This window comes from Cydia splendana, unplaced genomic scaffold (assembly GCF_910591565.1).
Source record: "Cydia splendana unplaced genomic scaffold, ilCydSple1.2 scaffold_72_ctg1, whole genome shotgun sequence".
Lineage (NCBI taxonomy): Eukaryota > Metazoa > Arthropoda > Insecta > Lepidoptera > Tortricidae > Cydia > Cydia splendana.
The window spans coordinates 65,745-137,833 of NW_026946902.1; the positions used below are offsets into that span (position 1 = coordinate 65,745).

The 72,089-nt window shown below is 37.6% G+C and overlaps 2 long non-coding RNA genes across 3 annotated transcripts; one reads left to right on the plus strand and one right to left on the minus strand.

The window, feature by feature from the left end:
* Window positions 1-3,850: 3,850 nt before the first annotated feature.
* LOC134805877 (uncharacterized) lies at window positions 3,851-14,692 on the plus strand. Of its 2 annotated transcripts, none has more exons than XR_010146417.1 (3): window positions 3,851-4,923; window positions 6,539-6,695; window positions 14,434-14,692. It is a non-coding gene; the product is annotated as an uncharacterized LOC134805877 (long non-coding RNA). The 2 variants fall into 2 exon arrangements; XR_010146418.1 differs by having other exon boundaries at window positions 3,851-4,509.
* A 31,119-nt stretch (window positions 14,693-45,811) lies between these two features.
* On the minus strand, window positions 45,812-47,264 carry LOC134805874 (uncharacterized). Its single transcript, XR_010146416.1, has 2 exons — window positions 46,595-47,264; window positions 45,812-46,411 (listed from the first exon to the last, which is right to left on the minus strand). It is a non-coding gene; the product is annotated as an uncharacterized LOC134805874 (long non-coding RNA).
* Between the last annotated feature and the right edge of the window lie 24,825 nt (window positions 47,265-72,089).

Below are 72,089 nucleotides of genomic sequence, written 5' to 3' on the forward strand. Positions count from 1 at the left end.
CAAAATAACTCAAGTACCAATTAAAAGTCCGTGATTTAAATTTACTAGTATCGATTCTTCGACGCAATAACTTGTCGATGAAATGAAAATACTTGAAACGTTGTCTTCGAAATAACATTCGATGAAATGTCTGTCGGCAATTCAAGGGTAAACCGCGCCAAAGACCTTTGCGACTTTTACCAATTGGATAGCACAGGTTCTAAGGGATATGAATATAAGAATAATAGTATACCTCGACGATTTCCTTATTGCCCACCAAGACAAGAACATGCTCGCCAGGCATGTCGAGGTGGTCGTAAGGAAATTAGAAACGCTAGGGTGGTTAATCAATTATCAAAAATCTCAATTGACCCCCCAAAAAGCCCTGGTATACTTAGGCGTCTGGTGGGATGCCTGGAGAAACCAGAAAAGACTTCCAGACGAAAAGATCCCTATTTTGATTGGCAAAATTCAACAAATGCTTTCCGCTGCGAGAACCAACCGGAAAACTTTAGAGAGGTTAGTGGGACTTTTGAACTTCGCAAGTTTTACGGTTCCAAGGGGAAGGTTAAACTACCGAGCCCTGCTAAACCTTCTGAACTCTGTGCCGCGATTTTCGAGCGAGACTTTTGCCATCCCCGACAGGGTCAAAGCGGACTTGATGTGGTGGTTGCACCATTGTCGCACGCCTTCACCGATCCACCTGCCTCCGCCGTCCCACTTCTTAACAACGGATGCGTCAGACCTGGCCTGGGGTGCACAGTTGGACGATCAAGCTCTGACTGGATTTTGGACAAAATCGGAGCAGACGTTGCACTGCAATCAGAAAGAGATGCTAGCTGTTCAAAGGGTATTAGAAGGTCACTGTCAGTACCTGAGCAACTCTACAGTACTTGTGCAATGCGACAACAAAACTGTGCTATCCTACTTGCGCAACCAGGGCGGAACAAAATCGAATCCACTCCTGGAATTAACATTCCAGATATTTTGCATCCTAGAGCAGTATCGCATCCATCTAAACTTAGTTCACATACCGGGCAAATACAACAGCCATGCAGATCACCTGTCACGGTTGCGTCAGACTCCGGAGTGGCATCTGCTTCCGGGAGCCACAGAAAAAGTATTTTCAAAATGGGGTGTTCCCCAGATCGATCTGTTCGCGTCTCACAGGGCGCATGTAGTAATGAACTATGCCTCACTGGACCAGAACGATCCGACGGCATTATTTCACGACGCGTTTTCACAAGTATGGAATTACAACCTGGCGTGGCTGTTCCCGCCTCCCTACCTGGTCCCGAAAGTGCTAGCCCATCTCAACCAAGCAACGGGCGTGTATCTGCTAGTAGTTCCACGATGGAGTCGCGTTTATTGGAGAGCGGACATCAGGTCACGCGCTCAAGCAGCCCCGTTCACTCTGCGGTCCCTGGAAAAGTTCCTGATCGACGTCACGACGGGATTGCCTCCACCGAAAGTTCAGGACATGGTCCTAGAAGTGTGGAAGTGTGGGGGTGGTCGGAGAACCTAACTGACTGGAATTCGGATCAATTAAAATTGCTCGAACAATCTTGGCGTACGTCTACCAGGAAAACTTATGATATAGCGTGGAAAAAGTGGGTCCTCTGGGCCACTAGTCATAAGGTAGACTGTAAGAAGCCATCAGGTTCAGACTTAGCGAAGTATTTATCTGATCTTCATTTGATACATAAACTTTCGTACAGAACTATATTACTTTACAAATCAGTAGTGTCAACATTATGTAATACTGAGGATTCCGGCCTATTGAGTTCACACATTCTTGTTAAACATGTCCTTAAATCAATAGCTTTGCAGAAACCTATCGGCCAGAAACCACCTATTTGGAATATAGACATTCTTCTTGACCATCTAAGTAAATGTAAAATTAATTTAGAAAGTTCTTTCGAATCATCCAGGCACACTGCAATGCTACTACTTCTTTGCTCCGGCAGACGAATCCATGATTTGACATTGTTAAAAATTGATTGTCAGCACTTTGTTGAATCTGATAACGCTATTGTTTTTTGGCCGTCATTTGGGTCTAAGACGGACTGCGCTGATTATAGGCAGTCTGGATGGAAATTATTGCTGAACCCTGACTGTCAAAACTTAAATCCTGTGTTTTGGGTGAAGCATACTATTTATTTGTTAAAACGTAGGCGTGAGTTAGCCAACATATATGATTTATTTGTTACACTGAGAGGTGCTGTTAAAGGCGCTTCCCGAACGATCATATCGGGTTGGATAAAGAGCTTGTTCAAGGAAGCAGGCATTACAGCATCCCCAGGCAGCATTCGCTCTGCTGTGGCATCAAAACATTGGGTGGATAATTTCCCTGTAGACGACATTCTAGAGCGTGGTAATTGGCGCTCAGAAAATACATTCTGTCGGTTTTATAGGCGTCAAGTAATGCCTGTAACCTCTACTGTTGATTCTGTATCACACTTATTTAAACCAATTAAATAGTAGGTAACCTAATATACTTATTCTTAATAAACTGTGATGATGACAATAATGTTTGCTCATTTGAAATGGCAATAAATGATTTATTACTAAATCCAAGGTTTTATACATTTCTGTCCTGTCGATTTATCATCACATTATAAGGTCACATTGGCGTCCTCTTTTTCACCACCACCAGGCGATAACAAACAGGTCTCAATTAATAAGCTTCGAATAACGGTCAAGTCAAATTAATAGACGCGTTTTACCTACCAATAAAACGCATATTAATTTACTTACCTTATTCGAAGCTTATGAGTAAACTCTGCCTGGTGGCATTAAATAATTTCGAGCCAATGACGAGCCATTCTGGAATTTCGTTTAAGTAGAAACTCATCCCCACTGCCAGGTGGTGGTCCACCAATGGTGGGGGGAAAAAGAGCGAAATATAGCCATAAGTTAGAAAGAGATAGCAATACAATGGCGGGAAACGACGTGCCTATCTCAATTAATAAGCTTCGAATAAGGTAAGTAAATTAATATGCGTTTTATTGGTAGGTAAAACGCGTCTATTATGATGCGATAGTTTTCTCTTGTATTATATTGTTTATTCCAAAATTGTTATTTGTACAACAAGAGATCAAAGTTTGATATTTCTTCGAGTGCTTATTTTGAGTCCCGTGCAAGCGAAAGATCCTACAGGTAATAGATTCACGGGCGTAGCGAGTGAATCAAATTTAGAATCTTGAGCGCATACATTTAATGTAATTGTAAGGGACTCAAAAGCGCACGAGATGTAAATAACGTTGATCTCGTGTAGTACACACAACTTTTTACCGCAGCAGTGAGAACATATTAGACCGCCTGAAAAATGTAATCGTTCTTCGTCACTTACCTATTCACTCATGTTTTCTTAAGATATTTAGTTTAATTACCGCAATCAGACACAAAAACAAAACCTAATAAATTTCAGTAAAGTAATATGGTGGGAAAATGCCGATGACAGGGTCAAGTGGCGAAAACGAGGGGAGGCCTTTGCCCAGCAGTGGGACACCAAAATAGGCTAGAGAAAAAAAAAGTAATATGGAAATAACGAACATCAGCTGACACTTCAATCGACAATTTATTTTTGTAAGATACGGTCCGAATTGCGGATACGTACTATTTTTCAACTATAGTAGGGATTCTTAAAAGTAGAAGAATTTATTTTGCGTAATAATCTGCGTATTATTTTGAGTTCATTATTTTAATTAACTTTTATTAACATTGAACTTTTCAACAAAGTGCACGTCTTAAGTGTTCGTAGATCTTTATTTATTTATTTATTTACAAATTTAAATCAGGCAACAAGGCCCATATTACGAATACCTTACAGACTAACATACATATGTATTGTATAAACTTAAAACTAAACACTAACAGCCGTATTCATAAAAAATCCTTAAATGAGGAATGATCAGCTTATTAGCTAATAATTCGCTGTTTAGGCTTAATAAGCCGTTGATAAGACCCGTGATTCATAAACAGTTTTTAGGGGTTAATTAACTAATAAGCACATTAGACCCGTTATGTTGGCATCTTGGCACATCATAGACAAAAATATGGCTGAACATTAATTTAAAAAAAAGTTTGACAGCAGCACTAGCGGTAAATCATAAAATCCTGAACAATACGATGTACAATTTTGACCCGTTTTCTGGGTTATTAAAATAGCCTCTGCATCACAAAAACAAATAAATAATATTGCACGGCCGGAAATTTTACGAAACTCGGTAAGTAACCACCTATATCATAGTCTGATAATCAGACATGTTTCCTTTAAAGTAACAAGTACCTAATTATGAGTTCATTGCAAGATTTGCAAGCAATATTGATAATACTATGTGTTATTGCTTATAGTATCAATATATTGTGGAATGAGGGAAAGAGGACGGTTGCACATCTCAAGTCAAGAATTCTGCCTGCGCGCCATCGCCACCGTGATACCACGGATTCCAACACATTTTGTTCTGGTAGCGAAACACGAACGTTATTGACACTATTCATATCAAATGATCGGTGAAGATAAATCAGGTGAGCAAGATTTGGTTATTCATTTCTTAACGTAAAATGTTGTAGTATTTTTATACTTTATGAACATACCTCGACACCCGAAAAATTATGGCCTCTTCATTTTTAATTTGACGTACTATCGGTGTTTTGTAGAAGAGCAGAGCTAACTAAGCTAGTTAGGAGCTGTTTATAATTAGAATTAGTGAATAACATACTTAACCAACCACACGATGGAACCAATTTATCAGTGAAGTGGCGATTTATCTTACAAACCTTTTTTGTTCGCCTAGGGCGCAGAGTTAAGCGCTTATACATGCAACTTGACAATGACAATGTTTGCAGTGAAACATCTCAGCCAATAGCCGCATTAAAAGGCAAACTGCACAATTCATAATGAGGCAGAAATGTTCATTCCTCACAGGAGTGTCGCTGTTGGTAGGTTGGTTAATTTAAAATCAACAAAGATATCAATATGATTTTTACATAAGGTACTTATGAATCATAACACACCTGTGTAGGTTAATTATTTGTTTAAAAGTATATTAGCGTTTCAATTCATAACTTTGTTATTATTGTATAATTTCATTTTATCAAACTACAATTACCGGTAAGAAACAGTGTCTGTAGGTACGCTAGGTAGAAGTATGTAACTATGAACAAAACAGACATGTATGTAATTCTTTAGTTTTGCTGTGAGATAGCTATGGTATTGACAAACAACAACAGAATCTCTGCCTGGATGGAGATCCATTATTCCACATAGTTAACACAAATAAAAGATGATATAGGTTGATTCAATGAGTATATTAATTGAAACTGTGTTCTTTTCAGCACGGGCGTAGCCAGGGGGGGGGGGAGGGTTTGGGGGTTCAAACCCCCCCCCCCCCCCCGAAAAGTTCAGAATATTAACATTCATAGAATTAAAATAAGAACAGGCGTGCGGCATATTTCATTGATTACTAACTATTACCTATAGTATACGGTGGTTTGGATTTTGGATTTCTCCGCCATCGTCGATTATCGGATCGCATCAATTACTTTCTAAGATATGATAAAGGTGACATTCGGGTGGCGACTGCAGCAGCATTATTCTCTTGCAATTTGCAATGTTACTGCTGCAGCACTGTCAATTTTCGTGATAAAATGATGTGTCTGATTTCCATACTAAAAGTAAAAATGTAAAACTGTCTATCAAATTACGTTTTTTATATCGATAAATTTTCGCGCTCGCTTCGCTCGCGTTTTCAATTACTTTCTAAGATATGACAAAGGTGACATTCGGGTGGCGACTGCAGCAGCATTACTCTATTGCTGCGTTACTGCTGCAGCACTGTCAATTTTCGTGATAAAATTATGTGACTGATTTCCATACTAAAAGTAAAAATGTACAACTGTGTATCAAATTGCGTTTTTTATATCGAAAAATTTTCGCGCTCGCTTCGCTCGCGTTTTCAATTACTTACTTTCTAAGATATGACAAAGGTGACTTTCGGGTGGCGACTGCAGCAGCATTACTCTGTTGCTACGTTACTGCTGCAGCACTGTCAATTTTCGTGATAAAATTATGTGACTGATTTCCATACTAAAAAGTAAAAAAACCGGGCAAGTGCGAGTCGGACTCGCGCACGAAGGGTTCCGTACCATAATGAAAAACAAAAACGGAAAAAAAATGCTAAAAAAAAACGGTCACCCATCCAAGTACTGAAAATTATAATAAGGGCGAAAAAAACTATTGATTTTGGAGTGTAGTTTTATTTAGTGGTACCTAAAATATTTTATCTGGTCTACTGTCCTCTAGCATATCCATCTGTCAACTTTACTTCAAGTTCCGCCTCCAGGGGAGAGGGAGAGAAATTAGGATTAGAAATTAGCCGCTTACTGACACAGACAGAATTCCACGCGGGCGGAACCGCGGGCACAGCTAGTCTCTAATATTTTTCTTGTGTAAGGGTTATTTTATGTACTTTTAGTCGTTTTATTTTCTTGAACCCCCCCCCCCCCCCCCCCCCCCCCCCCGATACTAAAACCTGGCTACGCCCGTGCTTTTCAGGTTGTGAGTATTCCATCATCAACTATTGTCCGGAGCTGGCTACACAATCCGGAGGCCACACTGTTCTGGCATCTAACCGGCCTGCACACCGCCATCAAATGAAGTTGGTTGTACTGAAATAAAGAAAAAATATTAACTAGTTTAATGATTGTCAAATGTAATAACTGTAATAAGATTGTTTAAGGTGGTTCGATTTTCATACAAAATTCAATCGCATTGCATTAAGTCACTACACACTATTAGTACATAAATATTTCCGCATTTATCTACTTTCGAATATTCGTTTGCGCGAAATTAATAGGAAAACAATGTTTCATACAGAAATCATGCAATAATCATAGTTAAATTTTCATCAATTTTACGTATGTGTGTGTCACAAATGTCGTGTACAGATACATTTGCGACGTTGCCATACTATTTCCGACGTTGCCGGGCTGACCACGGCGCGAATTTGGAGTGCCGTCATGTTTAGTGCAATTTTGTTGACAGGTACTTAATTGACTGAAGCGAGAATAAGTACCCGAAATTCGTCAGCTTAGCTAAGAACTATCATGGCGTGTTTTGCAAACAGTCGCTTTTTTGCTTTCAATCGGAAAGTTCCCGGTTCGATCCCCAGCATTGTATGCTGGGATATAACTTTTTGTAATTTTTTTACACCTAAATTTCGTATTGTTTTTTTTTATATGTTTATTTAATTTTTCTTATTTTCAAAAAGCGAATGACTACGCGTATTCGTTTATTTTTTACAAAGATAATTAGAAATTGTACTCTACCTAATCTCTTTGATTTTTACAATCAGGACATCCTCACTGCAATAAAAAAGAAATGTATAATATTTCCTGTGGTTGAAAATAATGGAATTTTTGTCCATGAATGAAGAACACAATTACAGTTACTACCAGGTAAGTAAATTATAACTCGATTATAACATTATTAGAATCCATATTGTTGCATCATCTTTCTTCCTATTACATCAGAGATTTTTTCCTATCATGATTCATGATATTATATTTCTTTCAGGTACAGGGACTACTACGGATAACAAATATGAAAAAAATGTACTTGTACTTGAATTCAAAATAAAAAAAATACTTAAATAAATGTTTTCATTTTATTTTAGGTAAAACCGGCCAAGTGCGAGTCGGACTCGCAAACGAAGGTGTTGAGATTTAAAATTGCCGCATAAATGTACATACTCTAAATTAATTACTGAATTGATCGCTAGATGTCTCTTTTTAAAATGCAAACTAGCTAACGGTATGTTTTCTAAAAACAATGGAGTCAAACAGTTTCCATGGTCAAGTCAGTAACCAAAAGTAAAGTGACAGTGATACAGTGAAGTATAGTAGTAAAAGTAACAGTGCTTAGTGATAGGAAAGTGAACTTTAAAGTGCAGTGTTTAAGTGCGGATTTACAACAGCCAGGTGCGAACATTTGGTCCTATTCGAGTCGGATCAGGCTGTGACGCGAGTGATAGTGCAGTGCAAAGTGGACTCTATCGGATTGCACTAAGGACTATAATTGAGTAAGATCGTTCCGTTTATTTGGACTTGTAGAATTTCGCGAAGTGTACTTTGAACTTGTAAAATTTTCCGCGATATTTGGGACTTAGAATATTTCGTAGTGTTCTGAACATAGTCTAATTTTCGAGTATCCGAGACTTTTTCATAGAATTTAGAACATAGAAAAATTCTGTGACTTTGAATATTTTTCACTAACTTGTGTCTTAGAAGTTTGGAACTTAGAAAATTCTTGGAATTTGGACTCAGTCAAAATGGAAGCCTTATTCGTAGTACAAGCGGATAACTTACATCTTCTTCAGAAAACGGCTACAAACTTCAAGAAGTGTCCCAAGGCGAGACTTACCAAGTCATACTTGCAAGTCAGAGTGGAGAATTTAGACAAACTTTGGGAAGTTTTTCAAAACACTCACCGAGAGATAGTGAAGATAGCGACAACAGAACAACGAAATAGTCACGAATATTTTACGCAAGAGATATACGACAATGGAGAAGAGTTGTATATAGACACCAAAGCGGAGATACTTGCGAAATTAGAAGGAGAGCAAACGAGTCATACATCAGGAACGGAGAAGCAATCCATCAGACCACAGAGCCAGGAAGTTAAGCTACCTAAGATTAATATACCACAGTTCAATGGAAATTACAATGATTGGGGGACTTTCAAGGATCTCTACACATCTCTCATTCATAATCAGAGTTCATTGAGCCCAGTGCAGAAATTGCACTATTTGAAGAGTAGTCTTAGTGGCGAAGCTGAACAACTGCTAAAGCACATTCAAATTACTGAGAAAAATTATGAAGTAGCATGGAATACCTTACACAACAGATACAATAACAAGAGGATTATGGTTAACTCAATTTTGAATAGATTTTTGGGTCAAAAGAAACTGAGCGTTGAATCTGCCAAAGGTGTCAAAGAATTGCTGGATATTTCTACAGAATGTCTGAACAGCTTGAAGAACAATGACATTAGTATCGATAACTGGGATCCAATCATAATACATCTATTGGTGCACAAGTTAGATACGGAGTCACACAAGCACTGGGAAGAGGATCTGAAGACATTATCTGTGGAAGACTTGCCGACATTGGAACAATTCAACAAATTTTTGGAGGGAAGATTTAGAGTTTTGGAGATGGTTCAAACTGCGCACCCAAAAGAGAAGCCTCAAGTTAGAGCCAAGACGTTCCATGCAACTGCTACGCCTAGCAGTACCACAGACTCCAACCATCAATGCGGTTTCTGTAATGAAGATCATTTCATCTACAACTGCAAGGAGTTTGCTAAATTGGATCCCGAGCAACGATCCAAGGAGGTTCAAACAAGGAGTCTTTGCTTCAACTGTCTACGGCCTGGACATAGCGTGAGATTTTGCAAGCGTAATACTTCATGCCTGCGTTGTAAGAGAAAGCATCACACACTATTGCACGTTACGAAACCTAACACTGTATCACTCGTAGAAAAACCAGAGAAAGAAAACAAAGAGCAAGCTACACCAACAATCAACATAGTATCTCACTGTGCCTGTCAGAGACGGGTTACTCTTTTAGCTACAGCACTAGTGAATATTATGACAAACAGAGGAGCACAAGTAGTTCGAGCACTCATAGATCCATGTTCGGAAGAGTCATTTATATCAGAGGAGACAGTCAACAAACTACAACTCAAACGAACAAGGGTGGAGGGTCAAGTGACAGGTGTTGCGAAGATGTCGACTCCAATCAAGCACGCGGCGGAAATACAAATAGTATCGAGAATCAACGAGAGCTACAAGCTAAACTGCACCGCCTACGTGACAACAGAAGCTACTGACATAATGCCTGTTACGAAGATCAATAAAGAACAATGGACTCAACTACATGGCTTGGAGTTAGCTGATCCTACATACTACAATCCTGGAGAGATAGATTTGTTACTTGGTGTGCATGTCTATACAGACATTTTAATGAGTGGAGTCATCAAGGGCAAACCAGGATCACCGATAGCGCAACAGACGTTATTCGGATGGATAATTTCGGGCGGAGCACCCGGTGAAGAGCACGGGAAGAATGGAAGAATTGTTAGCATGCATTTGAGTGTGAGCCTAGACAACATGCTGCAAAGATTTTGGGAATCGGAGACGCTAGATAATGAGAGCAAAGACACTCTGACACCTCTAGAGAAAAGAGCTGAAGAGATTTATGAGAAAACACTAGCGAGAGATGAGGATGGAAGATTCATTGTTGGACTACCATTCGTACGAGATACACCGATTGTTCCCGAAAATTCCCGTTCAATTGCTGTCAAAAGACTTGAATGTCTAGAGAGAGAGAGTTCAAACACTGTAGACATGAGTAGAAAGAGCCAAATAAAGACACTAGGAATAATTTGGAATATTGATGAAGACAAACTCAAAGTTACACAAAAAGAGATAAATACTGAGAGTGCTAAACCTGTTACAAAGAGAAATGTACTCGGACAGATCGCTTCACTTTTCGATCCGTTGGGTTGGTTAGCACCAGCAATCATGAAGGCAAAGATGTTCATGCAGAAGCTATGGTTGGAAAAGCTAGATTGGGATGAGGAACTACCCACAGATCTAAAAGAAGAATGGATCCAGTACCAAGAAGACTTACCCGCGTTATCAGCGATACAGATTGATCGTTGGACTGGTTCTAGTAAAAATTCAGCGATCGAGTTACATGGATTTTCTGACGCATGCCAGACAGGATATGCAGCAGTCGTGTACCTTCGAGTTGTACCCAAAGATGGGTCACTATGTCAAGTGTCTTTAATTACTGCAAAATCCAAAGTTGCACCAGTTGTTAAACCATTGTCTTTGCCACGACTTGAACTATGCGGAGCATCGCTACTTAGCAAACTCATGAAACACGTGATGAGAGTTCTAAATATCGAGTTGCAACAAACCTATGCGTGGGTAGACTCCAAAGTGGTTTTAGCCTGGATAAAAGGAGATCCTAACAGATGGACACCCTATGTCAAGAATAGAGTGATTGACATAAGGAGCAATTTAGACACACACTGGTTGTATGTCAATACCAAGGATAACCCAGCAGATCCAGCTTCCAGAGGTCTGTCACCCAGCAAGCTGAAACAAAAACAGTTATGGTTCAATGGTCCGGAATTCTTACGTGAACCTGAATTCACCATACCCGTCGACTCCATACCTGAAACAGAATTAGAGAAACGCTTGTTAGTAAAATGTAAGACAACAACCATAGAAACAGACTCTGAAAAGCTTACCTTACTGAAGAAATACTCGTCACTGCAAAAACTTCTGGACGTGATTTCATATTGTAGAAGATGGCTGAAGATCCTGAAAAAAGAAAAGAATATTAGTAAACATATAACCTGTGAAGAAAAAGATGAAGCACTTACCTTGTGTTTAAAGATGTCCCAACGGATAGAATTTCCTGAAGAGATTGATCACCTGAAAAGTGGAAAAACTATTAAGAAAAGCAGTCGTCTACTGCAATTCACACCTTATCTGGATGATAAAGGTCTTTTGAGATTAGGAGGAAGAATGAAACACGCAGAGTTGAGTATGGATCAAAAGCATCCTATTATTATAACTAAAAACAACGTATTGTTACCTGTTTTGTTGGAAGATTCTCACAAAAACACTCTTCATGGAGGGCCGCATCTCATGACACCATATTTGAGAAGCAAATACTGGATTATTAAAGGAGGTTCTTCAATAAGGCAGTTTTACAAGAAGTGTACAACGTGTGCAAGATACAATGCGAAAACAAATACTCGGTTGATGGGAAACTTACCGGAAGTTCGAGTGAAACCTTCCCGCCCTTTCCTTATCAGCGGTGTTGACTTTGCCGGTCCCATCACATGCAGAATGAGTAAAGGTCGAGGAGCTAAGACATACAAGGCATATATTGCTTTATTTGTGTGTATGTCTACCAAAGCCATACATTTGGAACTAGTCAGCGATATGACCACAGAAGCGTTTATCGCTGCCTTCAAAAGATTTGTGTCTAGGCGTGGTCATTGCAAGGAACTCTGGAGTGATCATGGTACAACATTCGTTGCAGCTGAAAAAGAACTATTGAAGATGTGGCAACAAGGTCGCAACGAAATCCCAGAAGACTTACTCAAAAGTTTAGACGACAGAGGAACTCGTTGGAGATATATTCCCCCTGGAGCACCAAACTTTGGAGGACTATGGGAGGCCGGTGTAAAATCGACGAAGTATCATCTCAAAAGAATAATGCAAGACGCAACCCTGACGTTCGAAGAATTTTATACGGTCCTTTCGCAAGTTGAAGCGTGCCTTAACTCACGTCCATTGGCTCCATTAGGCGATGATTTAGATTATTTGACACCTGGACATTTTCTGGTCGGCGAACCCTTGATTTGCTTACCAGATCGCAGTAATGAGCAGAGTAACATATCCAGCTTATCGAGATGGCAGTTGACCCAACGCATGCTACGAGATTTTTGGATTAAATGGCAAAGCGAATACCTTTCTCGTTTGCAATTGCGTCCAAAATGGAATACACCTAAGAAGGATTTAGAAGTTGGAGAACTGGTATTGATCAAAGATGGAAGATTTCCACCAGCGAACTGGAGAGTAGGTAGAGTACTTAAGAAGTACCCTGGCACTGATGGATTGACTCGTATGTATGACATTCGTACAGCTTTCGTGATTACACAACGGCCGATTACCAAGCTGTGTCGACTTCCTAACTAGTAATCAAGGAATACTTCCTTGGCGGCGGAGGATGTTGAGATTTAAAATTGCCGCATAAATGTACATACTCTAAATTAATTACTGAATTGATCGCTAGATGTCTCTTTTTAAAATGAAAACTAGCTAACGGTATGTTTTCTAAAAACAATGGAGTCAAACAGTTTCCATGGTCAAGTCAGTAACCAAAAGTAAAGTGACAGTGATACAGTGAAGTATAGTAGTAAAAGTAACAGTGCTTAGTGATAGGAAAGTGAACTTTAAAGTGCAGTGTTTAAGTGCGGATTTACAACAGCCAGGTGCGAACAGAAGGGTTCCGTACCATTATCTGTAAAAAAGGGTCACCCATCCAAGTACTGACCCCGCCCGACGTTGCTTAACTTCGGTCAAAAATCACGTTTGTTGTATGGGAGCCCCACTTAAATCTTTATTTTATTCTGTTTTTAGTATTTGTTGTTATAGCGGCAACAGAAATACATCATCTGTGAAAATTTCAACTGTCTAGCTATCACGGTTCGTGAGATACAGCCTGGTGACATACGGACGGACGGACGGACGGACAGCGGAGTCTTAGTAATAGGGTCCCGTTTTACCCTTTGGGTACGGAACCCTAAAAGCTGTGAAAATCAGGTATTGAATATTTTTTTTGAAAACGTTGATAAAGTAATTTATTGATAGAGTCTGTGCGGAAAGAGAAGAGTCTTGAAATGTAGGGGAGCCCATACATTCTACGACTCTTCTCTTTCCGCACATACCCTAATACCAACTAATACTGAATATCTGGGGGAGCGGTGGTGGCCTAGCGGAAAGCGCGTGCGACTTGCAATCCGGAGGTCGCGGGTTCTAACCCCAGCTCGTACCAATGATATTTGGTACGAAATATCATTTGATACCTATTTACCGAAACCTATTTATATACCGATACCTATTTTTCGGTGAAAGAAAACAATGTGAGGAAACTGGACTAATCCCAATAAGTTAACTCTCTGGGTTGGAAGGTCAGGGCAGTCGCTTTCGTAAAAACTAGTGCCCATGCCAATTCTGGGATTAGATGCCAAGCGGACCCCACGCGAGGAAGAAGAGATTGAATATCTGGGAGACCGACCAAAGCTTAGAAAACATATAAAAACTAAAAAATGCGCGTTTTCTCACAGATCAGACCTAGCTAAGAGATCCAACCCCTTATAGCAAATTTCATTGAAATCGTTAGAGCCGTTTCTGATATCATCCAAATATATAAATAAATATATATATATAATAATTGCTCGTTTAAAGGTAAGATGACACAAAAAGACTAAAATAAACAAAAAGAAATTACCTACTCGCACCAGTCTTGAACCCCAATCCTCTTGCACGTATTTCCACGAACATACCGTTACGCTATTGCAACATACTTACGTTGTGTGAAAATGTCTACTACAAGGATCACAGAAACACTGTTTGCATGTGTGAGTAATAGTAGGAAAAAGCGTGACAGCAACACTCCGTCGAATTAAAAAGGTGGTTTTTGCACAATGAAGTATTCAATGTTTATTTTAATAGTTCAATATTTATTTAAAGAGTGCGCGAAACATACTTTTAAGTATACAAATACCATGACCATTTCACAAAAAAATAAAACCTGAAATTTTGCAAAAGTGGTGCCATCTAGCGAGAGTTACGTTTTGAGTAACCTAGGCGAACCACCTTAAGTGGGTTGTTTGATTTCCCTAAATTAACACATGAAATATGTTGATATGTTATAATAAAAATCTCAGTTTAAAACACATGAACTTGTTATATTTATCTATCACAATTTAAAAAATTAACTCTGCTCAGTGTGGACTTCAACATAGAACTCAAGTATGCTAGCATTAATAGCAATTACCCGAGTACACCATTCTTTCATAGCAAATAGCACCACACAGCATTCAGTGCAGCGGCAGCATTAACAGCGATAGCGGTACACCCTGAAATTCGGGAATCAGCTGCAAATGGTGTTAACGGTATGAAAATCGACACGATTAATCTTTAGGCCATTTGAATCAATTTGACCCGTAGCACCAAAAAAAAAACATACAGAAAGGAGTTATGACGTCATCTTTTTTTTGTATGGAAAAAAAATATTTTTTGTATTTAAATATTAAAATTAAAATTAAAATAATTTTCAAAACATACCTTTATGATGAACACACAAATAAATGCCCTTACCAGGATTCGAACCTGGGACCTCCTGCTTCATAGGCAGGGTCACTATCGACTAGGCTAGGAGGCCGTTTCATTGATAGATTGATAGATCACAATTTGTAATAATAAAAATTAAAAAAAAAAATACTAAAACTAAATATTTTCGAAATTAATTTCGTGGGGTTAGATATGAGGATATTGGGTATTACTTGAGGTATATTTTACAAAAAAATATTCAACGGTTTCGTATCTGGAGGAGCCCAAACTTGGTATGTTTTGAAAATTATTTTTATTTTAATTCAATGCAAGTGACGGAAATATAATAATGTGATATATTTTTAGAACCGGCTCAAAATGCCCTTTCATTTAATACCACACACGATAGTTTTCTGAACAATTTTTTTTTATTACATACAAAAAATTGATGACGTCATAACTCCTTTCCGTTTGTTTTATTTTTTTGGTGCTTCGGGTCAAACTGATTCAAATGGCCTAAAGATTAATCGTGCCGATTTTCATACCTTTAACACCATTTGCAGCTGATTTTGGTCAACCGCTAGTACAGAAATCCAACCAAAGTAGGCCAACCACAGTTTATTTTTTCATAGTTATAATGATAATACACCTACAAATTGGAATATGATATGTCCCACAACAAAGGTACCTATATACCTGCCCATATTATTCAATTAAGTATCTTCAGTATTGCTGTGCCCTTACAGGTTGCTATGTAATATGTGCGCAATTAATAATTTTTAGTTAGAGCTTGAGAATACCGTGATCTTATAATAAATCAACGTTTTATGGCAGGTAATGAGTATGAAACAAAAGTAGGTATACTCACTTCTTTGCGCTGTAGCATGGTCTAATAAAACATGGTCTTCTATTCCCAGAGTGACACGGGCCTACGTCACAATAACATTGCCACTTTATTTCAACATAACATGTTACATGGGTACATTATAGCTATGGTTAATAAGTTAAAATATTTCTTTATAATTTTATAATTTTCATTTATAATGTATTTTATCTTAGTACCGAAAGTCACCAGCCTCAGTCGCTGCGACTCCCATTGTGCTCTGCGCTTTGCTACGGCGGGCGAGGGCTGCTTCCCCTGCGCGCCTCCGGCTTTTGACATACACTCTAGGAGTAGGACAGATAAGAACATGTGGATAGTGGGGTGCTCCCATTCGGATCTACCTTTGATTCGGATTTTGGTTAATTTAGCCTTTTTTAAATTTTTTTTTAAATTTTTATGTATCAATGAATATCTCATCGTTGTGCAATCTAGTGGGTGACTAACAACTAACAGAAACTTTGTTCAATCTACCCTCTTTTACGCTCGCGGAACCTACCCTACTACTTCGTACAAATAGCTAGCAAATGAATCATTTTAGGTATTTTGACCATAGGGTATTTCAAATGTTGGTGTATCAAATTTAGGTGACATATCTTTTGGTATTTCAAACATTAGATATTTAGTCCAATAGGTATTTTAAGCTTAGGTAATTCGTAGGTAGGTGTTACTTGCTTAGGTATTTAAAATCATGAGGTATTTAGATTTTAGGTATTTTGAACGTAGGTTATTTAACGTTAGTTTTTTTAATTTTAGACATTGCAATACGTACCCGTCACAATTCCAACCTAATCTAACCTAGTATTCTGGTAGTGGTTTGTTTTGTGTAATGGACGCAATTCTAACCTAACCTAACCTACTTTTCTGGTAGCGGTTCGTTTTGTGTAGGAGTCGCAGTTCTTAACCTAACCTAACCATTCTGGTAGCGGTTGGTTTTGTGTAGGGGTCGCAGTTCTTAACCTTGCCTACCTAGTTATAAATAGCAGTTCGTGTTACGTAGAAAGAGTATCGTTTTTTGTAGTGTGTAATAGTAAATGTGGAATTATATATCTAATACATTATATCAACAAAGGTTATAACAATTCTACTTTAGATGAAATAACTTTATATCATAAATTCGGTATAGGAAATATGCATTATACTTCAAGAATGTTATGCTAAATGTTATTAGATCAATTAATCATTATATAAAATGATAATATATATCATATCAAAATACATTAAGTGTTGTTATATCATTTAATAATTATACTAAATAAGCGTTATTACAACTGATATTATAATGTAAATGTTTATAGCCATCGATACACACCCTTGAAAGAGCAGTACCCAAGATAGAGCTGATGCTGAATCCTAGCTGTACCTACCTAGAGGAACTTAGGTTTGGTGCAACATAGCCACTCGCTGTTTTAGTCATCCGACACGTCTTGATGAGTACTTGGGAGAAGTACCCAAGATAGAGCTGATGCTGAACCCTAGCTGTACCAAGTGGAACTCAGGTACCTTTACTTGCCCACACTAAAACTGATGAGCAGGATGAGACAAATACTGCCAATTTAATTCATATTGACACAATATCCCCTCAGGAATCTCAGGATATCGAATCAGGCATAGCCCGTCTAAAGCCCCAAAGCTCTTTGGGTCCGGATTAGGGAATGCAAATCGGTTATTTTTTGTATGGAAATATTCGGTTTATAACCGAAACCGCGGTTATTTCCATACAAAAAATAACCGATTTGCATTCCTTAGTCCGGATGCCTTTCCAGCGTATATACTAAAGGGCTGTAAAGACTGTAATACCGTATTCCGTGAATTTAGTTTATCTGGTATTATCAAAACCGAAAATGGTATGTTTTTAAAATTATTTTTATTCTTATTTAAAAAAAGTGACTGAAATGTAATGATGTGATATATTTTTAGAATTTAAGAATAAGAATAAGAATAAGAATAATGTTTATTTCTTTAAAATTATCCAAAATTATAACATTCATAATACACTTAAATAGAACATAACTAATGTAAATATACAAATATGGTTTTAAAAAGTAAACAATGTTTACTTAACATTAAATATAAAATCTTCTATGTAAGCTATAATTGTATCTGGCTCGAATATATTTTACATCAATACCTAAACTAAGTAACTCAATACTTGTATCTTGGCTCAAAAAGCCCTTTCATTTAATACCACATACGATAGGTTTCTAAACAATTTTTTTTTCCCATACAAATAAAAGATGACGTCATAATTCCTCTCCTTTTTTAAGTATTTTTTGGTGCAATGAGTCAAATTGATTCAACTGGTATAAAGATCAATCGTACCGATTTTCATACCTTATTTTTTATTTATTTATTTTCAAACATGTCCGGCTCACAGCGGAAACCAAACGCCACAGAATATGGAAAAAACATGTGAATGGGGTTGGCCGGTCGAAATATTTAGCAGATGGCGCCATCATAGCTTGCCCTGTCAATCCATAGGATTGTGTCAAATTTTTGTTTTTTTAATGCCCTGGATGCCAGGCTTTTAAGCCAAATCTCATAGAAAAAGGGGCAAGCTATGATGGCGCCATCTATGCAAACCTTTGACCGTTGCCACCGTTGCCAACCCCATTGACAAACATACAAATTAATATTTTACAAATATACATGACAATTTTTCGACGTGTTGTCTCCCTGTCACACTTATGTACGAATTTACAAGTACGACAGAGAAGCAACGCGTCGAATTTAGTTCGCGGTAGCCTCTCTGTCTGTTTGACCGCTCGGCTGTCAAACGGTGTGATGCAGCTTACACACTAAGGAAATTGGTGCGATACGTACCAGTATTATTATTACTTGTCAGTTGGTGTGACGTGCATGCCCACCGCATCATTATTGGTAATAATTATGTGCGATGGAAAGCTTACACACTATCGATACGTGCTCCGTACCGCACCAAGGTCACGGTGCTGTACGATAGTGTGTTATGCTTTAACGGGCGGGCAGGTAGCAATGACCGTGGTGACGTCACCATCACAGCTGAGCGATAACGTTCGAGCGGCGACGGCGGCGGATCAGCTGCAGTCGATGCCTATAATATAATAAATGCAAGTACAACAAACAAATTTTATTTAAACAATACAGTAGAGTCCGGTTAGTACGACTTCGCATATAACAACCAACCGCTTATAGCGACGTAAGTATAGGCACTTGTTTGGTTTTAGTATAAGCTACTATGAAAGTACAACCGTTTATTACGACTCCGCTTATAACGACCGATCGCTTTTAACGACGGAAATTGACTCAAAATCCGTCCGTCAAGTCCAGTTACAACGACGAGCGATGTAGTTTTTACAAATAAAAAGAAGCTATTACTCCGTCCCGCGCACCCAACTCCCGTCCCCCTTTGCAGCAAGATGAAATAGTCCTGTGATTTTTCGTAATCTTGCAAACTAAATAAAACCCAATTCCCATTATTAAATTGAGCTTAAACTTCACATACCTACATAATTATGTAAGTTGGGTGACAATGCAATATTTTGGTATTAGGTACCTTCGAGCTGATCTCACACAGGAGGTGGTAAGTAATAGGAACTGTGTAATAAAACAACGTCATCTTGATTAGATTCCCAAGAATGAATACTTTTTATTTTACGGGACTAAGTAATTTTCGGATGACGAGTGAGTATGCGTACCTACCAGTGGCGGCGACTCCATACAACCCGATTCCCACCGGCTTGCCTAACATATCTTGCTACATATACCAAACTTATTATCCATAACGAAAACACTACGTAGTACTAAAGATTAGTAATAATTTTTTCAACCAATCATAGCGGGCGCGCGAAGTGTAGCTTCTCGAGTCTAAACTTCACTATTCATTGATGAGCCACCACCACAGATACGGAAATTCACGCACACACGCATAAACTCCGCTATGGTAGTCCGCGTATAAGAGCTCAAAAATAACTCGGTCCTGCGTCGAGTTATTTATTTGAATAGAAACCTTAAATGTAAGGTAATAAGGTTTATATTGGAGTGTGTAGTGTTTTCCACAATTTTTTCTTGCTTCATTTTAAATAAAAACCTTAATTCAAGTCAATAAGGTTTATATTGAAGTGTGCAATTTTCCACAATTTTGTGGAAATTGCTTCATTTGAAAATATAACCCATAAATCAAGGCAATAAGGTTAAAATTGGAGTGTGTAATGTTTTCCACAATTCTTTAATGTTGCCATATATAACATTAACTGAATGTTAATGTGCAAAATGTTATCGTATTTCGCTGCTATTAATATCATATTTTGTGGAAACCTTGAAAATACAGATAACTTTTATTACTGAGCCCAAGAATCTTATGTAGTTTCAAATTGAGTTATTTATTAGCGGAGGTTTCTTCAAATAAAGTCCTATATCTAGATCTAGCTTTTTTAATTGGTGGATGAAAAAGAATATCATGGCAACATTCATACGCCATTCCCGGTGTTTTACAAACACTTGATATTGGAAAATTATATGTGATTTTGTTACTTTTGTGCATAAATTGATATTTAAAACTTACTTAACCAGTGAAATTTAGTTTTGCTAGTATTTTGCGTGCAAGTAAGTGTTGTGTATTGTTCGCAGTGCAGGTGTATTTAAGGTCAGTTCGTGTTTTTTAAGAATAGGTATTTTTACGTAGCCCATTTTGATTGTTGTGTTGTAAATTGTTTGCTAAATGAGTCAACACGTTTACCACGCTATCTTTTGAGATTAATTAGTGATGACAAGTACGGCAAAGGTTATATTATATACTACTAGGGGCTACACTAACTGCAACGGTTCGCGTCCAAGGTCACATCTAGCGCAGAAGAAGTAAGTACCTAATGTTAGGTTAGGTAGGTGTTTATTTTTTGCTACGGGTTACCTAGCAAAAATTCTCACGCGCCGCTACTGGTACCTACCTTAAAAAGTGGCTTCTTCTAAACACACAAGTCTGTGTTGTAAGATCAACGTAAATAAATATTTTAAAAGAAATGTTTTTTTTTCTTGGATAGTCGCATAAGTATTAATAAATACAAAATAATGTAATTATTTTGATTAAAAATAAATATTAGAATTGGCAGTTCGTTTAGTGCGACGTCCGGTTAGTACGACGTAATATCAGCGGTCCCTTAGGCGTCGTTATAACCGGACTCTACTGTATTTATTTTATTGAATTTTGTTGTTATTGTATTTTGTTTGATTTAATTTCACTTCTTTTCAATTTCAATCTGATTATATATTTTAATAATAATAACATAACATATTATTTATACATATAACAAATTGCATACCGTTTTATTAGGCAGGCGTCCGATTTTTTACCCCATAGCTCAGTACTTAGTCCATCGCTTTCACCCAATAACCTGGTTCTTATCCTAACACCCTGGCGGGTACCGCCTCTGCGTGCGTCCCATAGCTGGTTTGTTACTGCAGACCGTTGTATGGGGATCTTGCACTTTGAGACTATGCGCTGAAACTTGGCACAGTTGATTCGTAGCTGGTCGTGAGCAGATACAGACCGGTAGCCGTCGAGAGCCACCTCTCATTTAGTGGGGGGGGGAGGAGGAAAGTTCGACGCTGCCGCGCTTCACTTGGAGCAACATTTCTCTAAAACTATACCTATTAGGGCATGTAATATATCATTTTCGGATAAATTAAGGACGAGGAATCTAGTTTTAGAACAAAAACAATGCGCTTTCTAACAAAAAAAAAAGCATGAAGTATTAGAAAAGACTAAAAAACGTATTTTTGATTTTTTCATAATTACCAATTTTTTTTAAAGTGTAGCAGGAATCTGAAAACAAAAAATACAGTCGTAAAGCTACACTTATTACGTTTAAGAAAATATACAGTTTAATATACAAAACTGTTGATAAATGGGAGATAAAAAATAATATTAAGCGTGGGTCAGAGTGATCTCAATACAAAATATTATGAATGTGGGAAAGTTACTTATAATTTGTTCTACAATCGTTTATTTTTCTTGTTTTTCGTAAATAACTCGTAAACGGTAGCCCACAGCAAAACATTATCTTTTATGTAAATAATCTGTTTCAGATTTCTTATAAAATAAGTACTACTGTTTTTCGCTACCATCAATATTAAAAAAAATATTGAAGGGAGAAAATAAATACTTAGGTCCCCTTTTTTAGTCATTCGTAAATAATAAGTTTACGTTTGAATAACCTTTTTTGTAGGAAATTTTATGCTAATTATTCATGTGTTAAAATTAGGGATGTACCGACTAGTCGCCGACTAGTCGGGAAAGCCGACTATCCGGCCACATTTGTAGTCGGCGATTAGTCGGCGACTAGTCGGCAAAAATGGCCGATTAGTCGGCACTTCATAAGTCCCAAAAAAACAGGGCATAAGCTTTTCACCTATTTTACCCAAATTCCTATTTAGGGTGCTTACGAAAACTATTGTTCGAATTACTGACCGTGTGTTCGCTTTCTTATGTTCGATTGTCGTATTAAATCGCCTCAGGTTTTTTTTACTGATTTTATTTTTTAGCGTTACTATAATATGATGAATAGCGCGACGAAAGGGGTAAAAAGATTTTTAAGTGCATCTGAACCGAACTTAGATGAAACTAATTATCTGGCCGACTAGCCGACTAATCGGCCATCCGAGCGCCGATTAGTCGGCTAGTCGGCTAGTCGGCCAAATCAATAGTCGGTACATCACTAGTTAAAATTTTTTTTGCTATTGGCCATCCTTTACGAGTTATTTACGAATGACTAAAAAAGGGGACCTTAGTATTTATTTTCTCCCTTCAATATTTTTTTTAATATTGATCTTAGCGAAAAAAAGTAGCACTTATTTTATAATAAATCTGAAACAGATTATTTACGTAAAAGATATTTTTTTGCTGTGGGCTACCGTTTACGAGTTATTTACGAAGAACTAAAAAAATAAACGATTGTAGAACAAATTATAAGTATTTTTCCCACATTAATAATATTTTGTATTGAGATCGCTCTGGCCCACGCTTAATATTATTTTTTATCTCCCATGTAACAACAGTTTTGTATAATAAACTATATATTTTCTTAAACGTAATAAGTTTAGCTTTACAACTATATTTTTTGTTTTCAGATTCCTACTACACTTTAAAAAAAAAATTGGTAATTATGAAAAAATCCAAGATACGTTTTTTTGTCTTTTCTACTTTATGTTTTTTTTTTTGTTAGAAAGTGCATTGTTTTGGTTCTAAAAAAAATTCCTCATCCTTAATTTATCCGAAAATGATATATCACATGCCCTAATAGGTACAGTTTTAGAGAAATGTTGCTCCAAATGAAGCGCGGCGGCGTCGAACTTCGCCCCTCCCCCCCACTAAATGAGACGTGCCTCTCGAGGTTTCCTGGTCTGTATCTGCTCATGACCAGCTGCTAGCTAAGAATCAACTGTGCCAAGTTTCAGCGCATAGTCACAAAGTGCAAGGTGTCGTGCACTAACAAACTAGCTAACACAAGCAAGGGCAGCATCCGCTCGGTGTACCCCTTACATTTCATTAAAGTGTCAAAAGGGCCTCTACGTGTTGGCTTCGGCTCCGCGCACGCCTCCCAAAGGTCCGGAACACCATTGTTCCGTGAAGGAAAAGACATAACATATTATTAAGTTTAGGCTTATTATTAACCGGGCAACTAAAATATTAAACAGGAACTTTCATTGGGCATATTAATAATATAATTTGGCTGTGCATTAATATTTTAACGTCAAAAAATATATATTAGCCTCAAATATAAGCATCATATTTAAAAAAAACTGGCAGCAAAATCAAGCCACCCAATAAAATTATAGGGAACTTAAAGTGATAGTTTGGCGACTAAAATAATAAATTGGCAACTAATATTGTAAAGCGATCATAAAATGTAGTTGTCATCTAGTTGTTCACACCTAAGTAATCAACTATAGTCATAACTGAGCATGTCGTTTCAGCTAGGTAGTATTTTAACATGAAAGCAGTTAAATTTAATGAATATTGGTCACTTTTTACACAAAACACCTGAAATTAATTTACCAATACGTAATGGTCAGTATACTTATAGTCGAAATTTCTAATCATGAAACGCCTAATGGCCATTATACCATTAGATCTTTAAATTTTTAATTACTAATTTCAATAGTTACCACTGTGTTCTGCTAGAGTCAACAGATAGATGTGACGACGAGCAAAGCGAGGAGGAGCGTGTTAGGTTGACCGTGTAATGACCAAACAAAATAGTTTAAAAGAACTTCATTTTTGAATTAATAGATAGCCGTTTTCTTTTTAAAATGTGCTTCATAAATGGTCTCCAATATAATAATTCAGTCGCCAAATAAATACTTGGTACCTGCCTAAAAATAAACAAAAGCTGTAACGGCATTAAAATACAACTCATATTGATTTATTTTAAGGCTCCGTTTTAGTTGCCAAACTATTAATTTTAGTACCCATTTCTATTATTTTAAACTACCCAAATTCGATTAATTAGTTGCCCGGTTAAATACGTGCCTATATAAATCAGTTACGCTGACAAAGTAGTAAAATAGAAACTAGAAAAAATATTTTTTTAGGATTGCTCCCCTACATTAAAGTGGGGATGATTTTTTTTTTCGCGTTAACCCTTTAGTAAAGACTTTCAAGGAAAAATAAAGCGAACCTAATCGGTCTAGCAGTTTTTGAGTTTTTGCAAATAGTCTATTTTGACGGACGGGTAACTACGGAACCCTACACTGAGCATGACCCGACATGATCTTGGCCGGTTTTTTTTATATTTTATCAGCAAGTTGCTTAGCTTGCTTATTCTAAACTATTTTTTTTATTTATGATGAACAATTACGAAAAAACGACGTTTTCTTAAACCGTCTATTTTTTATCTCTTATTTATACTCTCTCTCTCGGATACTGGATAGTGACTTACTATCCGGCCGGATACCGGATAGTAACTTGATTTCGGAGTAAACAAATTGGATTTAGGAAACAGTCACGGTCATATCGTACTCATTTATTATTTTAAAACGATTTAAATTAAATTCAATTCAATTCATTTATTTGTCGAACGACACCGTTCGCGCGGTTTAAGCGTCGGCGACGTCTGATGTTAATAATTGTTTAAGGTTAGGTTCTATGTCAAGTTTAGTATCATTTTCAAGTAAATCAAAGATGTAGACATAGATTTCATCTAAATCGGTTCAGCCGTTATTGATTCCCCATACAATCTTACACCTTCCTTTTCACTTTTAAGAGATTTTTTTTGAATAAAAACTATCCTATGTTCTTCCCCGGGACTCAAAATATCTCTATACCAAATTGTATCTAATTCGGTTCAGCGGCTATTGAATCCCCATACAAATTTCCACCTCCCTTTTCACATCCTTAAAGGATGATTTTTTGGAGATTTAAAGTAGGCTATGTTATTCCCTGGAAATCAAACTATCTCTGTACCAAATTTTAACGTGAAGAGGAATTTAAAAAAAAGTTTTTTTTTTCATATTTTATGTGTTTTTACTTTCTGAATGGTGTCATTATGATATCAGAAATTAATTCGGCATCCCCGATTAAATGATATAGATATCAAGATCAAGTTGAGTGCCCCCCCCCCCCCCCCCCTAAAAATTTACATCAAAAATCTCGGTGGCTCCACTTCTTAAATCCATCCTTGGGTCCTAAGGACCAATCCTGCCAAAGGAAATCTCTTGTTCACGCAACGCCGTATTTTAGGCCCAGCACCATCCGCTAATTACTTTACAGTGTTTAAAACATCACATTCGTTATCAAATCTATTTAGGTATGTTGGTAAAATAGTTTTAAGTATGCTAAGCTGTACTTTATAAATGTTATCTATGTATGTTTTATATGTTCGTCCGTAGCTACTTAGCCCATAACTTATGACCGTGTCTGCCAGAGACAGGTATAGTAATCGTAATATATTATAAGGGAGTTTATATTTAAGTATGTTAATTTGGGAACGCAGTGATCGTATTTTGTCACACACATGTTCAATGTGAGGCTTCCAGTTGAGGTGTTTGTCAATGACAAGGCCCAGGTAGGTATGTTGGTCCACCAGCTGGAGCAGCTCGCACGCGTACGCGCGCGGGTCGTGCCAGCAGTACGGTTACCATCAGTTTGTCACTGACATAAACGCCGTCGAGAACGTAATTTACTTTCTATACATCTCGCTCGCACTCGCATATTAGTGCAAACGGGATGTATAGAAAGTAAATTACGTTCTCGACGGCGTTTACGTCAGTGACAAACTGATGGTAACCGTACAGGGGTGCGCATGAGCTATAACTATAGGGTTGACACTTTTTGCGTATGGGCAGCGTATATGTAAAAGTTTTGTTTTGTTGGCATTTATAACTAAGCCCACGTCGTGAGCCCACTTACACAGAGTATCACAATAGTTTTGCATCATTTCCTGAGCCTCATTGACGTATCATCAGCAAATTGGTATACAGAGCCCTTCGTGAATAGGTTACACATGTCGTTGACGTACGTTAAATATTCGGTCGGACCTAAAATCGAACCCTGTGCCGTGCCTTTTTGTGTAGGTATGGGGTCACTATTAATAGGAACATTACCAAGACCACGAAAACCAGACTCGTTTACTGCCTAATATTCTCCATTTTCCTTTATGCGTCGGAGTGTGAGACATGGACCCTTCGTGAAACCGAGAAGAAGAGAGTTGAGGCGTTGATTGGCGAGGATTGACTTACTGCAGAGGTTTGTTGTGGAATGAAACTTTGCGATTGTATTTGGGCAGATTCTAAGGCACGAGCTTGATTGTGAGCTTCATCTAGCGTAAGAGTCATATTTTCAAGTAATCGTTGACGAATTGCAGAAGACGATAGACCCGCGATGAATGAATCTCTGATGAAATCTTTTTCGTATTGGTCGGCGGTAACTGCTTTAAAACAGCAATCGTAGTTTAAGCGCTTGAAGGTACTGATCGACAGTCTCACCGTTCTGTTGACGTCGGGAGGCCAGATTATGGCGTGCGAATATCTCGCTCTTCGGTTTGACGAATAAACATTCCAGCGTAGACATAGCGCTGTTATAGTCACTTGTTTGAGCGATATATTCGTAAATATTTGCCGCTATGCGATTAATAAGCAGTTTATATTTTACCGCATCCGTTTCGGCTTTGCATTCTTGAAGAAAAATTTCTAAAGTCTTTTTCCAATGGAGCCATTTTGAAGCATTTTAGCTGTCCAACGGATCCGCTTCGAATCTTTCGGGTCTAAGATACTTTTCCATTTTTACTGATTCTTTTTACACGAGCTTTAAAGGAAATTTAGCGTAATAAATTGACATGGTACGAGATCAATGAGAGTAAATATTAACCTGAATCTTAGGCTTTATTACGCTAAAACAAAACGATAGGAAAATATTCAATGACAACGTCAAATTCATGACAGTAGTTTATTAAAAAAATTCATGCACATAACAAAACAGTGATTAGAATATAATGCTGTCCTGGGAACACAATTATGAACCAGCCTTCCAGGATCCCGTTGATTTCTAGTAGAGGCGCTTTCAGCTGTTGTAAATAAATACATATGCTTTTTTACAAACATGCAGATTTCCAAAATGTATAAACATGGCAGCGGTAAGATTCCAAGTTTTTGAAGGATAGTTTGCATGTCTTGAATGGGGCTATATTACAAATAGCACGTATACATCTTTTCTGTCCTACGAATGGAATATTAAAATTCGTGCAATTTACCCACAAAATAAGCTCATATCTTAACACTGAACTAATATATCCATGATACGCGGCTAACGCTGTATGTAGACCTGATGAGCGTCTTAACTTACGTTTGTCTTGTAGGATGTCTCGATTTCTCCTATGATGCACTCAGAGTAGGTAGTAGGTAACGTGTGTCTTGTAAAACACAGGCTATTATGTATGCTATCACGCCGCCACCTCGCCTATGTGCTCGAAGTTGAGTATGCATGTCGTAGTTATGTAACTGGAATAAGTTTTTACACTCATCCTTTATATTGACTTCCGTAAGTTTGTATGATAATATGTATTGTGTGATCGATACTAGTATTAACTTAGTGAAGTACATAACTATTCGATATCGAGTTCCGTAAACGTAAGCCGGGTCAAAAAGTTCAATCGCAATACATACTTAGGTAAGTGAACGCTTTGTGGCACTTGGCACTTGGCAGTAAGTACCGAACGAAAAGTTACAATTGCAAATTGGAGACAGTGAGGTGCGCGCGCGCGCGCGCGCGAGTACCAGCGCATGCGTCTGTGTGCGTGTATTACACACACAAATACAGTCTCTCACGTCGCGGTTACGCCCCGTCAGAGCGACGGGTATATTCACCTAAAATCTCAAAATTGAATTCGCGCTCACCTCCTGTTTCGTCTTAAGTCACGTTTGATTGATGATTTGTAGTTTTAAGCCATGATGACGTTTTTCGTTTAATTCTCGAAATGATTTGTTTTTGCTGTTTATGAATAATGTTATTGTAAGTATTTAATACTAAACCAAATTGTTATCTGTATCAGAGACATCAGAATTATTAAGTATCCAAACAATTTTATTTTCGTGGCTCAAAACTGTATACATATTTGACTTATTTACATTAAAACAATAGGTATAATAAAATGTCTGAATTTATTCTTATTCCTTTATTTATTTCACCTCAAACAAATTGCATTACAGGATCAAGCGACCAATATGTCGCATAGTACCTACGTTGCTACGAAATTTTAATAATTACCATCATCGTAGATTTACTGCAAAAAAGAATTAAGCGAAAAAACGCTAATGATTAAAAAAGTATAGTGTTTTTAGGGTTCCGTACCCAAAAGGTAAAAAAGGGACCCTATTACTAAGACTCCACTGTCCGTCTGTCTGTCTGTCCGTCTGTCTGTGTCATGACCGTTGCTGCTATTATAACAACAAATACTAAAAACAATAAAATAAATATTTAAGTGGGGCTCCCATACATTAATAAAAGTGATTATTTGCCGTTTTTTGCGTAATGGTACGGAACCCTTCGTGCGCGAGTCCGACGCGCACTTGGTCGGTTTTAAACTGTTTTTTACTTAAATAAAATTACACTTATACAGATTATCAGTAAAAAATGAACTTTTTACTATAAAAATTCACTTATAACAAGCAATTCAAATTTCAAATCTTCGGAGCACATTTTCTTGATTTCAACTGACTGTCGCTTGATCGCTTATTCCAGGAGTCACCAATTAGTTTCTTCAGGGATGCGGTTCTTAAAATAAAATGACTATCGCGGTCCGTAGGTATCTCCTTGAGTTTATTAAATAGGCAAACAAATAAAATAGGTCGGCAGTCCGCCATTTGGTGACCCCTAGCGTATTCCATAACGCAGTCCAATTGATCGGTTAATCTTAATAAAAAAAAAAATCAAAATAATCTTTATTCATGTAGGCCTAGCAACAAGCTCTTATGAATCGTAATTAATCTTAATCTAATTATCAGAGCAATTTATTGATGTTAATATTATTCCATAATAAAATTGGATTATTATACATATCAAATTTAACACTAAAAATTTCACAAAAAGATCGTCAAACATTAAAAAGATTGTATGAAAAAATGCTAGTCTAGAATTTCTAGAATAAAATCTAAATGTCAAAAAAAAGCATAAGTAAGAAAAGAAGTAGATAGTATTACATCGGAATATCCATTTCCTCATCAATAATCAAATATACCTAATAAATAAATAATCATTTCGAATAACAATTAATCCCCCGTTGTAATATCATTCATGTAGTCTTGTGTGGTATAATAAGCTTTAGAAATAAGTTTACGCTTTACATAATTCTTAAATTTATTAATAGATAATTCAGTAATATGGTTTGGAAGTTTATTATAAAATCTTACACAATCACCCATGAATGATTTTTTTAATTTTATGGAGCCGAGTGAAGGGCACTGCGAGCTTATGTTTATTTCTAGTATTAATATTATGAATTTCACAATTTTTCCTAAAATTTACAATATTTTTATGTACATACAGAATATTCTCATAAATGTATTGACAGTGCACTGTCATTATGTCAATTTCCTTAAATTTATGTCTAAGTGAGTCTCTATGGTTCATTTTGTATATTGCTCGAATAGCCCTCTTCTGCAGAACAAAAATGGTATTTATCTCTGAAGCACCGCCCGCCCCACAGTAAAATACCATATGCCATAATGCTATGGAAGTAACTAAAATATACTAATCGAGCTGTTTTTACATCAGTTAACTGACGGATTTTGCTCACTGCAAAAGCTGCAGAGCTCAGTCTATTCGAAAGAGTAGCAATATGGGGACCCCACTGGAGTTTAGAATCTAAAGTTATACCAAGAAAAACTGTACTATCAACTAATTCCAATTCCTCATCCTTCACAATGACACTTGTTTGCACATGCCTTACGTTACTACTAGTGACAAACTTAATCGTTCCTCATGTCCATCTGTCCCCCTGTCCTGCCCGCCTGTACGTCACAGCCATTTTACTCAAATACTACCAGATATATTTTAATGAAATTACTTTTAGTACTTATTTAAAAGTACTAGTAGTAATTAGTAATTTTCAAGCCGTGAATAATCCATAAGTTAAAATGTAGAAAATATGCCTACTTTTAGTTACACACCTAACATGTTGCTAAATAATGTCTTTTAGTATCGAATGGTACAGAGTTACGCCAAGAAAGGTCTGCAACGATTTTGATAGCACACGCAGTGCAAGTGTTATTTTAAATGTCAAACTTCTATTAAATTATGACATAGAAATAGCACTTACACTGCTTGTTCTACCAAAATCGTTGCAGACTTCACTTGGTCTAACTCTATATATGTATATAGAGTATTATATTTTTTACTAAGAATAAAAGCTAAAGGTATTTATTTTTACCATAACATTACAAATCGTATATTATAAATGTAGCGATTTAAAAACTAAACTAAAATTAAAATAAACCTACTTAAAAATTTAACTAATACTTATAATATTATATAAAAACTAAAATATACTAATAAAATATATGAAAATAAAAAGAAGTTATAAAGAGAATACCCCTTCTAGAACCTCCGCCTGCGGCATTGAGCCCATAACGCTGGCTGCGTTACCTCTCTGTATTGCCAGCGATATGCGCTGGGAGAGGTAAGCGCCAGCTCTATGGTCTCCCGAAGCGTCGACCAGCCGTGTCGACAGGTCCCCCATGAAAGTTTTCATGTCCGCCGACCAAGGACCCATTGTTTCCACTGCAAGCGCCGCAAACTCATAATCTTGCAGTAAAGATGAGTATTTGCGGCGCTTGAGTAGTTGGGCCTGGTCGGCAGCAGCGCCAGCCTGTGCCCGGGTAGCCTGGATGTGGGACTGCGCAAAGGTGTCTACGCATGTAGCGTCCCACACCAAAGGCCTACCCAGTCTCCACGGCACCAGTGTGGCTCCGTCCGGTCGCCTACCATCGTCTCTCGCCATGCCTGAGGGTTCTAAAGTAGCAGGCACAGAAACGGTAGCAAGCGACCGCCGGACCAAATCATTAATGGTGCCGTGGCGATATAAACGGCCGGCGCTTTTGATGCAAGAGAGGCCATGTCGACCTAGCTGGTCCACGTCCTTGCCGCAAGCGCAGGTGTGGGCGGAGCATATTTTGGCCCCAATGCGCAGGCAAACTGATATTCTGAGCGTGTTTTTTTCTAAAACAGTACCAATATTGCGAGACGGTAAGGCGTTCAGCCAGTGACCCGATTCGTAACTAGAGACAGCTAGTAGGCGGGCGCGATCTGAGTCGTCCGGACTATTTTGTATTAGAGACGCGTGAGTAGCTTTAAGGCCGGGGGTATCCCAGGCTCTCTGGACATGTTTTGTGGCCGGGGCGGTCACCCCTGGGCACGTGCCACACCAAGCGGTCTCAGCCTCCGCCAAGCTCGCTATCTCAGCGCCGGAAATCTGAGGGAGATTTAAGATTTTACCGACGAGAGACAGCGAACAGTAAACGGAAGACAAGAAGGCAGGCAACGCTACGCTGGTCGAGGAGCGAACACCCAGGCCACCAAATCGAACAGGGAGAACCGCCTGGGTCCATGATCTGAGGTCAAAATTAACATTTAAAATTTTAGATAGAGTGGTTTGGAGACTGCTGTCAATTGATGAAAGTATGGCGGGGTATTTCCATATCGGACAGGATCGAAGTAAATACATAAATTTTGGAGTGAAAAGGCAAAAACGGATGATGTAAAGGGCCATGTGGGGATTAATTTCGAATAACAGATTGGATGTGCAGTTAAACAGATTTAATTTGCAATTAATAACAGGGTTGATGGCTTCGTCGAAAATTGGTGAACCTAGAAGCGTAAGAGATGAATTGGAATGAACAGAGAGGTTGGGCAGGATGGCGTTAAAGTTTGTAAGTATTTCGGATTTTCTTTCTGATGGAAGGTGATTAGGTATGAAAATTTCACATTTTGTAAAATTTAAAGAGAGGTCTATGTCTGAAAACTTGTCAATTATAAATTTTAAATCCTGTAGGACTGTAGCGGCGTCTCCGCCGAGGGAGCCGTCGTCTAGATACCAAAGATTAAATTTAGAATTTAAATTTGAAATTATCGGCTGAATTGCTAGACTGAAAATCGCAGGTCCAAGGGGGTCACCTTGTTGACAACCTGTGCTTGACAGAATGGTTCTATCACCAAAGAGTAGTTTCGTAGGTGCCCCGTAACATTGCCATAAATATGCGTATAAATCTGGAAGATTTTCTTTTATTTCTGTTAGGAGGGCACCACGGTTAATCGAATTAAACGCGTTTTTAACATCTATTTTCAAGAATACTTCATAGTCCGGACGACTCAAGAACGACCGAGCGGCGTGTACGGCAGCTTCACATCCGCTCTTGACTCCAAAGCCTAGCTGCCGGGGCTTAAAAATGTTGGTCAACTTATCATTATATTTCCGGCAACAGAGTTTTGAAGCCAAGCGCCTAAAAGTACATCCGACAGCAATCGGGCGTATGCCACCGTCTTTCTTCGCCAAGGCAACGAGGTTGGCGCCGTAAAGGAGAGGAACGATATCAGCATTTACTCGGCCTGCTAACATTAAGTTCATTAGGCCGGTCAGCTCTTTAAGTAAGGCTGATCCCGAGTCTCCAGAAGGGACACCAATGAGGTCTTTTAGGTGTTGGGGGGAAAGACCATCCAGACCGCCTGCAGATCCATTGGGGAACAAAAGGATTGATTGTTGTACTGCGTCCTCTGTAACGGTTAGTCCTATATTGTCCTGAGTAGGGGGATCTGGTAGCGGGGTGGGAGCTAGGGGAACCGGATGTTTATCACTGAGGGCGGCAAAGGTTTCTGGTGAATGCGTCGCCAAGTCGTCATTTGAGAAGAGGAGTCGAGCCGCTCCGCTTATGTTCCCTTCTGAAATTTTGTTTTCTATTGATTTGATTTTTGAGTATGGCCGAGGGTTACTAATAAAAACTGATTGATTTAGTTGACTGGGGGGAGGTAAATTGTATGAATTGTTTTTCAGTTGGGTCGTTAAGGAGGTTTTCTTAGATTTTTCAGCGTGTAAAACGGAATAGGTAAAAGTGAGCAGGCGCTCCCAAGCTTGGGGAGAATTCTCCGTGACGACCTTGGCGACGCATTCCGAGAGAGAGTTAGCTACAGCTCTGCGGGCGCCACGGGGTATTCTCTTTATAACTGTGACATGTCTTTTTAGGGCTCCTAACCTATCTGCAAGAAAAGGAGAGCTATTGGAATTGCCTACAGTTGACGGTGTAGGCTGTGAAGCGCTAGGCAGCGGGGGATTAAAGGGAATACGCGTTCCATGTCGACGAGCCGTGTGGATTGCGAGTCCCCTCTCTCCCTTATAAAGCTTGTTAGTATTATATTATATTAATATCTGGGAGACCGAGGTTTGCTCGGAAAACATAAAAACTCAAGATGCGCGTTTTCCCAGAGATAAGACCTAGCTAGATCAATTTTTCGTCCCCGAAAACCCCCAATATAGCAAATTTTATCGAATTCGTTATATAGTATATGTATGTATACAAGAATTGCTCGTTTTTAGGTATAAGGTATATGTATATTTTCTACAGGACTTATACTCGTCTAAATGTGACTGTTTTATTTATTTATTTAAACTTTATTGCACAGTAAAAATTGTACAAAAGGCGAACTTAATGCATTTTCTACCAGTTAAACCTCGGACCAAACAGAAAACAAGCAGTAATAGGTGCAAGAAAAAATAAAAAGTACAAAATATTAAATCATTAGTGCAAGTAGGCTGTTTTAGTTTTGTAGGGTTTTTAATTAAGTAAGAAGAATGAATGGATAATCTGATCACGTGTCTCAGAATAATTGAACATTTAGTCACACTGGGAGATAACAGAACCATGCATTGAAATAATAGCACAATCGGATTAGAAATCGAAATTCGATATCTCTAGAACAGTCCTGACTTAAACAGAAAGTAGGGTTATGGGGTATGGGTTTAAGTAAGTACTGGTATTCAGTAGCTTAGGATACTGGACGGATTTTTTTTTAATGGCGAACCTATCGGTAGCTTTTTCTTGCCCTTCACAACCTGTTTTTACTCGTTTTATTTTCAACCTGTTTTACAAAACAGCCGCCTTGAGAGGACGCCGTATATTAAATAATTATTTTTTCTTCTAGCGCCCAAACTATTGAGCGGATTTCAATAAAATAGACATAAGTGGATCCGTAATTAAACACGAGCGCTATGCAATACAAATTTACAAAAATTTGACTTATGATTAGATAAGCATGCTTTATATACGATAGGTACCTTTAATAATATTTCTTACAATCTCATACATATATATTAGATTCCAACGGACACTTCGTAGTACCAAAAATAAGTAAAAGAGTAAGTAATTAAACCAAATCCGATCTATATCTGAATCCCTAAAGTCTTTTCTCCTATTTTTGCATTCCCTAATATTGTTTGTCGTAATGATCAGTTGTCCTAACACTCGTATACCCTCATTTTGGTTTCCCTATTATCGAATGGCCGATTTTTTTTGTCCTAATATGTTTTCCCTAATGGCACTTTCCATATTGAGTATTTATCCTAATGTTATGTAGCATAATTCTTTTTTTGCCTAATTATTGTAAGGCGTAAAAATTATATATCCTAACCATCATGTTACCTAATTTTACTTAGCCTATCGTTGCTTGACCTAACACTCGTATGCCCTAATTTTGATTTCCCTATTTCGTTTCGTTTTTACAATGGTCGCAGTTCTAACCTAACCTAACTCACTTTTGTGGCAGCAGTTCGTTTTTGAGAGGATCATATTTCTAACCTAACCTAACCCACTTTTGTGGCAGCAGTTCGTTTTTGCGAGGATCACAGTTCTAACCTAACCTAACCCACTTTTGTGGCAACAGTTCGTTTTTGCAAGGATCGCAGTTCTAACCTAACCTAACCCACTTTTGTGGCAGCAGTTCGTTTTTGCAAGGATCGTATTTCTAACCTAACCTAGTTTTAACAGCAGTTCATTTTTACAATGGTCGCAGTTCTAACCTAACCTAACCCACTTTTGTGGCAGCAGTTCGTTTTTACGAGGGTCACAGTTCTTACCTAACCTAACCCACTTTTGTGGCAACAGTTCGTTACCATTAATAATGGAAAGTATTTTTTTTTTTTTATATAGGGGACATCTTACACAGATCAAACCTAGCCCCAAACTAAGCAAAGCTTGTACTATGGGTACTAGGCGACGATATACATACTTGTATAGATAAATACATACTTATACATATACATAGAAAACAACCATGACTCAGGAACAAATATTAGTGTTCATCACACAAATAAATGCCCTTACTGGGATTCGAACCCAGGACCATCGGCTTAGCAGACAGGGTCACTATCCACTAGACCAGACCGGTCGTCAAATTGTTATGATAATTGATCAATAGGAAAAGTAACTGTTATGACAATTGATAATTAGGGCAATAACCATTAAGGTCAAAACAGTTAGAGCATATTATTTTATGCCAAACATAGTTAGGGATTTCGAAGAATATGGTAAAAAACATTAGGGATCTTGGTAGTTATGGTACAAATGCTGAAGCTAAGTTTAGTTCAGGCGCTACCCTTTTTGTCTTCCGATATGAGTCCTAATAGTATGTATAATTCATTCTTTCACACTTTTATGGATCATTATAATGCGATATTCACCTCAAAATCGGTCGTAGTTAGTGGTGCATCAGTTTTTAGTGAGTGGGCTACTGCGGACTTACATCAAAGAAGACGTGAACTGTATGCCTTATATGAGGAACGGCGGTTTAATCAGAGTGATGAATTTAAAGAACATGTGAAGGAGTATTCGAAGAAGTTTAAAGTAGATTGTCATATAGCTAAGCGAAATTATCTAAGTCAGAAAATAAAAAGTAGTTCCAACATTGTTAAAGCAACCTGGAAAGTTATAAATGTGGAGACTGGTCGCTCTAAACACACAATTAAAGAGCTTAAACTAAACATTGATAACAAAATTATAGATTCCAATTTAGAAGTAGCTACAGAATTTGAAAAATTTTTCACCGAGGTACCAGTATCCACAACTAAGGATTTAAATTCATCACCCTCATCTGCTGTTACATTATTAAAACATAACGCTCCAGAGTGTCGTGGAGACCTTAATTTTGAACATGTTTGTACCTCAGATGTAATAAAGGCGTTTAAATCAATTAATGTCAAAAAAACTAATGACCTCTGGGGAGTCTCTGTCCATGCTGTCAAATCCTTAGTAGAAATTGTAGCGCCTGACTTGGTAGTTATATTTAACAACAGTGTTGATTGCGGCGAGTTTCCTGATCTAATGAAACATAGTAAAGTAATTCCTTTATTTAAATCTGGTAGCAGCTCTGACCCCACTAACTTTAGACCGATATCTGTGCTACCAACATTTAGCAAGATTTTTGAGTAATTAGTTCTTTCTCAATTAGTACGACATTTTAACGTTAATAATTTGATGCATAATAAGCAGTTTGGTTTTACACGGGGTCGCTCAACAACCGATGCTGGTGTTGAGCTAATTAAGCATATTTTCGATGCCTGGGAGGAGTCACGAGATGCTTTAGGTGTCTTCTGTGATTTATCTAAGGCCTTCGACTGTGTTTGTCATGAAACATTAACCAAGAAACTTAATTATTACGGAGTTAGAGGATCGGCACTGAATTTACTTAAGTCCTACTTAAATGGTAGAATACAAAGGGTCGATGTGAATGGACAGCGATCACCTGGGTCATTGGTCTCTATGGGTGTACCACAGGGGTCAATATTGGGGCCTTTCCTGTTCCTTATCTACATAAATGACTTGTCATTCCTTGTTAAGACCCACCATGATATAGTATTGTTTGCAGACGACACCTCACTTATTTTCAAAGTCAAACGACAGCAACAAGCTTACAATGATGTAAACAATGCCATTTCAAAAGTAGTAAATTGGTTCAATGTTAATAATTTATTGTTAAATGAGAAAAAGACTAAATGTATTAAGTTTGTCACTAGTAGTAACGTAAGGCATGTGCAAACAAGTGTCATTGTGAAGGATGAGGAATTGGAATTAGTTGATAGTACAGTTTTTCTTGGTATAACTTTAGATTCTAAACTCCAGTGGGGTCCCCATATTGCTACTCTTTCGAATAGACTGAGCTCTGCAGCTTTTGCAGTGAGCAAAATCCGTCAGTTAACTGACGTGAAAACAGCTCGATTAGTATATTTTAGTTACTTCCATAGCATTATGGCATATGGTATTTTACTGTGGGGCGGGCGGTGCTTCAGAGATAAATACCATTTTTGTTCTGCAGAAGAGGGCTATTCGAGCAATATACAAAATGAACCATAGAGACTCACTAAGAGATAAATTTAAGGAAATTGACATAATGACAGTGCACTGTCAATACATTTATGAGAATATTCTGTATGTACATAAAAATATTGTAAATTTTAGGAAAAATTGTGAAATTCATAATATTAATACTAGAAATAAACATAAGCTCGCAGTGCCCTTCACTCGGCTCCATAAAATTAAAAAATCATTCATGGGTAATTGTGTAAGCTTTTATAATAAACTTCCAAACCATATTACTGAATTATCTATTAATAAATTTAAGAATTATGTAAAGCGTAAACTCATTTCTAAAGCTTATTATACCACACAAGACTACATGAATGATATTACAACGTGGGATTAATTGTTATTCGAAATGATTATTTATTTATTAGGTATATTTGATTATTGATGATGAAATGGATATTCCGATGTAATACTATCTACTTATTTTGTTACTTAGGCTTTTTTTTGACATTTAGATTTTATTCTAGAAATTCTAGACTAGTATTTTTTTATACAATCTTTTTAATGTTTGACGATCCTTTTGTGAAATTCTTAGTGTTAAATTTGATATGTATAATAATCCAATTTTATTATGGAATAATATTAACACAATAAATTGCTCTGATATTTAGATTAAGATTAATTACGATTCATAAGAGCTTGTTGCTAGGCCTACATGAATAAAGTATATTTTTGATTGATTTGATTTTGATTGATTGATAGGACAAATGAGTCTTAGGCTAACCATTACATTATGGAAAATAATCGTTATGACAATTGATCGTTAGGGCATGTGCCCATTAGGACAAACCAGTTAGGGCAAGTAACTTTAGGACAAACGTTGTTAGAGATTCAGAAGGACTCCCAACCAAATCAACACATCCCCCGCCATTACATAGAATCAATGACATTTTTATTTTTCCATTTTTTTCGAAATACTTGTTGATGCTAATAACGCTCACTTATCATGTTCTTCAAAGAAAAACCGGCTATAAAAGTTCTGAAAAAAATAATAGTTTGGTTATAATATTGTTTTATATTTTACAATTTTACCTTGATTTTTCGTTTTTCGTCAATTTTCTATGTTATTCGAAAACTTATTTTAAGCAAAGTATTAACTTTATTAAAACTTTTATAATGTGATCTTATTAAGCATGTATATGAGAAGGGCTCTAGAAAGCGACACCATTTTACAATAGTTATTTATACTTTTTTTTTCGTTTTCAATAAAGAAGGATGTTCGAGAAAATTTTGTTGATTAACAATTGCATAAATTGTTGATAAAATAACTTTTATGCCGGCTGTACACTCTCGGCGAGACACTCCGAGACAGGCCGAGAGCGAGTGTGTACAGACTGCTCTTGTCTTTTCTCGGTTTTTCTTGTCTCGTCTCGCCGTTTCCCGATTGCGGTCGGTTTTTTGCGGCCGAGTCAAAGGGTCTCGCTGCTCCCGCGAGGGCACTTGAGGGGACACATTATAAAATAATGTATTTACTCACTAAACATATTTATTTTGTCAATAGACTCAAATCTAAATGTATACAGGACACATGTTAAATTAAGTTAGAATATTATATCTAGCATAAATCTATAAATAAACTATAATAGGTATCTATCTCCTTATGTCCTAATGCTAATGTTTGTTGTGGTTTTGATGGGATTGGGAATCGCTTATCATCATAATTATTTAGAGCGATTTTGTTGACAGTTTGCGAATATAACTGAGGTGGAGCGTTCATTATACAGTTGTAATAATCCTCACCGGAAACAGTTTTAGCTATGACATACTTCTTTATGCCCTTGATTTTTTTAATAACATTATCCTCTTCTTTCTCTTTACCCCCGATTTTCCCCATGAAAACGTCCTCTGCTGCTTTCTCTATATAATAACACTTTGATCTGATTCCTATAAATCTTGAAATTATTCTCCCACTAACCTTGATGACGACAAAGGCAGGTCCCTTCATGGGTTCCGCCGAAATGAATACTACAACAGCCGAGGCAACTGCGGCAGCTACTCTCGCTATTGTCTCTAGTAAAACATGGGCCACCAAAACGTTGCCTGCCGCCCTTCCCTGGCTGCAAGTATACGTGTACTTAGCTGCTGCTCCAGCTACTTCTATGATCTAGTACTTAGCCTTCCGTATACTCTTGACCTGGAGACACGTGGCTATGCGATGACCAGCTCCCAGCCGTTGTGTATGCTGTCGCCACGCTCCGCGGATGACGCCAGCTCTCCGACCAGCTGCACGGAGCACAGCCGCTGCCCTAGCGACTGGTGTGAGTATGTAACCCGTTCAGGGTTAGGGACACGTGACGTCGTTATTGAAAGGCACTGAATTTACTGAACTATTAGTATGTCTTTCCCATCACGGAACAATGGTGTTCCGGACCTTTGGGAGGCGTGCGCGGAGCCGAAGCCAACACGTAGAGGCCCTTTTGACACTTTAATGAAATGTAAGGGGTACACCGAGCGGAGGCTGCCCTTGCCCGTGTCATGGGACGCACGCAGAGGCAGCACCCGCCAGGGTGTAAGGACTATTGAGAGTTGATGGAATCTAAAATGAACTAGGTTATTGGGTGAAAGCGATGGACTAAGAACTGAGCTATGGGGTAAAAAACCGGACGCCTGCCTAATAAAACGGTATGCAATTTTATTTCCGGCAGACGGTGACTCGCCCTTATTAACGGAACTTAACTCTAACGATACATCTTATTTTTATACGTAAACTACTGACTTTATAACTGAGGGCCGCCGCGGCATAAATGTTTGCGGCCGGTCGACAATGCCGGCTCCGCCATCTTAGTAACATTTGGTTAGCCAAATGTTACTAAGATGACGGAGCCGGCATTGTCGACCGGCCGCCCCCGGCGCACCCCCGAGGTGCGTGCGCTCGCGACGAGGACCCGAATAGAAGAGAGTGATGCAACGGACTGTATGAATGTCCATTGCAACGAATGAATGAACGAATGAATTGAATGACTTTACTTATACCTTTTAATTACAACAAGCCATGGATTCTCGTTGATTTGGCGTGAACAAACCTCATCCTTCATTTTTCCCAATACATTCTTATTAACTCTAGGTAAAGCGTAAATATTATCTATTTGTAAATCTGATGTATCGAATTTATCTTCTACATCCGGTTTGATATTCTCATAGAAATCATTTGTATTAACGTCATAGATGAATGAGTCTGTGTCTGTGTATAATAGCCGTATATTTTCATTAAATTTAGGCAGCATATAATTATAATGGAAATCATAGATATGGGTTTTACTTAGTTATAAAACTGTAAACCCCACATATATAGGCTAATCATACTTTATACTATTTCTAGTCATTTGTATTATCGCAATATCATCACTAATTATACATGAGCTATGAAAGTTAAGACGACCGATTAGAGCGCGCGCACCCAACCGTCTTCCCTGACTCTCACAAGCACTTACAACTCTAACATCCTGCCGTTTTTCAACGTTTTCCATAGTTTTACCAAAGACTGCATTGTTCATTAATTTATAAAAGTATTTCTCAAACTTGTTTCTAGACTGTATTCTTTTATCTGTATTGAGATCAATGTACGATTTAAGCCCCATGGACGTTGAGTAAACTCAAGGATGCGGTGGATTTTTTTTACTTTCAACCCATGTCTTATAGCCTGTAGCAGATTTATATATTGAATTACATAATTGCTTTTATCTTCTAGTGTAGCTAATAATTTATTTGTTTTACTCATCCCTATCGATGGAACCTTATTCTCAAAGCAAAACGGGAGGTCGTTGTGTAAATCATGTAAGCTCGTAGGATACTCTAAATCTACTTAAAAAAAGTAGCCTTTTTTCAGGGCATAATTTACTCATATCAAAACTGATGATTTCCTCTTTGGATAGCCAGCGAAAACCTCCCACAGGTAAATACTGGGACATAGCCCATCCATACAAATTATTTGCATCTAAATAAACTATATAATTAGAGGTTTTATCTGAATCATATTTTTTTATATATTTATTATTTGCTACTGCATATTTCCCACAACACTGACTCAACCCCCCTCGTATTCCAGATGAAATGAATTTTATCATAGATATGTCAGTGAGTAGTTCTAACTCGATTTGAGTATGCTTTAGCATTGAGTCCCAGCTGAGTCCAGGGGCGGTGTAATAATGAGCCGGGTCCAGCTTATACGTCTTAAGACAGACATCACGGAAGTTCTTTAAAACTTCTGCCAATAACATGACGTCAGTCTTAAGGTAGTGGTCGCTATACTCTCCCAGAGTTCCAATTTTGAAGGCATCCCAAACATCCTGGGCATGTTGGTAATCCTCATCGGAAATGGGGGAGCTGGCGAGGCTGTTATAGAAGGCAGTCTGAGGAGGTAGTGAAGTTTCCTCGAGCTGCCCCCACCCCCGTACATACTCATAGGGGAACACCCCTTTGCGCGTTAGTAAATCGATTTTATCATGAGAGAAATGTGAGGTAATAACACTTAACTGATTTTTTGGAAGGTTTTGCACTAATTTATCCAATGAGGACGCCATAAATCTAACAGAATCTATAAATCTGTTAATCGTTACAGGAGGTCTTTGGAGGTTTATTGTATAAATACTTGAAGGCACTTTAGTTTGTCAACATCTTGTTTATTTATTTAATTATATTCACAACATATGACTTATCATTACGGCTGATGGAAGTAGAGTAATTTGAAATTCTCAAGTTTGATTTTAAACATACTTCAAACTTGAGGTTCTATATTCAAAGTGCCTCTTTCTGATGAACACTATCAGATTGAATTAAATAATATTTATCACTGAGCAGTTTCAAACGGTTACGATAAGTCTGTTGTGGATGGTATCATCAGAAAAAAGCGGAATAGTATAGTCAACACTATGTTGTATGCGGCACGATCCTCTGAACCGATTAAGAAATATCAAGCGAGCATAACTTATGTTGGCAAGTTCTCTGATGCAATTTACAAAATTTTAAAGTCTAACGACATTCCTGTGGCCTTTAAGACAAATAACACTTTGCACTCAAAGCTTTGCAATGGTAAAGATAAGATCGAGAATGGGAAAAAGTCTGGAGTTTATAAGCTTACCTGTGACGATTGCAATAAGGTGTATGTGGGGCAAACGGGCCGTAATTTCACTACTAGGTATAAAGAGCATGTTGCGTCATATAGACATAACCATCCAGAGAAGTCCAATTTTGCAAAGCACTTATTAGATACAGGTCACACTTTATCTGAGAATCATTCTTTTGATATTTTACATGTTTGCGAAAAGGGATTGCGTTTGGGTATTCTGGAACAACTGGAAATAATTAGGTACAACAATAGGGGCATGATTCTTAACGAACAATTGAATGTTGCGTCATCGCCGTTATTACGAATTTTTCCATCTCACTCACACTTGCACAGTAGGGGGAGTGGTCAAGGTATAAATATGGCCGACCATTCTAGACAGGTCATTCCGTTGCCGGGCGTCAGACCGTCAACAACTCCTGAGGATGCCTCGTAGAGAGGCGAAACACGTGTCGAGGATTATTCTTTTGGTGGTGGTTTGTTATATTTATTTGCGTATTTATTTTTACGGTGGGAGGGTGGGAATAATAATTGCATGTAAAAATACGCAAGTAAGTATAACGGGTTAGCACTGATTGACTAGCACGTTATCTTTTCGCGGATTAGCAAAGTAATATTTTCGTTTTAATTTCTTCAACATCACTAAATATAATACATATTTTATTCACCGACTCAATTCTTCAACATCACAAATTAATCTATAATAACAATTCTAATATAAATTATAAAATATTAAAATACAGACTTAGAAACAAAAACTCAAGGATATTTTTTTTCATAAACCATGTCAAATGTACCTATTAAAATGAATGTAACTCTTCTTCGGTGATGGTGAAGGATGAGGTTAAATAATGATTCAGTTACACTTACTACACTTACACCCCCTTAAATGAATCATTAATTTATTAAGCACCCCCTCAATTTCGACTACACTATGTTTCTAGTATCCTTGATCCTCAAGTTTTCTTTCAATAAGTACATATTTCTGTATTATTATATAAAAGTTTACACACTCTATAAAAAAACTTACATACTACGATATACTATTGTAACATAGCGCCAGCTAGTGGTTTTGGTGCAACTTCGTTGTTTCTGTTATTTCTGTTAGTGTTAATTTCTTTTTAGAAATATTGAACATGATTTAATTTAATTATATAGTTTAATTACAAATAGAAATATTTGTATTTCACCTTTTTTCTTGATATTGTGTCGTTGGGTAATTCAACCTATATGTTTTAAAAGGTAGCACAATATGACTGGCAACGTGCAGTTCGTGTTGTAAAGAGCACTAAATTTGAAATGGAAGGAAAATAGAATGAGAAGAAAAGATTAGTGTCAGAACATAATATTGGTTGTAAAAAAAATTAAAATATATTAATATAAAACTCAGCGTGGAAATCCATTGTCGCTGTATATAGTTCCGGAGATACATATTTTGGTTACTGGGTAAGTAATTCTTGCAACGTTGTGTTTTCACGGCAAACCGGCTAAATCCAAACTCGGTAAAGACTAAGTTATTTATTATTTCCAGGGTTTAATAGGTCGAGGCAAATGTTGCTCTCCTTTGCCATGTTGCTGAGGAAAGAGGTTCATGCCCTTGAGCGTGGCAAGCTGATGTAAGAGACGGGTCTTCTCAAGATCGAAGGCGTCATTCATGGTCATTGTCACGAGTTCCGACCCAAATGCTATTTCTTGACCGCTGCAGACTTTTCTGTAAGTGTTACGATTCGGTTCAGTGTTTAGGTGTCTCTCAGCAGTTATGCACAAAGCTAAATCTCATGATATTTGTTATATTTTTTAGATCGTCTATCTCGTTCGTCTGGCGGAATGCAGAGGAGTTAACTTGGAGGAATTAACATCGTCTGTGGCAGCAGGTATGTGTTGGCCCTTAGGTAGCCCTTAGTAAGCTCATAGTTTACTTGAAGTTCATGTTTTGTTTTGTCATAGCTTTAATATCATAACCAAGGTTTACTGTGATCTAATGGACAGTGTTACTTGCCAATTTAATGCTCAGGTGTAACTTTACGTGTTATAATTATCTGAATAAAATTTAACTAAACAACTAGTTTGATGGTGGTTTATCCTAAGGTAAGAATACAGATATTAATGAACCAACAGCTCTACCGTTAGCAGTCTGAGCTAGAAGATGTAATTTTAGGGCATGTAGGAGTTTTGAGAGAAGAAATAAAACAGCTATCAAGTGGACTCTTGTGTTTTCTTTCCTTTATTACATCCCTAGGTATTATGTAACCAGCCGGGTACATTTTCATAGGTTTACAGGTTACATAATTGGCGCCCACAAGGAATCTGTATTTTACAATTCAGTTTATTTGGATAAACCATCAATTTTGAGTATTAAACTGGCAAACAAGACATTTATTCAAGGTACCTTCTATAGTTGTAGATAGGGCCAACACAGTAGCATTTGAGTATATTTATAAATAGAACCAATGGTAGTCAATGAATGTTTTTATTACTTTATGTGTAATTGTTGAAGTGATTCGATAATATTTTAATAAAAAACAGTTTACCTTAAACGATAGGCAATATAAAATATTAAACATAATTTGTGTGTGTACCTATGTGTAAAATATGAATTTAATGCGTGTAAACAAAAAAATTACTGTGAAATTTTATTGAAATTAAGTAATACATTCAATTAACACATTTTGTGAAGTTTAAACCACCAATTTTACAGATAATTCAATTTTATAATTTTTTTTCTTTCCTGTGAGAATAGTAGTGAAGCAAAATAATTCAGTAGTTAAATATTGACATTTGGAATTATTGCTTTTCTAGCATTTGATAATATACACATTTAGCAGCGTACAGCTTGTTGGTTAACTTTTCATAATGGAGAAAAGAGAGATTTCAGTTAACCCTTTGTCCAAGGAGGAACTTTCTTATGAAGTTGAAATTAGGTCAGAATCTCCGGCTTCTACAGTGGACTTGCTTAGAAAACAACTTAAAAGTTTATTAAAAGACTGTCCATCTGATTCCATTGTGGAAACAGGACTTGACCCGGCCACTGAATCTAAAATAATAACAGCTAAATTATTAGATTTGGATAAATTATGGAAAAAAAGTATGAACAATCAAGAGAAAATTACACTTTTATTAAGGCAAAAGCATTGGCTTATCACTTATTTCACAGAATTTCTAGGGTTCGACCAGAGGTCACAGGTACACAAACACAAATAAAGGCAAGTAAACAATCACTTGACGGTTTTTTGACTAAACTTGATAACGTCGGTAAGGTGACTTCTTCGTTAACGACAGGTGAAGGTTCTTCTGGTAATTTTGTGGAAGAACAGGTTGTGTCGGAGTCGGATCGTAGTCATAAAAGCATTTTGAAATGGAATCTCAAGTTCAATGGACACACAGACCCAAAGACATTTTTAGAAATCGTTCAAGATCTTCAACAGGCTTATGGAGTTTCAGATTCTAAACTTTTGTATTCTGCAGCCAGGTTATTCTCGGATCATGCTCTTATATGGTTCCATGCAAACAGGAATAAGGTGTCATCATGGCAGGAACTTGCATTGTTGTTGTTGAGTGATTTTCAGGATACAGAGTACGATTATAAGTTAGCAAATGAGATTCGTGTTCGTACGCAAGGAGAAGATGAGCCACTTCATCTTTATTTTGCATTAATGTCAGGAATGTTTAATAGGCTGAGTACGCCTTTATCTGAAAAAGAAAAATTGGATATATTGCAAAGAAATATACGTCCGTTTTACTCTCAACAGTTAGCCTTGGTGAATATCAGGTCAATAGAGGAATTGCAGAAGAAATGTAGGATTATTGGAGTTACTAGGCAGCGTTGTTTAAACTTTAAAGAACCACAGAAGAATAATTATGAAGTTATCTCACCTGAATTTTTGTATAAACCACAAAAGAAAACACAGCCAGGAGTTTCGGCTATTTCTTCTTTTAATCAATCTGATCCATCTAATCGCATTAGTCAATCTTTCAGTAATAATAAGCACAAATATGGAGAAAAGCAAATGTCAAATAAAGCATCTAATGATGTACCACAGAGTTCACAGACGTCTACGTCAAAGATGTCAAACGGAGGTGAGGTACGTTCCAATACTAGGAAGGTTTGTTTTAAGTGCGGGATATCAAATCATATTTAAAAAAAAATGCATTCTACGTGGTTGTTTTAAGTGCGGAAAAGACGATCATTTTAAAGCGGATTGTCCTCAAATGAAGAACAAGGACCAAAAAAACTAGTGGACTTAGACTGTGACAATAGCACGCAAAACATGCAGGTATTGGCGGCGATTGAAAAATATTACAGCTACGGATCAATTGCCACAGTCTTATTTGCTACTAATGAGGACGATATTAGACCTTATCTTCAAGTGAGTGTAGGGAAACAACATATTATAGGATTATTCGATTCTGGAGCTTGCGTTTCTTTGCTAGGAAATTCATCACACGCTTACTTTGAAAAACTGGGTTTTACTTTGGTTAAGGAAAATCAAGTTTCTTGCACAGTTGCTAACGGATTTAAAGTAGATTCGTTACGGGTAATTTATTTAACTCATATAATTAAATTTCATGTCGTACCATCAATAGTTTCGAATGTAATTTTCGGTTGTGATTTTTGGAAAGCGTATAGGCTAGCGCCTGAAATTTTCAATAATATAGATTACAGGAAAGTTCCAAAAACATTTTATAGTTATCAAATTAATGAAAAACTAATTCACACGCTAACATCATTTGATAATTTAATGCCGTTTCAAAGGGAATTAGCATCGTCAGTAATTAAGAGATTTGAAGACATTTCAGCGGAAAACAAAGGTTTGGGTAGGACAACTTTAATTGAACACGTGATAGACACAGGCGATGCCTTACCCAGTGGCGTAGCTAGGGGGGGGCGGCGGGGGCGGCCCGCCCCGGGTGTCACCCATTTGGGGGGTGACACCCGACCGTGAACATCAGTAGTGCCATGTATAAAAATTCGTAAAACTGTGGCAGATTGCATAACCGCCATTAAGGAAATAATATACAACCATGAGGAACCCGAGAGATTTTGACAGAATATTCCTGATCATATTTAAAGACTAAAATGTCCTATAAACTGTTTTGGAATTCGCCTAGTTTCATAGTCCAGTACCACCAGCATAGCAATGTATAGTTGAATTATCGAGAAGATGGAATTGCATTTGTAGTGGTTGTATGCTGATAGTACAAGAAAATAGAAAATTCAAATATAGAATGCCTGTAAACAAACAATACTACTACATATGCAATTCCACGCTCTCGATGATACGACTATACAAATTGCAGAACATTCCCAAAAAGCGGAAACGTTCTCGAGAATGTTCTCAGAACATTCCTGCAACATGGAAATTATTGTTCCGCCATCTTGGATTTTTTCCAAAAAAAATTTTTTGTCATAGGAATCTAGGGGCCTCTATCTCCCGCCATGCTAAATCTCAGCGCGCTCGGACCAACTTGAAAAGATTAAAAATAAAAGTCGGCCATTTAGTTTTTTTTTTAATGCAGTTTGTTTTGTCTCGGGGCCCTCTATGACATTTGGTCGAGCACCCCCCACCTATCACGCACCGTTTAAGAGCCAACAGGAGTGGTCATTTCTCCATACAAACGTACTCCTCGTTTTCCTCCGTGGTTTTTGAAGCTAGAGCAATGATTTTTTCAACACAGATTAATATTGTCAATATCTGTGTCGGACCGTTTTGCTTTTTTTGATATTTTTGTTTTTTAAGGCGCTAGAGCCCTTCAAAAATGGCCAAAATGGCCTAATTGACTATGCCGCAATGAGAGGCGTGGCATTCAAAACTGATATCAATTAGCCAAAAAAGCAAAACGGTTCGACACAGATACTTTCATAATCATTTAGATTTTCAAATTTGGTTACGATTGGTTAAGTTTTGGAGGCGGAAACAGAGGAGTACGAAACCTCGATTTTTGAGATTTTTACGCAGGATTTTTCGCCTTGTCCTTATCGCACTACTTTTAGGTGCCGCTTCCGTTAGCGAGACGGGTATATTTACCTAAAATATTTAAAACTCAGCTCCTGTTTCGTCTTAAAATTTGCCATACAAAATAAAAGTGGCCAGTTTTTCAAAAAAAAAAGTTTGTTAGGTATTTAGGGGACCCCGAGATTCCGTGACCAAAATATCAGCGCGCTAGGACAAACTTGAAAAAATAAAAAAAAAAGTCAGCCATATTGAAAAAAACATGGCGGCGTCAAAAACTGCCAGGGTCCCTCTATGACATTTGGTCGAGCACCCCCCACCTAGGTCTGACCGTTTGGCCGGGCCGTCATACATTTTTCTGACCGGAAGCGGTAGACCAAAAGTCGGAATTTTCTGGGGGTAAGGATACAACACCTAAACTATCGTGAATATTCATGGTATAAACTACGATAAATAAATAAATTCTCGTTCTTGAGAACATTCTCAGAAGTTACCAAGAAATTCTCATGTGGAAAGTTTCGCAACTTTGGAAAGTTTTTTTTTAATTATGTGATTATTTCTGTAATTGACAAATAAAAGTAAAAATTATTTTTGGGTGACAGTTTTACAAAGTATAGCATTTACATTGTATGTACAAAAAATCGAAAAACGAGAAATTCTCATGTGGAAAGTTTCGCAACTTTGGAAAGTTTTTTTTTAATTATGTGATTATTTCTGTAATTGACAAAAAGAAGTTAAAATTATTATTGGGTGACAGTTTTACAAATTTACATACATTTACATTTTATGTACAAAAAATCGAAAAACAATTTTATTTTGGCGAAATTGACGTAAACTCTTTTAGTATATTTTCCTTATTTTGGCCTCAGAAATGCATGGTTAAAATCTCTCTGGGTTCCTGGTATGTAACAATAATATGTTGGCGCCTCGTAGGTTTTTTTATTCAGAAAGGTTTTTTTTTCATTATGTGATTATTTCTGTAATTGAGAAGCTATGTCACTGTTTCTAATTGGGTGACTCTGGACTATTTGAAATTCATTGTGAAATGGGATTTTACAGAATCTCTTTCAAATCGCGCACTTGGCAAAAAAAGTTTTTTTTTTAACGTAAATTATTTGTATATCTTTCACGGGACAATGATGACTCGGACCTTTGGGAGGCGTGCGCGGAGCCCAAGCCAACATGTAGATGCCCTTATGACACTTATGAAATGTGGGTTACACCAAGCGGATGCTGTCCTTGCCCGTGTCATAGAACGCGCGCAGAGGCAACACCCGCCAGGGTGTGGACTATTGAGAGTTCATGGAATCTAAAATGAAAGCGATGGAGTAAATTGTGAGCTATGGAATATTAAACGTAATTTTATAATTGTAAAATATTAAACATATTTTACAATTTTGATTGAATTTTGGGGTGACACCCACAATTTCCGCCCCGGGTGCCACCCATGCTAGCTACGCCACTGGCCTTACCAATCAAGGCCAAGCAGTATCCTCTTTCGCCAGAAAAGAGAGTTGCGTTAAATAAAGAATTGGATAGAATGCTTGAGCTTGACGTGGTAACTGCTAGTGAAAGTCCTTGGAATAATCCGGTCATTTTAGTTAAGAAATCAAACGGTGACTGGCGGTTTTGTTTGGACTGTCTCAACAACATAAGACTTGGCCGGTGGTGGCCGGATATGACGCCCGACTTTCAATCCGGAGGTCGCGGGTTCAAATCCTGGCTCGTACCAATGAGTTTTTCGAAACTTATGTACGAAATATCATTTGATATTTACCACTAGCTTTTCGGTGAAAGAAAACATCGTGAGGAAATACTGCATACATCTGGGAAGAAATTCAAAGGTGTATGTGAAGTCCCCAATCCGCATTGGGCTAGCGTGGGGACTATAGCCCAAGCCCTCTCGCGCATGAGAGGAGGCCTGTGCCCAGCAGTAGGACGTATATAGGCTGAAATGATGAATCATGTTTATTTGTACATTTGGTCTTACATTTGGCAAGTAGGTACATGATACCCTGCTAGGGTGTACAATATAGGATTTTAACTTATACCTAATTTTAATTTCAAGAAATATTAAATGTCAAAGAAATAAATAATAATAAATTAAGACTAATTCATGCATAAAAGATATTCACATAATCATTAATAATCATAAATCATAGTCATTCTAAAAAATAAAATTTAACAATAAAATATAAAAATTAAAATAAAATTTATAAACTATCATTTTACATAATCAAATTTTCATCATTAAAAAAGACTTCCAACGAATAATAACATATCCTTTAACTGTTTCTTAAATAATTTATCGCTAATTTCTATATTCAGGAAACTAAGCACTTTATTCATTATACGCACACATCGACAGTAAGGGCCGTTTCTTACCATAGCTAATTTGGAGGGTGGCAATAATAATTGAGTACCGACTGGTTTGCGATTTGGTCTTGACAGTTTTTTTTATCTCAAACAACTGAAGGTGACTTTTTACAAATAGTGCCGCCTCCATTATATATATGGAGGGTAGTGTTAGTATTTTCAGTTCTTTGAAATATGAGCGACAGCTGTTTGGTACGCGCGTGTTGGATAAGATACGAATGCATTTTTTCTGCATAACGAACAGTTGATGCACATCGGTGCTTTCTCCCCACAGGATAATACCATATCGTAGCCATGCGTACGCATATGCAAAATATGCGGTTTTAGCGGTTTCAATGTTCGTATTAATCTTTAAGATGCTTAATGCGTAGGTGAACCTAGCCAGTTTGGATTTTATTTCCTGTATGTGCGATTTCCAATTAATACTCGAGTCTAGTGTTATGCCCAATAGTATGCACTCGTCTACTTCTTCGATGGTTTTATTATTGTCAATTTTTACTTATATGCAACGGTTTTTTTTTATTTGGTTGTAAATTGTATTATTTTCGTTTTATTAAAGTTTATATCGAGGTTATGTTCGTGGAGCCAGTCAGTAACTATGTTGAGAGTCTCCAGTAGGCGAGTATTGCATTCTACACTATTTGTACAATTCAGTAATATCGTCGTCAGCAAACATAACGCATGATGTATTTAAAATTTTTGGCAAGTCATTTATGTATGCTATAAACAGAAGACATCCTGTAACACTTCCTTGCGGTATAGAGCAAGTCGTGTGCCGCATTCTTGAGGCTATTATACGCGTTTCCCCTGTACTAATATCTAAGTGTTCTAATTGTACATACTGTCTACGGTTATAAAGGTAAGATTTGAATCATTCATGTGCGTTTCCGCGGATACCCATGCCATATAGCTTGTTAAGTAAAATCTGGTGGGATACACGGTCATAGGCTTTGGTCATGTCTAATAACAATCCGACGCCATACTGTTTATTATTTATGTAATTTAAGGCATCATGTATATAGTTATACACAGCAAGGCCAGTGGATCGGTTACATCTGAAACCATATTGGTTATTATCTAACACATTATATTTCTCAAAAAATCTATACACGCGGTTTGACATTAACTTTTCAAATATCTTAGAGATAGACGGTAAAAGGGCGATGGGCCTGTATTGGTTCATATTAGTTTTTTCAACACCCGGCTTGAGGATTGGTACGAATTTTGAGACTTTTAGCATATCTGGAAATATTCCGTCGTTAAAAGATTGATTTATTAAAAGTCTTAAAGGTTCCGTTAGTTCCTTGTTGCAGTATTTAATAAGTTTTGGTGGGATTTCATCTAAACCGCAGCTTGATTTATTTTTTAGATGTCGAATGACGTAGTTTATCTCGCGTTCAGTAACTTGGCCTATATAGATCGAGTTGGCGGTAGGGGTCATGGTCTAATAAAACATGGTCTTCTATTCCCAGAGTGACACGGGCCTACGTCACAATAACATTGCCACTAAGAAATTTCAGACGTTCGGGTAATTCTGTTTACATTACGGGCAACACAGGATAGCGCTGTCACATTTGACAATTCGGATCTAGATAACTTCATGCCCTGACCGTCATCCTTGTCGAACGCGTATTAATTGTTATTTCCTTCTCGCTCAGTGTCAGCAGTCGCAGTGTTTTCCAAACTTTTCACGTCGTAAGCTTGGTAATTAATGTGTAACTGTGAATCCGTTTTTCAAACGTTTGTCTTGTATAGATAAATAAAGTTTAATTTAATACATTAGATTTGTTTTATTTTACTATGTTTCTACATGAAGAACTTAAAATTAATGCCGTTAAAATAATTTTCACCGTTGGTTAAAATTCTCCCACATTTTAAAGTTTGAGAACCTGTAAACAGCATGATGACGTAGGCCCGTGTCAGTTAGGTCATACGCGAATCTCGGAATAGAGTACCAGGCGGAGTATATTATTATACCATGGTAGGGGTGAGCACCGGCCAGCCGACCGGTGTCGCGCGCGCAGGTACTCCGGCGCGACTGGCCTGCGGTGACTCACCGACCGATGCAAAATACTCATTGAACATATTATCTGCAATACATTGGGGCGATTCTACAACACGATTTCCGATTTTAAGTGATATGCTTTTGTTTTGTGGTGTTTTTTGTAGCGTCGTATTTTTAATTATATTCCACATCGTTTTGGTTTTGTTCTTTGACCTCTTCATTTCACTTGTGTAATATATCTTTTTAGAAGTACTAACGCATTTTTTAAAAATACTTTGATATTTCTTATAATACGTAGTTATTTCTTTGTTGTTAGTGTAATTAGTCAGTATTTTTAGAAATCTTTTATTTTTACAGGCTTTTCTAATTCCAGATGTTAACCAAGACCGTTTATTATTTTTACACATTATTCGTTGTATAGGTATATATTTATTTAAATTTTCCTGCAGTTTATTGTGAAAGATGTTGTAATTTGTGTTAACATCGTTACAGGAGATTATGTCATGCCATTGTATGTTTTCTAGCCCTAGTCTAAATTTTTCCATAATTTTATTGCTAAAAATCCTTTTATCTTTGTATGATATCCGTTTAATAGGTACGCAGTCAGCTGTTTTATACATGTATATTATACTTTTATGATCAGAAAGACCGTTCTCCTCGACGCTCAATTCGTAATCTGTTTTATTTGTGAAAATGAGGTCAATACATGTGGAAGATATTTTACTTTCACGAGTTGGTTCGTCAACTATCTGATTTAGATTACAAGTAAGCATTTCGCTTGTAAGTTGCTGTGTATCTGGCGTATTTAAAAACATGTTAATATTAAAATCACCGCCAATAACTACGCGCATTTTTTGTTCTTTTAATCTAATTTTTAGTAAGAGTTGGCGTAACTAATCGTAAAATATGTTTATATTCCTATCCGGCCTGTATATATTTACAACAATAAGGTCATATAAAGGTATTTCTATTGCACACAATTCAATTGTCATTTTCTGAGATAACTCACTTATGTCTGTCCTTTCAATATAATTTATGCCTTCTTTCAGCAGAATGGCCACTCCTCCGCCGCGCCGTTCTTGCCGATAGTATGCAGCTGCAAACTCGTAGCCGTTGATTTTAACAATATTCCTTTGGTTGTGCGTTATCCATGTCTCCGATAAACATATTACTTGAAAGTCTTCGTTTGCAATAAATGTTTCAAGAATATGCCACTTATTCTTTAAACTTCGTATGTTTTGGAAAAGTAATTTGATATCTAATTGATTCTTAGTTACGAAAAAAGGTTGAATTGTTGTTTGCGCAGCCTTGGTTTATTTCAGTCACCGTTGGCCGAACTACGCGTTCTGGTGAGAGTGGTGAGTTGATTATGGATGGCTCTTTGTTTATGTCCTTATCAACACTGCAGCGTTCCGTGAAGGGTTGTCTGTTTGAGTCCTTTGAGTCCTTTTTAGATAGCCTTAAAGAGGCGAAATTCTTATCGTCTTTGGATTTATCAGCAAGTTTTTGGCAAATACCATTGAATAAAGATTCTCAAGATAAAAGCACATTCAATGTTGTTGGCAGGGGGGGCCTTTAAGTTTAAGGATATGCCTTTTGGTCTTTGCGGGGCGCCTGCGAGGCAACAACGGTTAATGGATATGCTTTTTCATCAAATTTTTTGTTCAGATGTAGAGAATGGCAAGGTATTTTGCTATATTGATGATATTGTTATTTGTTCATCAGATTTCGATACACATTTGTTGCTTTTGAATCGAGTACTTGAAAAATTAAAGTTAGCAAATTTAACTATAAATCGTAAAAAATGCAATTTTTTCCGAAGCTCATTGAAGTATTTAGGTTATGTGGTCGATGAAAATGGGTTGCGAACCGATCCTGATAAGGTGTCATCTATCTTGAACTTTCGTACTCCGTCATCATCTCATGATGTTAAAGTATTTCTTGGCACTTGCTCGTGGTAAAGACGGTTTATCCGTAATTTTTCGACAATTGCTGCCCCATTGAACAGATTAACAGTTAAAAGGGGAAAACATGAGCCTAAATTTAGTTGGTCCGATGAAGCGGAGCAATCGTTCAATAAGTTGAAGGATGCACTTGTGTCAGCACCAATATTAGCCGTGCCGGACTTTGAGAAGCCTTTTGCCGTGCACTGTGACGCATCTGCTTATGGCCTTGGTGATATGCTATCGCAGGAAATTGAGGGTAAAGTTCACCCTATAGCTTATGTCAGCAGGTCGCTAAACAAAGCTGAGAAGAACTATAGCGCGACGTAAAGAGAGGCTTGGCAGTGATATTTGTAGTAGAAAAATTTCAGGCTTATTTAGGAACAAGGAAATTTAAGGTTATCACGGATCATGCATCATTAAAGTGGTTTTTAAAATTAGAAAATCCGTCAGGCAGGTTAGCACGTTGGGGGTGTAGATTGTCTCAGTTTAACTTCGAGATAGAACATAGGAAGGACACTGACAATGTGGTTCCTGATGCATTGTCAAGACTCTTGCCGGTTAATGTTATTAACACGACTCAACAAGACACAGTAGAAGATTTATGGTATGATAAAATTTTTAAAACGTGCCAAGAACATCCTGCGAATGTACCAAATTTTCAAATCATAGACCAGAAATTGTACCGCTACAGTAAAAGTAAATATAGTTTCACATCAGAGTTTGATTGGAAGGAAGTGGTAAGGAAAGAACACAGACGGAAAATAATCGAGGAATATCATTCGATGCCAACTGCAGGACACTTAGGTGTATTTATAACCCATAGGAGAATACGTTTACGGTTTTATTGGCCAGGAATGTTCGGTGAGATTGAAAAATACATCAAGGACTGTAATACTTGTTCTGCTTATAAACACTCCACTAAGCGAACTATAAGGTTAATGGGAAATTTAATTAAGTTATTTTTAATTAAGTAATTATTGTTAAACTTATTTTTACCGTGTGGTGTCGGTTAAAATTTCACTAGTAACATCATTTGGCGACTAGGGCAATAAAAGTCGACACTATAACCAACAAATTAACAAACAACAATAACCAACAAATTAACAAACAACAAAAATTTGCAGTAATATTCCAAAACTCGACTGAACGCAAGCGCACCCGAACCGTGTCGCTCTCCTGACGCGACTCAAGTCCTGTCATAAAACGTAAGGCCGTGGTATTAACGTCAGCGGATAGCTGAGCGGCGAGCGGTGACTGCAGGCGGCAATAAGGTGTTCAGTTAATGTTTTTATAATTTGAAATGACTTCGTTTCCATGTAGAAATAAACAAACAGACTTTAGAAGCATTTAATATTTTATTTGTGGCCGTATAAATTATGTTTTATTGGTAAATTAACTACAATTATTCATATTTGTGGATAAAACAATATACATACTATAATTAATACTAAATTAACATTAAATAAATACATTATTTATTTCATAAAAATACATTGCGCGTATTTAACTACTTAGCACTGTTTAATTACGATACTTGCAAGCAAGTAGTAAAGTATATGGCTCCATCCTATCCTGTACCACGATATACAAGTGATAACATTCAAATTTGCAAAAGATCGAGAAAAGCCCTTGGCTTTGTTGTCATCATCATCATCATCTCAGCCATAAGACGTCCACTGCTTAACATAGGCCTCCCCCTTGGACCTCCATACGTGCCGGTTGGAAGCGACCCACATCCAGCGTCTTCCGGCGACCTTAACAAGATCGTCTGTCCATCTTGTGGGTGGACGTCCTACGGCCATCTTCTCTGCGTGCAATGTGGCCTGCCCATTGCCACTTCAGCTTGCTAATCCGGTGGGCTATGTCGGTGACTTTAGTTCGTCTACGGATCTCCTCATTTCTGATTCGATCACGTAGAGAAACTCCGAGCATAGCCCTCTCCATAGCTCGTTGAGCGACTTTGAGTTTTGACATGAGGCCGATAGTGAAAGACCACGTTTCGGAGCCGTAAGTCATCACTGGTAACACACATTGATTAAAGACTTTCGTCTTGAGGCACTGAGGTATGTCGGACGAAAAGACATTACGTTGTTTCCCGAACGCTGCCCAACCGAGTTGGATTCGGCGGTTGACCTCTTTCTCGAAGTTGGACCTACCTAATTGGACTACTTGTCCTAGGTAGATGTACGAGTCAACAACTTCGAGTACCGAGTACCGCTAGGCTTTGTTGTGCGCCAGTCAAAATACTTTAGTAATTATCATGTCATTACCTTATTATTTAATGCATTTGTACGTAGCCTACTAGAAACTAACTGTATTATATGGAACCCGCACGAAAAAAAATACATTCTTCTTCTTAAAAAAATCCAAAAGTCATTTATTACGTATCTCTACTGGAAAACACATGGGTACTATCCCTACATGTATCCCACGCCGTTTGTATTGGGAATGGTCTCATATCAAAGTCTTGAAGTACGTAGGCAGCTTGCAACAGTAAAATACTTTTTTAGGCTAATACGTGGTTCAATATTTAATCCATTGCTACTAGAATATATTCATTTTCACTATTTGTTAGAAGTACTCTCAGACCTCGCATTTCACCCCTATTCGTAATTCCCAAGACCAGCACAATGACACTAGTCACTAGTCCACTATACGTCGCACTTAACCACATTAATAATATTATTTTACATAATCCCACTCTTGACTTATTCTCACAAACAGAACCGAAATTCCTAGCCACGGCAGCCCACTATCTAGAGTCAATATCTACGCCCACAACTATTAATATTAATTAGGTAAATTTAGTGATAAGTCTATTATAATTAGTTTTAAGTACATATGTTTGTAACCCATAACTTGCATGTTAGGTTTAACTGTCAATGTAAAGTTGGTTAAAAAAAAAAAAAAAACATTTTTGCGCCAGTTTTGTATAGATAATGGATTTGTCGCTAGAAAATTACGATATCGAGATAAAAGTCAGGTCTCTGAGCGCTATTGAAACCTTTTTACTTATACATGTTTTAAATTTGCCGCGCTTTTTCTAGTCAAGCTGAATGTGTTTCACTATAGAATAGTAATCGAATTGGTTCAGATTTAACGTTTAATGCATATAAATAACATAATTAGTAAATAACATAATTTTGGACTAAGTACATTATACATACCTACATGACATCAGGCTATGGTTTGGCGCACCGTGACCCTGAACGGCGCGGTAATGTGTTACGGCTGTTAAGTGAAGTCCAGACGGGATGATCAAATCGACCGATTTGATCAGAAATAAAATTGGGTCAATCTCCAAATTAAGCAACAATTAAACAACTGTACCGATATTTGGAACCTCAGAATAATATACCCGGCCGGATACCGGATAGTAACTTTGCTTGATTTCAGAGTAAACAAATTGGATTTAAGAAACAGTCACGGTCATATTGTACATTACTCGTTTATTATTTCAAAACAATTTAAACATCCACTCACTTGCACGCATAGGTACCTACTCATTTCGAACATAGAAATGAGTCCGCGCCAACGTTCACCACGAAACAGGTTAAAACCTGCACAATGCGCACCTAAAAACCGAAATGTAGGTATTGTTAAATTTAGTTTGTAGTTAATTAGTTTTTTAGTGTAAGTGTATGAACCAAGGTCTGAAATAAATGTTTTTTTATTTTTTTTATTGTTCCGCCGGCCGAATATTCGGCGGTCGGATACCGAATATTTGGCCGACGGTCAGGCCGAATATCCGGTATCCGACCAAACAACTATCCATTGCATAGATCTCTAATTGAGAGTGGCAACACTGTCGTAGGTCGTATTGCCCTTTTCTAGCATATACGTCCCTCGCTCCTACACTCCCACCACACAGGCAGGTTGCTTTGTCAGTTATACAAGGCAAATTTTCAAGTCATTGGCTTGCTGTTTTTCCATCTGGAAGGTCGTGAAGCTAAACTGCTGGTGAGTTTTTGAATTTGTACCTCAGTTTAGCTGACTATATTGAAATAGTTGTTTATTTTACAAGGGGGCAAAGTTGTTGTTTAACCGCTCGTGCTAATATTGATACTTGAGCAAGTAAAACATTCGAAACATGGAATCTTGAGCGTTGCGAGGGTTTCAAAGCACGAGGGTTAAACAAAATTTGCCCCAAGTGAAACACAAAATGTTTCACCACACCAACCCGAAGCAAATATTAAATGTAAAAATATCATACTAAATCAAATACAAATGAATGTTATTAAATATTTATGATTTAAAAGTTAATTCTACCAGTAAACATAAGAAAACAACTCAAAATTTGCATTTGATTACTTTGCCTCACTTGTGAATAAAATTAAACTTTGTTCTCAGTTTTTGAAGTGCAAAGTAAGCCTTTCCGAGCTGGTGTGGTGAAAAACAGTTTCAAACGGCTTATGCCGTTCGAAATAAATAATTAAATTTTTCACGCCACTGTTCGGAAATGTGGCAATAGATGGTCTAAAACCAAGCTGGAAAGTAGGCAATAGCTGTAGCACCTGAACCACCACTACTACAATGTTTCATTGTTATCATCATCTGTCATTGGTGACAGTTCGCTACAGCAATGAGTATAATTTAAAATATAAAAATCAATAAAAGGTCTTTTTTGGCGCAACTTTTTCCTTCAAAAATAAATTTAGGTTATTTATAGGACCAATTTCTTGTTTAAAAAAAAACGAAATGTCAAACTATTCATTCATTTAGTCAGTTCATTCGATTCACGCTTAAGGCGTTTTTTACTTTTCTAGCTGTTTGTGGTTTTTAGCAAAAACGCTTCTAAGTTTAGGGTCGGTTTGAAGCAAACAACAGATAAACGCCTCTTAAATGTGATAAAAAAGAAAAAAGGCGGGATCGGAAAATTCTCACTGAATTGGATAGTACTATAAAATATAAGAAACACGTATCTACGCTCGCTATAAAAATGAGTTCTTCTAGTGAAGAAAATGATATTCTTACGCTGACGCCTACCGAAATTCAAGAGACAGCACAGGCAGTGGCTAGTAATTTGCTACCAGAGAAATCGCGGGCTAGTACTTATAGTTATGCAAATGTTTCCTTATTTCCTCGCAGTAGTCGTGAAAAGCACTATGTAATGCCTCGGCCGGAAACGCTAAGGATGGAGTCGTATTATTCGAGGGCCTCCACCAACGTGTCGGCCCTCAAACTCACTCGTCCATCTTTTAGCGGTTTTCCGTCCTCTCCTACAATGTACTCCGTTAAATTATCTAGCAAATAAAAACGATCCGGAATAGTGATGCGAAAGTGCAAGAGGATATTAGAAAGAGAGATGCCTAAGAGTACCATACCATAATGAATACATGTGTCTTAGCTGTATATTGTATTGTTATAAATAATGTTAAAAATGCTTTATGTTGCTAATGTGTTCCAAATTGTGCCGCTTTGGCATTAGCTGTAAGGTGCAATTTGTTATTTGAAATAAATAAATAAATACAATAAATGTTAATTTTACAAAATGTACCTATCAAATTGTATACTTGTATACAGGTTACACTATAAAAGAAAAACCCCGACATTTATTCGAAATAATTATTAACGTTCACTTTTGCCCGCACTTATACCTACTACATTGTCTACACTCAATACCTCACATTATCACTAAAACACTAATCTTCGTTGACATTTTTCAAATTCATTTCTTTCAACTTCATTTGTTTCATCTTCATTTGTTTCACCTTCATTTGTTTCACCTTCATTTGTTTCACCTTCAATTGTTTCACCTTCATTTGTTTCATCTTCATTTGTTTCGTCTTCACTTGTTTCACTACTCAATCTTCTCAAATGAATATCGCCTTCTCGAACACTCTCCATATTTCTACTTCTCACTCTTTTCCTTAACATTTCACCTTCTCGAACTGCTCGACTCTACCACCTTGATTTTCTTCCTGTCTATTAACTTCTTTATTTTGTGTTGTGCCAGGTCGAGTATGGTGAAGTAGATTTCAATTTATTTAAGCTGTTCATGTTGTCCATGTTTTAAAATTACGAACGTTTTACTTCAACGTCAGTCTGGTTGCTAGCCTTATTTTGTAAACAACTCCGTTGCTAGGCTTATCTTCTGAAATATTTTTGTACGAAAGCTGAATCGTTTTCCTGAAACCACTAAATCACTACTTTTGCTTTATATGTAGGGCTCCATAACCTGTTAATCGTTACAGGAGGTCTTTGGAGGTTTATTGTATAAATACTTGAAGGCACTTTAGTTTGTCAACATCTTGTTTATTTATTTAAATATATTCACAACATATGACTTATCATTACGGCTGATGGAAGTAGAGTAATTTGACATTCTCAAGTTTGATTTTAAACATACTTCAAACTTGAGGTTCTATATTCAAAGGGAATGTGTCAAGCCAGTGTCGATTGCATATACAGCCTGTACATACCAACAAAATCTAAGATCTAGCTTTAAAACATCACTGTTTAAACTAAGCGAGATAAAGTTCTCTTTATTCTTAGGTATAATTTTAACATTATCATATTTTTTCAATGATTTAATTATAAAGTGTGAGTCATAACCACTGAAATTATGCATCACTATGGGAATTTCGTTTATAATCTTATAATTCAAGTTGCAGTTAGAATGTGCAGCGCCCCTAAACTTACCAGTGAGGTGACAATGATCACGTACCCTATCATCTCCCAACACTCCCCCACAAATATGACAGTTTATTGCAGAATGGAATTCTACCTGCTGCTCTCGTGTAAGAGAACGCATAGGTACTATGGTTTTAATCTTGTATACAAAGGGCGCTAACTCTGTCTCTAATGATTTAATGAACTCTTTCGCACAGTCCTTACCGCGAAATGTAACATATTCCGATTTTGATTCATCGTATGAGCATTTAATAAAATAACCAAAGCTATACAGCTCATGTGACTGATAGTCTAGAGTATATGAGGAAAATTGAGATGGCGCGCAAGTAGGTATTATAGGTTTTAATAAAGCCTCGAAATCAGCATACACGACAACTGGTGCTCGTTATTGATTATGAAAGTTTTTAAACTTTAATATATTTTCCCCATCATTTGGTATAATGGTTTTAACAGGGGAACAGTCACGTTTTATATGCTGCTTGAATTTTATTTCATTAGAAAAAGATAAGAGACATCCATCACAAAACCACATCTTATGATGATGTTTTGAAAGCTGCGCGCTTATCAACCTACTCAAAATTTTAATCTAACAAAAGTATTTCTTCTCACCATCTTCGAAAATAAGCATATTTATATGACGGTCGCGTCGCTTTTTGGTATGATACACAGGTCCCGCTATTGACTCGTCAACACTTATATTATTCAGCACTTCAAAACGTTAAATCCCACACAATGACATAGGAAAAGACACTCCCTCTAGGTTTAGTATCTCCATCTGTTCTGATGTCTACATTGTATGTACTTTGATTTTTAATTTATAATTAATGAATTATGATTGACATTTGTATTCTTGGCGTATAATTAATTATCTTACCAATAAAAATATGAATATGAATATAGTGGGGATACGATGAGAGACGATTCGACTGGATATAGAGCACTAACAAGTTGCCCACGCAAAGCATGCATTGTCATCATTTTTTACCCGACTACGGCAACGCAAAAGGAGGGTTTTGATTTTGACCGGTATGTATGTGGGTATGTATGTATGTGGGTATGTATGTATGTATGTATGTATGTTCATCTGTTCCCTCATAACTTCTAAAGTACTCATTGAAATTTGACAAACGACAAGTCATTCGAATCGTCTTAATCGTCTGCTGGTTATAGGCTATATGACGTCACAAAAAAATGAACACGGCGCCCTCTACAGGTCATAAAGTCACGAACCAAAAAAATAAAAATAATTAATGATGACGTGTTGTATATCATTTGAAAGAGATCAATTAGCACATTTTAAACATATACATATTGTTATCTTTTGCACCCGGCTTTGGTTGTATGCACCCGATAAAACATTAATTTATCTGGTAGGTAATTCGAACTACGAATCTACAATCGCTCTGGATTCTATCTATCCGCGTGTTACGCGACTACGGCGATACAAGAAGGATTTTTCAAAAGAAATTTGTTTGGCCGGTATATACATGGTGTTTTTTAATGACCTGCGATATTTTATAACGTGAATAGGTATAGAAGTCCAGATCAGCAAATTTTTTTACGAGATCGGGTTTGGTCCCATGGTAAAAGTTGCTTAGTATATTCACCTCGTAAAATTCGCAGTGGTCAGGCGAAGCATACTGAAACGTACCTATGTGACGCACCAGACTCGGTCTAAATCTAAAAGGCGACACTAAAAGGGTCAGGCGTAGCCCGATGTACGTGGCGCGCTGTACGCGGTCCAAAGCCGGGCGCCTTCGGCACCCTCATACTAAAAGAGTCGGGCGTAGCCCGAGGTACGAGGCACGATGTACGCGTTCCAAAGCCGGGCGCCTTCGGCGACCTCATACTAAAAGAGTCGGGCGTAGCCCGACGTACGAGGCCTGATGTACGCGTTCCAATACCGGGCGCCTTCGGCGCCCTCATACTAAAAGATTCGGGCGTAGCCCGACGTACGAAGCACGATGTACGCGTTCCAAATTCGGAAGCCTTGTGCGCCCTCATACTAAAAGAGTCGGGCGTAGCCCGACGTACGAGGCACGATGTACGCGCAATGGTTTAAAATAACGTGGCTTTAAGTTTCGGTCCTATGTATGATCAATCCGGCACCACCGAGCTTTATGTATGTTGCAAAATAACACGCACAGTTTTACATTGGCACATGGCTTAATATTAGTACGGGATACACCGCCCAAAGTCATGCTTGTTCATGAAACAGGCTTGTCCCAACTACTTATTTTTCATTGTGTTTGTTTCATGAGTATCGCTGTGTTGTTATTTTTATGATTGCTGATTGCATTTCTGATTCGATCATGTAGAGAAACTCCGAGCATAACCCTCGCCATAGCTCGTTGCGCGACTTTGAGTTTTGAGATGAGGCCGATAGTGAAAGACCACGTTTCAGAGCCGTAAGTCATCACTGGCAACACACATTGATTAAAGACTTTCGTCTTGGGGCACTGAGGTATGTCGGACGAAAAGACATTACGTAGTTTCTCGAACGCTGCCCAACCGAGTTGGATTCGGCGGTTGTACTCTTTCTCGAAGTTGGACCTACCTAATTGGACTACTTGTCGTAGGTAGATGTACGAGTCAACAATTTCGAGTACCGAGTTCCCAACAGAGACTGGGATGGGCACAACATTGGCATTTGACATAAGTTTCGTCTTGTTCATGTTCGTTGTGAAACTCGGTTGAGGTCATCGAGCATCATGCTGAGTTCCTCCATCGACTTTGCCATGACTACGATATCGTCAGCAAACCGAAGGTGAGTGATGTATTCGCCGTTGATGTTGATGCCAAGTCCTTCCCATTCCAGGAGCTTGAAGGCGTCTTCCATTACGGCAGTAAACAGTTTCGGAGAGGTAACGTCTCCCTGCCTTACGCCTCTTCGCAATGGAATCGCCCTCGTGCTCTGCTCCTGTACTCGGACTGACATGGTGGCGTTACTATACAAACACTTCAACACTTCGATGTACTGATAGTCAATATGGCATCGCTGAAGAGACTCAAGCACCGCCCATGTTTCCATCCACCGAATCGAAGGCTTTCTCATAGTCCACAAACGCTAAGCATAATGGCAAGTTATACTCTTCGGTCTTCTGTATAACTTGCTGCAGCGTATGGATGTAGTCTATAGTACTATAGCCTTTTCGGAAACCGGCTTGTTCGGGAGGCTGGAAGTCATCAAGTCTGTGTTCGAGACAGTTCGTGATGACCCTTGAAAACAGCTTATAGACATGGCTCAGAAGCGTGATGGGTCTGTAGTTCTTCAATAGGTTGTTATCACCTTTTTTGAAGAACAGCACCACCTCGCCTCTACTCCATGTTTCAGGCGTTACGCCCTCGGACAAGACGGAATTAAAGAGCTTCTGGAGGACTTTAAGTACCGGTGTTCCACCCGCTCTCAGAATCTCTGAACTGATTCTGTCTTTGCCCGGCGCCTTGTTGTTCTTAAGCTGCTTCAGGTCCATCCTAATCTCGTACAAGTCTATATACCTAGCACAAAATTCATAATATATCATTTTGGCGAATGATCAAGTGGCAACTCCACCCAATAAATCACATGATGATTTCCCAACCTTACAGTAGAAACTGTTTGTTTGGATAACAACTTAAAAATACACTTTTTAAAACGCTACGTTTTATGTAGTAGAATAATTTCGTAAGTCTAATACAAAACACAAAAACTTTATTTTTCTAAGTTAACTTCATGACGATGAAATAAAAGTCGGTTTTGGCACTGTTTGGTCGCAGTTAACCTAACATGCTCCTCCTCGCTTTGCTCGTCGTCGCACCTATCTCGACTCTGTCAAATGACTAGACCTTACATTATAATAAAAAATAGTAAGCCAATTGAATGATTTGGCTAAAAAATGTATACCAAATGTTGTACGTCCTAATAATATTCTACTAAACAATAATTATTATAATCATAATTAATAATTATAATTTGATTTTGATTTTAGGTATTTCGTTCAAATAGTGCATCGACTTCTGGTATTTCATGCCTTAGGTGTATCGAATTTAGGTATTTAGTTCATTAGGTATGTTAACTTTAGGTCATTCGATCATTAGGTATACCGACTTTAGGTAATTCGTGCATTAGGTATGTTAACTTTAGGTAATTCGACCTTTAGGTTTATAACACAAACATACGAGGAAACTGATGAATGACTCACTCGAGTAACCTATCGAACATAAAATACGCACAGCCTTACTTATTCATACACTCACACACACACACACACACGCACGCACGCGCACACGCACGCACGCACGCACGCACTCACGCACTCACGCACGCACGCACGCACACACACACACACACACACACACACACACACACACACACACACACACACACACACACACACACACACACACACACACACACACACACACACACACACACACACACACACACACACACACACACACACACACACACACACACACACACACACACACACACACACACACACACACACACACACATGGTTATCCTCTGAATCTCTGTAAATATATAAAAAAATAGTAAATTATATTATGTTGTATTTTTTTATTTAAAAATGATAACTTTTATAATATTTCCGGTATGATAATTTCAGATAAGAATTATATCTTGTTTCATACTTTTTACAGCTCGATTTGCAGTAGTCGGGTTTTAGTTGTTGAACTTATTTTTTATTTAATTACTTTTGGGGTCATGATTTCGTTACTACTCGTAACTATTTGAAGTCACTTTATAAAACTTTTGCGAGGGCTTTAAGAGAGGGACTTGCCGAAGGCGCCCGGCTTTGGACCGCGTGCAGCAAGCCGCGTACGTCGGACTACGCCCGACGGTCTTAGTATGAGGGCGCCGAAGGCGCTCGACTTTGGACCGCGTGCAGCAGGTCATGTATGTCGGGCTACGCCCGTCGGTCTCCGTATGAGAGCGCCGAAGGCACTCGGCTTTGGACCGCGTGCAGCATAGTGAAGCAAGTCATGTACGTCGGGCAACGCCCGACGGTGTTGGTATGAGGGCGCCGAAGGCGCCCGGCTTTGGACCGCGTGCACCAAGCCACGTACGTCGGGCTACGCCCGACGGTTTTAGTATGAGAGCGCCGACGGCGCCCGGCTTTGGACCGCGTTCAAATAACAAGAGGGGATATTGTTATATATATGGTTTCGAGCGGGTGATGGGAGTAGAAGTCAAACACCTTATGTGTGATAGTATAAGAACGTATATTTTCTAAATGCCTGCCTATATATACACGTTAGGTTGCGCTGACACAAGCAATACGCGTTTATGTCGCAGTAAACCAAAGTGTTACTGCTAAACACTAAAAGTGGACAATCGCCATATTACACCTCCCCCGAACGTTCCTCTCACCGCCGGGGTGGCAGAAGAAAAAATTTAAACGCATGTTACTTGTTTACAATTTTTGTCTGAAATCAATAAAAAAAAATGTTAATAAATTATATAGGTATAATGCAAACAATCTTTATTTAGCTTGACTTTATGTCGTAGTCCTTGTAAAAAAATATCGTTATCTTTTAATAAGAAAATATTATCTTCACTTAAAATGTTATCATCTCTCAAACGATAAAATATTAATTTACTTCCTTTTCTCATAAAATATAAATCTCGTTCTTTAAAAACATTTACCTACTCTTCATCTTTAAAACATTTACTATTCAACTTTAAAATATTTAAAAACATTTGGTATTCAACTTTAAAATATTCACTCTCGCTGTTTATAGTTACGGTACCCTATAAATCTCGTAATAAAAATAACTAATGTCACCCTATAATCAATACATCATGGGCTACGCTCCCGTGCGTACCCGAACTTCATAACTACACGTGGGATTGGCTACCCGAGGGCATGGTCACCCTAAAACACGTGTGAGAGGTGAGAGGAACGTTCGGGGGAGGTGTAATATGGCGATTGTCCACTTTTAGTGTTTAGCAGTAACACTTTGGTTTACTGCGACATAAACGCGTATTGCTTGTGTCAGCGCAACCTAACGTGTATATATAGGCAGGCATTTAGAGAATATACGTTCTTATACTATCACACATAAGGTGTTTGACTTCTACTCCCATCACCCGCTCGAAACCATAAACAACAAGTACTATATCTTGTTATTTGATGGCGACCCAGACCAGCGAACCAACGAACTAATATTCAAAAAAGAAGAAAAACATCTACCAAGACTACAAAAGAAGAGAAGAACCAACGCAGGCAAGATCTCTCCTGTTATTTGAGCGTGCAGCAAGTCATGTACGTCGGGCTACGCCCGAAGGTTTTAGTATGAGGGCGCCGAAGGCGCCCGGATTTGGACCGCGTGCAGCGCGCCACGTACGTCGGGCCTAAGGCGCCCAGTTATGGTACACGTACAGTGCCCCACGTAAATCGGGCAACGCTGACCCTTCTAGTGTGGGGGCACCTTAGTGTGGTGCGTCACATAGGTACGTTTCAGTATGCTTCGCCTGGCCACTATCAGGGCGTTTTTTTGTCCTGCAATATTTTACGAGGTGAATATTCTGACCGACTTTTACTATGCGACTAAAGCCGATCTCGTAAAAAAAATTATGTTTCATATATTTTGGCTGATCTGGACTTCTACCTATACCTATTCACGTTGTTAAATATTGCAGGTCATTTAGAAAAACATCCTGTATAGTGGCCAAACAAATTTATTTTGCAAAAACGTTCTTGTATCGCCGTAGTCGGGTAACCCGCAGATAAAATTCAGAGCGCTTGTAGATTCCTAGTTCTAATTACCTACCCGATAAATTAATGTTTAATCGGGTGCTTGCAAGTAAATCCGGGTGCAAAAGCTAACAATATGTATATATTTGAAATGTGCTAATTAAGCCCTTTCAAATGATATACAACACGTCATCATTACTTAATTTTATGTTTTTGTTCGTTACTTTAGGACCTCTAGAGGGCGCTGTTTTCATTTTTTTGTGACGTCATGTAGCCTATAACCAGCGGACAATTAAGACGATTTGAATGACATGTCGTTTGTCAAATTATAATGAGAACTTTAGAAGTTATGAGGGAACAAATGAACATACATACATATAAATACCCACATACATACCGGTCAAAATAATAACCCTCCTTTTGCGTTGCCGTAGTCGGGTAATAAAGTAGCATAGTAGCAAAGGCCAGATGCAGAAGGCAGTGATCTTCGACACGCCGCAGATAGTCCGCCGGTTCCTCTCTCTGCAGCCCTGACCACCGGCAGTGGGGCAAGGCCCAAGCTTGAGCACTCTAGGCTAGGTTTTTATATAAATTTTTATAAGTATGTATTTTTTATTGTTTTGTGTTTTTATATTCATATTATAAAACCATAACCATAACCTACTTTAACCACCCCAGCTCCTCCACGAAACCTAGAAAGGTCTTCAGGTTGATAACATATATATAACATATAAACTACCTCCTTCAGTGTGGCTATAGCAAAGAGTAAAGTAAGTATATAGGTAAAGAGAGTCCTCTTGAAGCATTTTATGGAAACTCATTTGAAAGCACCATCTCTGATTTGCTCCCGAAACTAACTATGTATGTGTGCGCGCACATCTACATATGCATCTATACGTGTACTTTCATCCTACATAATATTAGGTCTACTTGGGTGGTTTACAAGTAATTTTTTTGTTTGATTTCTTGTAACTTATAAAAGATTTTTGATTACAAGATATCAAACAAATAAAATGACTCGTATACCGCCCAAGTAGACCTAATATTACGTAGAAAAGGTTTTAAAGAGTGGAATGAATATAACAAAAACTTAATAGTAAAGTAAATATTTTTATTGTCTTCAATTTGGTATATACAGATAGTACCTATTAAGAGCAGGAATCCATTTTCTTTGCAATAATTGTCACATTAGAAGAATTTCGGGTAATACGCCACGCCACGCTCTGTAGCTCCGTTTACTCCATATATTCTTATAACACGTGAGTAATGATATCATAATTCGGATCCATCTTGTAACTGAAGAATTACGGGCATACCTACAACATATGTATTAGGTATCTCTTGTCTAAGCAGGTACCTCCATCCTCTGTATATGCGCTCCAGTTCCTCCCACGTGTCTTTAGCGGAATCAAGACGCACGATTTTTTGCAGAATGTCATAGGACATTATAGTGTTTGTTAAATTAGTAGTTATGTAACTATGTAACACCTAAACATAAACACCGGCTCGGCAAGGCCCTCGCAAACACAATATAACTTCACTTCCACAACAGCAATCGTACAGCCCGCGGCCATCGTGCCATAGACAGTGACAGTTACTTTTTTATGGCATTGCAGCCAACACAAGGACACACGAGACGGCGTATGTATGCTATTTAATCTACTCGCATAATCGCATACACTACAGACATGTTTGTCGTGACCAAAATTAAAATTACACTATTATATTTTCGAACTTATAAATGTCTTTTTCATCGCTATTTGCAGTGAGCGCCAACGATGGACATTTTTCATTTTTCTTTCGAGAAATTTAAAACCTCCCGGCATTTTCTTGAGCACTATTAAAAAATTTAAACCTCCAGATGTTGTGATATTGGGAGGCCAATTTCCCTATTTTCGTGTTTAATGCTTGCTCCATTTTTACTCGGTTACACTTTATTAATTAATGGAGAAAAAATTATCTCATATATTTTGTTTACGACATTTATTTTTATCTGACAAGTAAACAACAGTTGCTAAGTAACTAACATTATAGATAAAGAAAGGTCTTGACAAACTAGGTATGTAACCTTCTCAATGTTGTATTCATGCCTTAAAATTGTATCAATTTTATCGTGACACATCTGATGACGTAGTTTGCATAATCGGATTCGGAAGTCTGCTTAACGCAATTTTTCTTTCTTTCTAAATTGCCGCCATCATCCGCCATCTTTACTGACGTTAACTATATTCCGAGTGTCCCCCTCCCTGGGCTATAGCTTGGACTTTTAATAAACGTCAGAAATTTCACTTTAAAGTGCCTTGTCGGAAGCCGGTGTTGCTCGAAGCGTGAAGCCCGTGAAGATACATTGTTTTTAAGATAAACATATTCAGGAATGGCCATATATTGTTGAACATTTAGATCTGAAATCTGCAAAGAAAGTTTGTGAGAGTCAGGATGGCGGGTGTACCCAAATAAAAATAAACAAAAAGCATACCATATTTTAGTACCTAATTTGTACTATTTGGTACCTCCTTTAAAAAAATTAGTACCTCACGGTATTTAAAGTTATTACCAAAAAACATTACACCCGCCATTCTGACAGTCAGAATGGCGGGTGTAGGTATTTTATTACGCAATGATCCCGCGATTATTGATAAATTCTATAAAAGCCAAATTTTAGTACCTTTTTAGTACTTTCATATTCAATTATAAATTGAGCCATTTTATTTGTGGTTTCCGAGTTTTACTCATTTTACACTTTACATTGCTATTACAATTTTGCAGGCGCTTCGATTTTTCACAGTATCGATTTCGTTTTTAAGAAAAAACGCTACGCTACAACTATTGTTATTACGCCAGGATTTAGTACCTTTTACGTTTAATTTGTTACCCTTTCACGTTTAATCTGTTAAGTTCAATTAACTATGAAAATTAAGTGTTACAAATGGCCAGGCGCCATGTCAAAGAATTCTTCCTATGAAAAAATTCTGCTTTTCATTGCGCTTGTAATTGTGTACAGTCGCCATCAAACATATCGGAGCAGCCAAGGCGCTCACAAATATCTAAACACGCCTCTATTGTCAAGGCGTTAGAGTGCGTAATACCTACTCTTAAGTATATTATGGTGATTAATGAAATAAAACCCGCAAATTATGTCTGTTTGTCGGTATATGACTTCTTTGTGGGATCCCGTTGATGTCCTTTTTAGGGTTCCGTACCAAAAAGGTACAAAAGGAACCCTCATGGTGCGATTCTGTCCGTCTGTCCGTCCGTCTGTCACATCGCTAAATATCGCTATCTCGAGAACTACTGAAGCTATCGATTTGAAATTTGCAATGATTATTTATTTATGAATTTTTAATAATTATGGAAAACGCCCAATATAAAGAGGGGGCAAAAATTACAAGTCTAGTAACTAGGTCGAGTGGGATATCATTTTAAAGCGCTCGAATTGAACATTACAAAACATTTCTTTTTCACAGTGAAAAAAAAAAATACTTTTGAAGGAAAAATGTGTAAAACAAAAACTATTAAGGTCAGTGTGGCCAAGTCGGCTTTCCGGTTTTTTCGGTGATTTCGATTTTACGTATAATTTGTAAAATAAGCAAGTATTTTAAGGATCAATGCTTTAATATTAAGTCTTCAACGATAATTACCGCGATAATTACTCATGTATATTGAATTCATCCCGACGTTTCTAACCCTTTACACTTTACAGCGTTGGCCACGAACGGTGTAAAGGGTTCGAAACGTCGGGATGAATTCAATATATGC